At 49.3% G+C, this 70,164-nt stretch overlaps 3 protein-coding genes and 3 pseudogenes across 3 annotated transcripts; 2 read left to right on the forward strand and 4 right to left on the reverse strand.

Annotated features, from left to right (window-relative positions):
- Positions 1-3,708: 3,708 nt before the first annotated feature.
- Positions 3,709-6,887, reverse strand: LOC115638365 (annotated as a pseudogene).
- A 1,932-nt stretch (positions 6,888-8,819) lies between these two features.
- On the forward strand, positions 8,820-12,473 carry LOC115638367 (annotated as a pseudogene).
- A 9,755-nt stretch (positions 12,474-22,228) lies between these two features.
- Positions 22,229-30,260, forward strand: LOC115638368 (duodenase-1-like). Its single transcript, XM_030539962.1, has 6 exons — positions 22,229-22,237; positions 23,190-23,202; positions 24,138-24,282; positions 26,205-26,340; positions 26,974-27,228; positions 28,907-30,260. Exons 1-6 carry the CDS (start codon positions 22,229-22,231, stop codon positions 29,051-29,053), a joined length of 705 nt encoding a protein of 234 aa, XP_030395822.1. The 3' UTR covers positions 29,054-30,260.
- Positions 30,261-33,348: 3,088 nt separating this feature from the next.
- On the reverse strand, positions 33,349-35,666 carry LOC115638369 (granzyme B-like). The gene is made up of 5 exons (XM_030539963.1): positions 35,603-35,666; positions 35,116-35,263; positions 34,179-34,314; positions 33,821-34,090; positions 33,349-33,534 (listed from the first exon to the last, which is right to left on the reverse strand). The coding sequence occupies exons 1-5, from the start codon at positions 35,664-35,666 to the stop codon at positions 33,349-33,351; spliced, it is 804 nt and encodes a 267-aa protein (XP_030395823.1).
- Positions 35,667-49,658: 13,992 nt separating this feature from the next.
- Positions 49,659-53,637, reverse strand: LOC115638370 (annotated as a pseudogene).
- Positions 53,638-58,995: 5,358 nt separating this feature from the next.
- On the reverse strand, positions 58,996-69,012 carry LOC115637979 (cathepsin G-like). Its single transcript, XM_030539578.1, has 5 exons — positions 68,949-69,012; positions 62,224-62,371; positions 61,344-61,479; positions 60,383-60,634; positions 58,996-59,142 (listed from the first exon to the last, which is right to left on the reverse strand). Exons 1-5 carry the CDS (start codon positions 69,010-69,012, stop codon positions 58,996-58,998), a joined length of 747 nt encoding a protein of 248 aa, XP_030395438.1.
- Between the last annotated feature and the right edge of the window lie 1,152 nt (positions 69,013-70,164).

Genomic DNA, 70,164 nt, shown 5'->3' on the forward strand with positions numbered 1-70,164 from the left:
CAAAATAGGGACGAGTCTTTCAAGAAAGTATTTAGTGTTCAGGCTCTATGAAATGCTCAGAAGTACCTCCCTGCATTGATCTCGCATGCAGTCTCTGTGCTCCAGGCTATAAGGAAAGATGTACATTTTGCTTTATAAAACCAAAATGTTTGCTTTAAACATGAGCACCTGGGCACTGGAATTTTCCCTCCACCCCCACCCCACACATCCAGAAGGATGATCAAAATCAGATGGGCCATCACGGGCCATCACATTAAAAAGGATTTTTAAATGGACCTCTTGCTACTGGAAAATGCTGCCTGCAAAAAAGTACTGTGGGTTTGAATGTTGAATGGAGTACATAAAAGGAAGCCACTGGTCAATTTTTTCACCAGCAGAGACACTTTCCTTAATTGTGTCTTTCTGGGTATCTAGTAAAGTCATCTGCAACAATTCCTATTCCTAGGGGAATTCTTTGCCAAAAAAAAGTGCCAAAAAATTAACATTTCTGCACACAATATATTAAAATTCTGCAAAAATTTTGTACATTTTATTTGTCATAATAAAACAATATATTCATGCCAGTTTTAATTATTTTGGTAACTTATTTCAAAATATCTGTTAGCCAGTATGTCTGTAAAAATACAGAGGAAAAAAGGATTCTGGTAAATTCCTTACTAAGCATATTAATATGGAACTTTTTTTCCCTATTAATATGGAACTTTTTTTCCCACAGAAAATACACACTGCAACAGAAGCACTGCAGTTCTGCCTTTTGCCCACAAAAGGCCGTTGTGGCAACAGGTTTCAGAGGGGGAGCCATGTTAGTCTGTATTCACAAAAACAAGGATTCTGGTGGCAGCTTAAAGACTAAGAGATTTGTTTGGGCATAAACTTTCGTGGGTAAAAAACCCACTTCTTCAGATGCATGGAGTGAAAATTACAGATACAGCATAAATATTTATTAGCACAGGAAGAAAAGGGAGTTACCTTACAAGTAGAGAACCAATGCTGAAGGCCAATTTAGTTAGGGTAGATGTTGTCCATTCCCAATAACTGATGAGCAGGGAAAATTGCTTTTGTAGTGAGCCAACCACACCTAGTCCCTATTCAAGCCCAAACTGATGGTGTTAAGTTTGCAAATGAATTGTAGCTCAGCAGTTTCTCTTTTAAGTCTTTCTGAAGTTTTTTTGGGGAAGTATGGCTCCTTTTAAATCTGTTATTGAATGTCCAGGGAGACTGAAGTGTTCTCCTACTGCCTTTTGTGTGTTACCATTCCTGATGTCCGATTTGTGTCCATTTATTCTTTTACGTAGAGACTGTCCCGTTTGACAATGTACATGGCAGAGGGGCATTGCTGGCACATGATGGTGTATATCACATTAGTAGATGTGCAGGTGAATGAGTCCCTGATGGTTTGGCTGGTGTGGCTGGGTCCTACAATGGTGTCGCTAGCATAGATATGGGGACAGAGAAGGCAACAGGGTTTGTTACAGGGATTGGTTCCTGGTTTAGTGTTTCTGTGGAGTGGTGCGTAGTTGCTGATGAGTATTTGCTTCAGGTTGGCGGGCTGTCTGTTAGTGAGGACTGGCCTGCCACCCAAGGTCTGTGAGAGTGAGGGATCGTTTTCCAGGATAGGTTGTAGATCATTGATGATGTGCTGGACAGGTTTTACCTGAGGGCTGTATGTGATGTCCATGGCGATCTGTTATTTTCCTTGTTGGGCCTGTCCTGTAGTAGGTGATTTCTGGGTACCTGTCTTGCTCTGTCAGTCTGTTTCCTCACTTCCCCAGGTGGTTATTGTAGTTTTAAGAATGCTTGATAAAGATCTTGTAGTGTTTGTCTCTATCTGAGGGATTGGAGCAAATGCAGTTGTGTCTTAAGGCTTGGCTGTAGACAATGGATCGTCTGATGTGTCCTTCTGAGCTACAATTCATTTGCAAACTTAACACTGTTTGCAATCTTCACTCCCCAGATGCTCATAACCCTGTGGTTCTCCTGTACATGCATTAGCATGGCTCCGAGATCAGGACTCCCATTGTGCTGGGTGCTGCACAGACCTCGACTGAGATCAGGGTCCCCCATTGTGCTGGGCGCTGCACAGACTCACAATCCCTGCCCCAAAGCATGTCTAATTCAAACAGACACAGGTAGAATAATTTTTCTCAGTTTACAAATGGGGAAACTGAGGCCCAGGGAGATTGTTCCCATCAGCACTCCATGAAACTCCCAATTCCAGGGACATGCCCAATGTCCCCACAGGGAGCCTGTGTTGAGATGGGAAATTATCTTGAGGCCAAGCCCTGTGCCTTCGCCCCATGGCCGGACTCCCTGTCTGGGGCAGGGTTTGACAGTGGGATCCCAAAGGATCCTGTGGGAACTGGGCCACTCAACCCCAACCACACCCAGCAGAGGCTGCAGGGTTCAATACAGCCCCCTTGCCCCCTTCAGGAGCAGGGGAGAGACCTGCCCAAAGCTGCCCCTGCCAGGTGAGGTCCCTGCACCCCAGGGGCTCTGCTTCCCCTCCTCCAGCTCACCTACCTGAGAGCCAGGGGGCAGGAGAAAGGCCACAGGAAGCAGGCCCAGGATCAAGAGCTGCATTGTCAGAGCCATCCAGGGATGGGCATGGAGCCTCTGCTAGCCCCTGGGGGTTATATGGACCAGAACGGGGAGGAGGGCAGGGCCTGGGAATCACAGGGGCATGTACACTCCTGCCTGGAAATTCCCATCCTAGATGATCCAGGAGAAGAGATACCCATTGGGGAAGCCTCAGGTCACAGCCCCACCCACATTGTGTGTGTCGGAGGGGGAGGTTCCTTTCTTGCTCGGGTGTGCACTAGGCCTGGCTGGGGATGTGGCTAACACTGCTCAGCCCTACTACAGGTGTAAGAAACACCCCTGAGCTTTTCTGCACTGAGATACCCAGACCAATTAATTTCAAGGCCTGGAGGGACTGCACACTGCTCTGGGGTGGTACAGGGGGACACCAGACCAGACCCACCTCCACCTCTTGGAATTTCTTGTGACTGCAGGAAGCTCTGTGGTTGTTGCCTTCAGAGTCCAGCTCTGAAGGCAGCACAGAAGTGAGAGTGGAAATCCCATGACCTCCCTACAACAGGCTCCCAGAAAGGCTGTGTACTGGGTGCTGGTATGACCCTGTTAACTGAGAAGCCCCAGGGCTGAGTGAATCTCAGTGTCTGAGGAACTACTGAGGGGTGTGGTCTAATCTCTGAATCTGTGCTGGACCTGAACTGGAGAGTCTAGCTCAGCAAGAGAGAGTTGAGGGGTGCCCATTCTGTCAGGGGGGTTATTCTGGTATCCCAGCACATCAAGGGATAGTCTCAAGGGGGTCTCTGTGACTGAACCTGTCGGGGGGCACCAGCTGGGATGGAATGGGAATAGGGCCTTTCCCCTCTGAGGGGCGCCAGCTCCAATACACAGCTTTCTATTTTTTTTAATTTTTTTTTTTGCCCCATCCTATAGATTTAATAGAGAGAATCTGATTCCTGCTCCAGAATCCCATAAAATAGTCCAAAAAATCCCAGAGACACACAGGGGTTTTATCCCAACATGTACAAACTGCTTCCCCCACCCCCAATCCATTCTGATACCAATCAGTTCATAGCATTGTTCTAAGAGTAATGAAGATAATCTGCATTTCAGAACCAAAGCCTAGTTAGCCAATGGCTGGTCTAGCCAGGCAAAGAGCCAGCAAAATGGGTGCATCCTTTAATGCTGGTTCTGCAGAATTTTCTGGATCCAGGGAATGAATTTGGAAAGTCTTGTGAACACGCTTGGTTTGTAGAAATTCACAACATATGAAGCGATGCCCTGGACTACTCCCTCACACACCAAAGGGTCACCAGAATCACCCTGGGATTGAGAATAACCGCAATTACATCTTGAACATCTCTAGCACCACTTTTCATCTGCAGATCTGATTGCATCAGAGAAGAGAAGCTTTAAATATTGTACAAGAAATATCTTTTGTGTAAAGAAAACAGCCTTTCTTAAACTTTGGCAACTTCAGGAAAAATGTTTGCTGTGTTGAAGTGTTTCCTTTTTTGTCTGAGTCGCACTAGTAGGATTGGGAAGACTCTGGTAGAGTTGGGTTTGGGTTGGGTAGGATTTTAAATGGGTAGAATTTAAGATAGGTTGAGGTTGTGTTGGGTAGAATTGGGTAGGGTTTGAATTGGATGGATGTGGGTAGGGATGAGTCTGGATAGAATTTAGTAGGATGAGGTTATGTTGGGTAGAGCTGGGTAGGACAGTAGTTAAATTAAGTAGAGATTAGCTAGTGTTGAGTAGACTTGGAATTGGGGAGAGTTGTGCAGGACAGGGGTAAGGGTGATACAGTTTAGTTAGGATTGTGTTGCATGCGGTTTGAGTTTGAGGAAGAATTGTGCTGGGTATTGTTTGAGCTTTAGCTAGCATTAGGTTGGGCTGTGTTGGGTTGGGGTAGGATTGGTAGGGTTGTGTTAAGTGGGGTTTGAGTTTGGGTAAGTTTGGAAAAGGTTTTATAGAGTGGGGTTTGAATTTGGGATAGAGTTGATGGGATTGTATTGGCCAGGATTTGAGTTTCGGGTAAGGTTGGTAGGTTTGTGTTGGGGGGCAGGGGGTTGAGTTTGAGGTAGAGTTGGTTAGGGTGGGTTTTGAGATTGGAGTAGAGTTGATACAGTTGTCTTGTCCATAGCTTGAGTTACGATAGGATTGATAGGCTTGTGTTGGGGAATGTGGGGGTTGAATTTGGGGAAGGGTTGGGTAAGGTTGTATTGAGTGGGATTTGAGTTTGAGGTAGAGTTAGTAGGATTATGAGGCCAGGGTTTGTTTGGGGTGGGCTTGGGTAGAGTTGGGGCGGGGGTTGAGATTAAGGTAGAGGTGGTATGGTTGTGCTGGGTGGGGTTTGAGATGAAGGAACCTCAATACCCAGGTGTAATAAAGGATCTTGCTCAAGCTAGTTGAAGCTGTGCTGAGCTGGTCTCACCATCGCCTCACACCTCTAGGCCAATCTGATGTCTGCATCAACACTCTGTCTCCCAAGCTGGGCTAGGTTGGTGGGGGATCACTGCACACTTAGATACTTAGCCCTGGAAAGTATCTCCCCATTTCTTCCCAGTAGTGGCCTCCTGGAACCAAGGAGCCTCCAGGTCAGCAAGATACTTACCTGATAAGGCAGTTTCTCAAAGCTAGGCTTCCCCCACACAGCATCATTGGGCGGTTATATCCAGGATACAGCTCGCACATGTTGTTCTTAATGACTTCCAGGTCCACCTCATGGACCATGTCAGTTCTTCAGTTCCGACCAGTCCGATCCCACCCAGCCACCCTGCAAGTGGATCCTGGCCTCACCCTAGTCTTGGTCTTTGGCAGGGGATAAGCCGCACCCAGTTATTCCGCACTGTGCTGTGTGACAGCTGCCATACACAGGAGGGAAAAGAGGAAAATGGGGACATGTCTAGTGCATGAGTGTGAGGTCATGGAGGTGGAGTGGTGGGATGGAGGTGGTACATTCAGCAGCATGATAACATTATTAAGGGTCTTTTTGTCATATTGCAGGTGGGGGACCTGGCGGCGCACGGGGATTTTCTGTTGGCTCCATTCTGGTTTATTAATGTTATGTGCTCCCAGAGTGACAGTGATCTCGCTGAAAAAGCAAAAAATTATACATGGGGCATCAGGGGCAGGAGTGTATGTGAGGTGGGGGATGGGAACATGTGGGTCTCACTCATGGACAGTGACTTAGGGCAGCCTGGGCCTCTTAGGCCAAGATCTTGGACTCAGCTGCTGGCCTAGAGAATGTATCCTTCTGGCCTGGAGAATGGCCTGTGATCCAGCCCAGGGCTGGGGACTGGCTAGCTCAGGAGGGTGGGGACTGGGAAATAGGAAAGGGGCCTTTCCCCTCTAGGGGGTGTCAGCTGCAGCACAAACACCTGCCCAGAGACATTGGCCTCCCAGTCTATGACAGCACCAGCCACTTTTGCTGTTCCCTGAGCTCCTTCACTCCCTGTTCTCCTCCCAGCCCCTAGGTCCCAGCTCCCCTGCACCCCGGTGACCCCCGTTCCCAGCTGGATCCACACAGGGGTATATACCCAACTCCCCAGAGCCCTGCAGAGCTGTCCTAGGGTTGTGAGCACCTCCCTGCCCCAATCTGGGCAATGGGCCAGAACCCAGCTGGTGTCAGTTGCCGTAGCTCCATTGATTTACCCATCGTTCGATCTGGCCCATGGTTTGCAGAAGACTCTAGAGACACACTGATGCCCCCTGAGCAGATCAGATCCCTGGGCTCTGCTCTCCCAGCCTCTCCTACTAACTGCTCCTTCCCTGCAACCCACAACGGCACCAGAGCTCCCGGCTCCTCCATCACCTGCTAACCCTGGACTGCCCCGACATCCCCAGCACAGAGGCGCGTACTCTCCCTTGCCATGAGCATCCATCAGCACCAAGTTTGGCTTCACCAGGAACCATCCGCATTTCTTTGTAACCTTTCCATGTTGTATTTCCAGATAGGCCATATAGCATCTCGAGTGGACCTTGGCTTCCCGGCTCCTGATGATCTCACCTGTGGGGGAGACCAGGTTTTACAAAGAGCGCCATCGTCTCCCTGGGCCGGGTTGCGACCGAGCTCCCAACCTCAACCCACCCCTGTGATGCTCTTCTTGGGGGACCTCTGTGCCTGGAACCCTGCTTCCTGCTCAGCTCTCCCCCAGGCTGGACACCCCAGGAGACTGGAGGATAAATCTAAAGCTCTGACCTCCCTGGGTGGAGAATCGATGCCAAATGCACTGGGAGTTGGTCAGTAATTGCACTGCCTTAACTTAACGCTTTGGGGGTGAGGTCACCCCACATTAAGCCAGGCAACCTCCAGACAGGCACTGACAGGTCTCTTGTGAACACTTCTCCTTCTCCATCAGCCCACAGTGACCAGCCAGGGCTGTGCCAAGACCGATCCATGAAATGTTTGGTCCAATGGGAAACTGTGGTTTTTATTAATGGCATTTGTTCTCAGAAAGCCTCTTCTCGAACCTGCCTGAATTATTGTGGGGAAACTGATTCTTTCCTTCCAGTTGTGAATAATATACAGGTGTCAAGTATCAGAGGGTAGCCGTGTTAGTCTGGATCTGTAAAAGCAGCAAAGAATCCTGTGGCACCTTATAGACTAACAGACGTTTTGGAGCATGAGCTTTCGTGGGTGAATACCCACTTCCTCAGATGCATGTAATGGAAATATCCAGGGGCAGGTATATATATGTGTGCTAGCAAGCAAGCTAGAGATAACGAGGTCAGTTCAATCAGGGAGGATGAGGCCCTGTTCTAGCAGTTGAGGTGTGAAAACCAAGAGAGGAGAAACTGGTTCTGTAATTGGCAAGCCATTCACAGTCTTTGTTCAATCCTGAGCTGATGGTGTCAAATTTGCAGATGAACTGAAGCTCAGCAGTTTCTCTTTGAAGTCTGGTCCTGAAGTTTTTTTGCTGCAGGATGGCCACCTTAAGGTCTGCTATAGTGTGGCCAGGGAGGTTGAAGTGCTCTCCTACAGGTTTTTGTATATTGCCATTCCTAATGTCTGATTTGTGTCCATTTATCCTTTTCCGTAGAGACTGTCCAGTTTGGCCGATGTACATAGCAGAGGGGCATTGCTGGCATATGATGGCGTATATTACATTGGTGGATGTGCAGGTGAATGAACCAGTGATGGTGTGGCTGATCTGGTTAGGTCCTGTGATGGTGTCGCTGGTGTAGATATGTGGGCAGAGTTGGCATCGAGGTTTGTTGCATGGATTGGTTCCTGAGCTAGAGTTATTATGGTGTGGTGTGCAGTTACTGGTGAGAATATGTTTCAGGTTGGCAGGTTGTCTGTGGGCAAGGATTGGCCTGCCACCCAAGGCCTGTGAAAGTGTGGGATCATTGTCCAGGATGGGTTGTAGATCCTTGATGATATACAGGTGAACATTTTCAGGTTTTGGTCACCGTAAAAGAAACGCTTTGGGCATTTTTCTCAAGGAAAAAAAACATTTTGTGATCAGCTGTGAAGAAGTCTCCACTCAGGTGGGTGGGTGTCTTGGAAAATTCCAACTTTAACAAATTGTACTTAGACCAAGATAAGGGCCCCCCCATTGTGACAGGCACTGCACTTACCCACAAACCCTGCCCCTAACAGCATCCAGACCTGATGGGGAAACTGAGGCCCAGGGAGATTCTTTGTAAACCTGCCTAAGGGATTTGGATGCCCATCAGTGATTCTATGGAAGTCTCTGTCCACAGAGATCCTGGGCGGAGCTGGGAAGTGGACCCAGATTTCGTAGGTCCTAGCCCTGTGCCTTAGTTGGCCGCAGCTGGCCTCCCTGTCTGGGGCACAGACTGGCAGAAGGGACCCAAAGGAACCTATGGGGGCTGTGTCACCCAATCCCTTGGGCTGGTCTGAGAGCCTCAGCTGCATTCAGGGTTGGATTTGTACTTTGGGCACCCCTAGAAGCAGAGATTGGGAACCTCCCCAAACACACCGCTTCGGGCGGTAGAGGTTCCCCCACTACTTTTAACTTTTAACCACAGACCCCCCACTGCCCAGTGCCCCTCACACAACCCCACCACAACTTCCCAGTCCCCCATACAGACTCCCTAGCATCCAGCACCCAGCGCCCCCCACCCCTCACTGCCCAGAGACCCCCTACAATCTGCCCAGAGATCCCCCACAATCTGCCCCAGAAAGCCCCTCTCTCAAGCACTCCATGGCCCCTCTGGGAGATGACTCTCTCTGCCGGGCTGAGTGAGGAGTACTCCAGCAGGGCTGCATGTAGCCGTCTTCCTCTCAGACCCACTCCTGCTCTCTACAGTGACTCAAACAGATGCCTAATGTGCTTAATGGGAAATCCAGCCCTGGTCGCACTCAGGGTAACATCTGGAGAAATGAAAGCAGTAAATGGTCAGGGATAGTGAAGACATCGGGGCTAAACAGATGGGGGGGCAGCAAGTTTCCATTTCATACTTCGTCACTCCATCTTAGTCTGTGGCGTGACCAAAGAGAAAATTGTTTTGGCGACCGAAAACTTACGAACTGTCAGCTGAAAAGTACCAAAAGGTGGGGGAAATGACCAGTTTGCCAAGAAAGATGCTAAAATGTTTGAGGTGAGGAGACACTTTCTGGGAATTTTTTCATTATCTAGAAAACCCGATTTTCTGTACAAAAACAGTTTGGAGGGGCAGCTTGGCAGCAGCCCTCACCTGTCACTGGGGGTTGAAGAAGAAGGTGAAACATCATCAGGGGACGTGTCTGTGGCATTCTGGGTGCTATTGGCCCCCAAAGCTGTTAACTCAAGGCAGTGTGGTCACTGACCTGCTCCCAGTGCATTTGGCACTGATTCTCCACCCAGGCAGATGAGAGCTTTAGATTTACCCCAGAGGTGTCCAGTGTACGGGAGAGCTCAGCACGGGGCACAGCTCCTGGTACAAGAATTCCCCAGGGAAAGCATCACAGGGGAGGGTTGAGGCTGTGGGGACTCCCCTTTGGGATGAGTAGATTGATCTCAGCCTCGCCCAGGGAGAAAATGGGCCTCTTTATATGAATCTGTCCCCACCTCCAGGTGAGATCGTTGGGGGCCGGGAAGCCCAGCCCCATTCCAGACCCTACATGGCCTGTCTGTCTCTATGGCATGGACACAAGAGTTCCTTCTGCAGAGGGTTCCTGGTGTAGGAGAACTTTGTGCTGACGGCCGCTCACTGCAATGGAGAGTAAGCGCCTCTGTGCTGGGGATGTCGGGGCAGGTCGGGGTTAGCAGGTGAGGGGGGAACTGGGAGCTCTGGTGCCGTTGTAGGTTGCAGGGAAAGAGCAGTGAGTGCGGCAGGCTGGGAGAGCAGAGCCCAGAGGTCTGATCTGCTCAGGAGGTGTCGGTGTGTCTCTAGGGACCTCTGCAAGCCACGGTCCAGCACCAGTGCTGGGTAAATCAATGGGGCTATGCTTGATTGACACCAGCTAGTGGTCTGGCCCCATTGATTCCAGTGGAGCTCCATCCCATTGCCCCAGCTTTGGATGTGGCCCATTGTCCTGACCTGGGCATGGAGGGGCTCACAGGGCTCTGGTCTAGGAGGAGCTGTGTATAGACCCCTGTCTGGATCTAATTGGGGAAGGTCACCAGGCTGCAGGGGAGCTAAGACCCAGGGGCCAGGAGGACAATGGGGAGTGAACGAACTCAGGGAAACAGCACAAGGGGTGGTAGAGACACTGGCTGGGACCCCAGCACCACTGGGCAGGGGCTTTATGCTGCAACCGGCACCCCCTAGAGGGAAAAGGCCCTGTGTCCCACTGACTGCCCCAGTGAGCCAGCCAGTCCTCTGCCCTAAGGTCAGATCAGACCAGCCATGTGTCTAAGGGTATGTACATTATTTCAGGCTGTAAGCTGAGTCCTAGATCTCTTCCTGAGAGCCCCCACAATAAGTATTTCATGAGTCAGATACACATGGACCCATCCCCACCTCATGTGCGCTGTTGCCTCTAATGCACCATGTGTTCCTCTTGGTTTTACAGCATCATCACTGTCAGGCTGGGAACCCACAACCTTGGGAATTGGGAACACAATTAACAGAGGATCCCTATCCGTCGCTCAGTCCCCTACCTGCAATACAACAAAGTGACCACTAACAATGACATCATGCTGCTGCAGGTACTGCCCCCATCCCATCACCCCGCCCCCCAATGACTTCATGCTGCTGCAGGTACCGCCCCTATCCCATCACCCTACCCCCAGTGACCTCACTCTGCTGCAGGTACCACCCCATCCCATCACCCTATCCCCAGTGACCTCACACTGCTGCAGGTACCACCCCATCCCCAGTGACCTCACACTGCTGCAGGTACCGCCCCCATCCCATCACCCCACCGCTTGTGACCTCACTCTGCTGCAGGTACCACCCCATCCCATCACCAGTGACCTCACACTGCTGCAGGTACCGCCCCATCCCCAGTGACCTCACACTGCTGCAGGTATCGTCCTCATCCCATCACCCCACCCCTTGTGACCTCATATTGCTGCAGGCACCACCCCCATCCCATCACCTTGCCTGCAGTGACCTCACTCTACTGCAGGTACCACCCCATCCCATCACCCTATCCCCAGTGACCTCACACTGCTGCAGGTACCGCCCCATCCCCAGTGACCTCACACTGCTGCAGGTACCACCCCATCCCCAGTGACCTCACACTGCTGCAGGTATCGTCCCCATCCCATCATCCCACCCCTTGTGACCTCATACTGCTGCAGGTACCACCCCATCCCCAGTGACCTCACACTGCTGCAGGTATCGTCCTCATCCCATCACCCCACCCCTTGTGACCTCATATTGCTGCAGGCACCACCCCCATCCCATCACCTTGCCTGCAGTGACCTCACTCTACTGCAGGTAGCACCCTCATCCCATCACCCCACCCCCAGTGACTCACACTGCTGCAGGTAGCACCCCCATCCCATCACCCCACCCCCAGTGACCTCAGGGCCTTGCATTGGCTCTAATTTCCCTCTTCTTGGATTGGAAAGTCTCTGCCCATCGTCGTCTCTGACCTGTGTATTGACCCTGGCCCTTGTGTCCTCTCTTCTTTGTAGCTCGGGCACAAAGCACAGCTCAATGGATATGTCAGGCGCATCCCCTTGCTCCTGCCCCATCAGCAAATGCGTCCAAGAACCGTGTTCAGTGTCTCTGGCTGGGGCTGGACTAGTGCACACAATCAGCTGACCTCAGGCACGCTCCAGGAGATGGACGTGGTGGTGATGCAGGATGCTGCGTGTCCGGGGGATCCTGGTGGGATATACCGTAACTATAACGCCTCCACCATGATGTGGGGGGGGGACGACCCGGAAAAGGGCAAAAGTTCTTTCCAGGTAAATCTCCTGCCTTCAAGCTCCCTTGACAAATTGTTATTATTTATGAGCCTGTTGGTGTTGCAGTCGGGTTGCAGAGCGCAGGTCAGAGATCAGTCCCTGCTACGCTCGGTGTGTACAAATGAATGGGAAAATAGCTGGTCTTCTCCCAGAGGAGGCAGAGATCAGGTGGTTGCTTGGGATGGGAGGGTGTGATGCTGAGACTGGGTGGGCTTGCGGGGGGTTCTGCTGAGACCTGTTAATTAAATGTCTCTAGTTCTGTTTCGCAGGGTGACTCTGGGGGGCCCCTGGTGTGCCAGGGAACAGCCCAGGGTGTCTTCTCTTGGGGATCCGAGGATGGGCTCCCCCCCCAGCAGTGTACACAAAAGTCTCCACCTACATCCCCTGGATATGGGCCACGATGAGGAGGCTGCAGCCCTGAGCCATGCTAGGAATCGCTGCAGGGGCTGGAGCTGCTCCGCTCCTGTCCTTTGGAGAGGCCCAGACATAGGGCCTGCTTTGCAGAGGGGCTGAGTCCCCCTAGGCTGATCTCCTCCACCCCAGACATAGCTCCTCTTAGGCAGTGCCCAACCCATGAGCATCAAGGCAGGGAGCCTCGGGGAGTTAGGAGTCATGTTCAATTCCAACTCCCTCAGCTCCCTTGGCAATCCCAACCCAGGCCCTTAGGCTGCGCCTTTGCTAGGGAATCAGCTGGTTTATTTCACCTGGGGTAATGGACATGAGCCAAACTCTGGGGCAGACCCAGCGGTTTGTAGCTCTCCTCCATGTCAGCCGGTCGAGTGGCTGTTTATGAGAGATACTCGTCATTACCAGACCTGCTAACTCCTGTTAAAACTGCAGCCTGCCCTGTCCTCACTGGGCCTTTTCCAAATGCTATTTCCCCTAGGGTAGCCACCACCCCATCCAAAGACACCTGTTCCCAGCACCGACAAGGGGAGCGGGAGTTTGTTCATGGGAAGGGAAATTAGGAAATTATGCACTGAACTGATTTCAGCTGAAATTACAACTCTGAGCACCTCCCTCTAACCTCCCCTGCCCTGCCCTGCCCTGCCCTGCCTCAAGGCCTGGTGCATTTCGCTCACTGCCTCTTCCCTAGCAATGAATAAAAATGAAGTTGCAAACAATGAAGTGGTGCCTTCCTGGAAATTGAATGAACGCCGCCAGCCTCGGACTCCCAGCTAACTTGCACCTAGCAGGGGTAACCAGGGTTTGGGCCTGGTGGGGAATTCACCCCACGGGTTGGAGTAGTTCATGCCAGATCTGGTAGAAAGACAAGGAAAATCACAGGTGAAAAAGCAAATCACTGTGTGTGTTGTCAGCTCTCCTGGCTCTGGTATCCCACCACTGACACCTAGGCCAGCTTCCTGCCAACAGGAGTGCACTTTAGGCCACTGGAGGAGAACTCGGAACCAGGGTAGTCTTAGTTCCCGTGTACGTCATTCCTCTTCCACTCTGCACCTGTCTGGCGACAGAGGGGTCACAAATAGCAGGCAGGCCAGTCCCCTCCTTCAAATATCTCAGCCCAGATGTCAAGGCCTGATCCCGAAGAGCCTCTGTGTGTTTCCCCCAGCCCGACTGACTCTAATCAGGGGCTATTCAGGCAGGGGGCAAACACCATTGCTGTTTGCACCAACTCCCCTGCAAAGAAAATACATGTCAAACTGAGCCCAGTGCAGCAGGGATCCACAGACCGGACGCAGATTTGATGCTCTGGGAAGAGATGTCTCAGACTGGAACAGACAGGAAAAAGCCCCAAGTGACACTTTAAAATTTTCATCTAAATATCACCTACACTGGGAGGAAAGAATCAGTTTCACCACAATAGTTTAGACAGGTTTGAGACGAGGCTTTCTGAGAAAAAGTTACATTTGTAAAAAGTTTGGCAGATCAGTCTGGCTGCTCACTGTTGGCTGCTCCCTGTGGGCTGATGGAGAAGACACATCCACAAGGGAGCTGCCTGTGCTGTTCCAGGAGCACCCTGACCTAATCTGGGGTGACTTCAGCCCCCAAAGCTGTTAACCCCAGGCAGTGTGATTACTGACCCACTTCTGATTCTTTCCATGGTGGCCAAGCTTAGGATGTCAATGTTCCAAACTTTAATTGTTGGTCTCTTTTTGGATTTCCATTTTTGTGGAGCTGGTCTGTTCACCACTGTTAGTGCTCTGCTTAGCCACAGTCTTTCAGATTTATTCTGCTTCCAATTAACACTCGTTAGGTTAAAAATTACAGCTTTAATTTTATTTGATAGAAAAAAAATTACTCCCCAATTGAGTTCCACCCAAAGCCTATGTGTATAGGTGCCTTCCCAGAGCATACGGGTTAGGTCAGCACCTGCCAAATTACAGAACCAATATTTGTCTGACTCAGCAGCATCTGGGCTGAACAGTGGAAGGAAGGTCCGGGACCTCCTGCATGGGATCCCTGTTGAATTAATCTTAAATGTAGCTCCAAGTGAAGGCATCAGGACTAAACGGATGGAGGGTGGCATGTTTCCATTGCATATCTCGCCACTCCTTCTTAATCTCCAGCGTGACCAGAGAGAAAATTGTTTTGACAACCAAAAATTTACAAACTATCAGCTGAAAAGTGTCGAAAGGTGGGGGAAATGATCAGTTTGCCAAGAAAAATGCTGAAATGTTTGAGGTCAGGAGACATTTTCTGGGAGATTTTTCATTATCTAGAAAACTCGATTTTCTGTATACAAACAGTTGTGGGGAGAGCTTGGGAGCAGCCTTCACTTGTCACTGGGGGTTGATGGAGGAGGCAAGATATCAACAGGGCATGTGTCAGTGACGTTCTGGGTGCTACTGGCCCCCAAAGCTGTTACCCACTCCTGGTGCATTTGGCACTGATTCTTCACCCAGGAAGGTGAGAACTTTAGATTTACCCTCCGGCCTCATTGGATGTCCAGTGTGGGGGAGAGCTCAGCATAGGGCAAAGTTCCTGGTACAGGAATCTCCCAAGGGGAGCATCACATAAGACCTGAAGAAGAGCTCTATGTAAGCTCAAAAATTTGTCTCTCTCACCAATAAAATTGGCCCAATAAAAGAGATCCCCTCACAGACTTTGCCTCCTTTTGATCAGATTACAACTTTGGTTGGTGAAGGTAATAGTGTTAATGTTATATGCTTATAATTCTGGAAAGCATTTGACTTGGTACTGCACATGCTGTTTAAAAACTTAAATGATATAAGATTACCATGGCACACATGACATGGATTTAAAGCTGGCTAAATGATTGGTCTCAAGATATAATTGTAAATGGGGAATCATCATCAAATAGGTGTGTTTCTTGTGGGGTCAGGCATCGGTTCTTGTCCTATGCAATTTACCATTTTTATCAATGCCCTGGAAGAAAACACGAAATCACCACTGATGTGTTTGCAGCTGACTCAGAGATTGGGGGAATGATAAACAATGAAGACGAAAGGGCACCGACACAGAGTGATCTGGATTGTTTGGTAAACTGGGTGCTAGCAAACATTACACTTTTTAACATGGCTAAATGTCAGTGTATACATCCAAGACAAAAGAACGTCAGCCATACCTACAGGATGGGGACTCCATCCTGGGAAGCAGCGATTCTTCAGAAGATTTAGGGGTCACGGTGGATAAGTAGCAGAACATGAGCTCCCAGTGTGATGCTGTGGCCAAAATGGCTAATGCGATCCTGGGATGCATAAACGGGAATTTCAAGTAAGAGTATAGAGGTTATTTTAGCTCTGGATTTGACACTGGTGCAACTGATGCTGGAATCCTGTATCCAGATCTGGGGCCCACAATTAGAGAAATATTTTGATAAATTGGGGAGTGGTCTGAGAAGAGCCATGAGAATGATCAAAGGATTAGAAACTTGCCTTACAGTGATAGACTCAAAGAGCTCAGCTGTTTAGCTTAACAAAGAGAAAGCTATTTGGTGACATGATCACAATCTTAGACGTAACTACACAGGGAACAAAAATTTAATAATGGGCTCTTCAATCTTCCAGAGAAAGGTCTAACACAATCCAAAGGCTGGAAGCTAAAGCTAGACAAAGTCAGACTGGAAATAAGGTGTACATTTTTAACAGCGAGGATAATTAACCATTGGAATAACTGGCCAAGAATCATGGTCAATTCTTAATCACTGATAATTTTAATATGAAGACTGGATGTTTTTTCCTAAATGATTCATTCTGGGAATAATTGTGGGGCAGTTCTCTGGGCAGTGTTGCACAGGAGGTCAGAGTAGTTGATCACCATTGTCCCTCCAGGCCTTGGAATCTATGAATTTAGGTGCAGGGATGGATGGATGGATGGATGTGTGTGGGGATGGATGGATGTACGGATGGCTGGCGTGGCTGGCTGGCTGGATAGGTGGGTATGGATTCAAGGATGGATGGATGGATACGCAGGGATGGTGTCATAACCATACAGCTAAGGGTAGCCTAAAATTCCTCCGTCACCTGTAAGGGGTTAAGAAGCTCAGATAACTTGGTTGGGACCTGACCAAAAGGACCAACGGGGAAAGAAGATACTTTCAAATCTGGGGGGCAGGGAGGGGCTGGAAGGGTTTGTGCTCTTTATTTGTGTGTTCTTTCCTGGGACTGAGAGGGGACCCCAGGCAGAAATCCATCTCTTCCAAACAATCCTGAAACGAGTCTCTAATAAGTAAGTAAAGCCAGGCAAGGTGTGTTAGGTTACCTTTCATTTTAGCTTGTGATTTTTCCCTGTGCTGCAGGGAGGTTTATTCCTGTTTTTTTTTGTAACTTTGAAACAAAGCCTAGAGGGAGTTCCTCTGTGTTTTTGAATCTTTTGTTATCCTGTAAAGTTATCTTCCATCCTGATTTTACAGAGGTGGTTCTTTCACTTTTTTTTCTTTTAAATAAAATTATTCTTTTAAGAACCTGATTGATTTTCAGTGTCCTAAAGACCCATGGGGGTTGATCTGTGCTCACTTCGTAGCTAATTGGTTAGGATATTATTCTCCAGCCTCCCCAGGAAAGGAAGTGTAGGGGTGTCATAAACAGATAGCTAAGGGTTAATGTCTCTTTCACCTGAAACACCTGACCAGCGAACCAATCAGGAAACTGGATTTTTTTCAACTTTGGGTGGAGGGAATTGTGTGTCTGAGTCTTTTGTCTGTCTGCCTGCTTCCTCTGAGCTTTGGAGAAGTAGTTCTATTTTCTAATCTTCTGTTTCTAAGTGTAAGGACAAAGAGATCAGATAGTAAGTTCTATGGTTTCTTTTCTTTGGTATTTGCATGAATATAAGTGCTGGAGTGCTTTGATTTGTATTCTTTTTGAATAAGGCTGTTTATTCAATATTCTTTTAAGCAATTGACCCTGTGTTGTATCATCTTAATACAGAGAGAACATTTGTATTTTTTCTTTCTTTTTTATATAAAGCTTTCTTTTAAGACCTGTTGGAGTTTTTCTTTACTTCAGGGAAATTGAGTCTGTACTCACCAGGGAATTGGTGGGAGGAAGAAATCAGGGGAGGTCTGTGTGTGTTGAATTGGCTAGCCTGATTTTGCATTCCCTCTGGGGAATAGGAAAGTCCTTTTTGTTCCCAGGACTGGGGAACGGAGAGGGGGAATCACTCTGTGTAGTTTCACAGAGCTTGTGTCTGTGTATCTCTCCAGGAGCACCTGGAGGGGGGAAGGGAAACAGGATTATTTTCCTGTGTTGTGAGACTCAAGGGATTTGGGTCTTGGGGTCCCCAGGGAAGGTTTTTCAGGGGGACCAGAGTGCCCCAAAACACTCTAATTTTTTGGGTGGTGGCAGCAGGTACCAGGTCCAAGCTGGTAACTAAGCTTGGAGGTTTTCATGCTAACCCCCATATTTTGGACGCTAAGGTCCAAATCTGGGACTAAGGTTATAACAAGGGGCTTGGGGGATATTTTGGGGGAGATAGGACTCCAAGTGGCCCTCCCTGAATGTTTGTTTAAATCACTTGGTGGTGGCAGCAATGCCAAGGGCAAGAAAAGGAATTGTGCCTTGGGGAAGTTTTTAACCTAAGCTGGTAGAATATAAGCTTGGGGGTCTTTCATGCGGTCCCCACATCTGTACCCCAGAGTTCAGTGTGGGGCGAGAACCCTGACAGATGGATAGACAGATCAAGGGACGGATGGATGGATGGATGGATGGATGTGTGACGGGTTGGATCACAGAAACCCCCTTGGGAACTGCCAACCGATGTACAAAGACTACTTCTTCCCCTGCCTTTCCTGCCTACTTGGGACTCCAGAAGCTTCCCTGGTTGTGCCAGACACACTTGCGGGCTACAGACACAGACCCAGGTCTGAACCACGTCCCACAAACTGGAGGCTTAACTGAAAGCAGCTTAAGAAGTGTTCCTGTCTCTAACACTCAGATGCCCAACTCCGAATGGGGTCCAAACCCCAAATAAATCCATTTTACCCTGTATAAAGCTTATGCAGGGTAAACTCATAAATTGTTTGCCCTCTATAACACTGATAGAGAGATATGCACAATTGTCCCCCTCCGCCTCCCCCCCATAGGTATTAATGCATATTCTGGGTTAATTAGTAAGTAAAGAGTGATTTTATTAAATACAAAAGGTAGGATTTAAGTGGTTCCAAATGATAACTGACAGAACAAAGGGAATTACCAAGCACAATAAAATAAAACATGAAAGTCTGAGCCTAATACAGTAAGAAGCTGAATACAGATAACATGTTACCCTCAGAGTTGTTCCAATAAGCCTCTTTTACAGACTAGCCTCCTTCTAGTCTGGGTCCAGCAATCGCTCACACCCCTTATAGTTACTGTCCTTTGTCTCAGTTTCTGTGGCGTATCCTTGGGGGTGGAGAGGTTTTCTCTTGAACTAGCTGAAGACCAAAATACAGGGGTCTCCAAAGGCTTTATATAATTTCTCCTTGTGGGTCTAACCCCCTTCCTCCACCTGTGCAGAATCTCAGCTGCAAGATGAAGTTTTGGAGTCACATGGCAAGTCACATGTCCATGGGTGACTCAGAACTTTACAGGCCAAGCAACAAAGCCAAGAAAGCTCAGATGTGGATAGACATCTGTCAAAGTTTATTGTCAGTTTAAGTGCTTCTTGACCGGGCACTTAAGTTGCACATTCCTCTCTAAAGAAACTGACCAAATGCCTTACTAAGACTACTTAAAATCAAACAAGTACACAGCCAATATTCATAACTTCGAATACAAAAATGATACATGCATACAGATAGTATGAATACATTCAGTAGATCATAACCTTTACAGAGATCTGTTACATGGCATATGTAGCATAAAACCTATTCCAGTTATGTCATATATACATTCATAAGCATATCTCCATTAAGCCTTATAGGGTGCAACGTCACGGGATGGATGGGCTTTTCCACCATAGGGATGACACTCACAGTATTGGCTCACCCTCCTGCATTAGTAAGCCCAATCTAATCTGAAACAATTACCTAGAATTAAATCAACATCAACAAAGAAATGTAACTAAACAAATAAGATCTGAACAATTCAAAAATCAGAAGAAAGAAAGAAAGAAAGAAAGAAAGAAAGAAAGAAAGAAAGAAAGAAAGAAAGAAAGAAATGTAGGACTGGAAGGGACCTCAAGAGGTCATCTAGTCCAGTCCCTTGTGTTAGGCCTGAATAAAGATATAGCAGACAAAACCAGGTATGCCAACCTGACCAAAGTCAGGCTAACAGAGGTTTGTGGGTAATCCCTGAGTGGAAAACACTGAGAAGCAGCAGCATGTCTCACAAGCGCTGGGAAAAAGTGAGATAAAAGAGAAGCTGCATTCCTGGCATAGTACCAGATGTGCTGTGTTCGGGCAGCTCCTTCAAAGAACTGATAAGAGTCCTAGTTTCGCAGCCTCCTTGTTTTCACTCCCTGGTTTTGTTCTTTGTTTGTTTTTAACTCCCCTACATTTCTAACTTTAGGCATGCCTGTATACTAAAGGTGTCTAGTTTCTAGTTGTTAGAAGAAGGGGGTGGGTTGCTCCAGTGAATAATTTATGACGCGACGGAACTGTCTATATAGGCTTATACTAAGATGTAAAGAGGGGGCTGGTTCTCTCTGGAGACGAGCTGCTCTCTATTGATGCGTGCACTTGTCAATAAAGAGCTTTTGATCGGACCTTGCTGGTGTTGCCTGTCTCTCTTGCGGTCAAACAACGAACTTTGCCGTCGGGGTTAAAGTCCCTGACACTTGCACTCATGGCAGGACTAAGTATTATATAGACCATCCCTGACAGGTGTTTTCTAACCTGCTCTTAAAAATCTCCAGTGATGGTGTGATAAATGAAGGGGGTGGGTAGCTCCCTTTTATGGACACCCTGCCAGCCAGTCAGCTATAAAATCCACCTTAGTAGTTGTTCTCTACATGCTTTACCTGTAAAGGGTTAAAAAGTCTCCCTGCATAGGTAAAAGGAAGGGAGTGGGCACCTGACCAAAAGAGCCAATGGGAAGGCTAGAACTTTTTTAAATTGGGGGGGAAATTCCCCTTTGTCTGCTGTTGTTCTGAGGGAGAAGCAGAACCAAGGCTGGAACTATACTGTAAAAAGCTTGAGTCCAGGTATGAAAAATCATCTGAATCATACCTAGAAACTACTCACTTGAAACCCCTAGATATATAAGTAGATCAGGAAATGTCTAGGAAGACATGATCAGGTTTATTTCTTTTTATTTCTTTATGGCTTGTGGACTCCGCTGCGCTAGCCCCAAATGCTTTTGGTTTGCTTGTAACTTTTAAGCTGGACCTCAAGAAGGTTATTCTTGATGCTTAATTCTTGTAAGTGAGTTTTTTTTAAATCTAGCAATAGCCTGAGTTTTCAAATGTACTTTCTTTCTTTTTGCTTTTAATAACATTTACCTTTTTTAAGAACAGAATTGGATTTTGTGTCCTAAGAGGTTTGTGAACATGTTATTTAATTAGCTGGTGGCAACAGCTGGTTTCCTTTCTCAGCTCTTCCCCGGAGTAAGGGGTGAAAGGGCTTGAGGGTACCCCACAGACAGGAATTCCCAAGTGCGCCTTCCTGGGATCTCAAAGGGGTTTTTGCACTTGGGTGATAGCAGCATCTACCCATCTAAAGTCCGAGAGAAGCTGTAACCTTGGGAGTTTAATACAAGCTTGGAGTGGCCAGTATTAATTTTAAAAATCCTCGTGGGTCCCCAACTTCTGCACTCAAAGTGCCTAAGTGGGGAATCAGCCTTAACAGATGGAGATTCCACAACCTCCCTAGGCAATTTATTCCAGTGCTTAACCGCTCAGACAGTCAGGAATTTTTTCCTAATGTCCAACCTACATCTCCCTTGCTTCAATTTAAGCCCATTGCTTCCTGTCCTTGGTGGTAAAGGAGAACAATTTATCACTCTCCCATTCATAGTAATCTTAGGGCTTGTCTACATCAGAAAGTTGCAGCGCTGGTGAGGGAGTTACAGCGCTGCAACTTAGGAGGTGTACACATCTGCAGGGCACCACCAGCGCTGCAACTCCCTGTTTGCAGTGCTGGCCGTACTCCCGTTTTGTCTCGGGTGTAGAGGATCCAGCACTGGTGATCCAGCGCTGGTAATCAAGTATAGACACTTACCAGCGCTTTTCTTGACCTCCGTGGAATAAGCAGGTATCCCAGCATACCTGAGGAAGCCTCTGATAATCAAGCTGGTCTCCTTCCCCGGCTTGCTCTCGCGTTCCCCGAACCCCGAGCAAGCAGGTCTCCTTCCCTGAGGTTTGCTGGGTGGTTCCGGGAACGCGAGAGCAAACCGCGGCGAAGCTGGTCTCCTCGGTTTGCTCTCTCGTTCCCCGAACCCCCGAGCAAGCAGGTCTCCTTCCCTGCGGTTTGCAGGGTGGTTCCGGGAACGCGAGAGCAAACCGCGGCGAAGCTGGTCTCCTTTCCCGGTTTGCTCTCTCGTTCCCCGAACCCCCGAGCAAGCAGGTCTCCTTCCCTGTGGTTTGCAGGGTGGTTCGGGGAACGCGAGAGCAAACCGCGGTGAAGCTGGTCTCCTTTCCCGGTTTGCTCTCGCGTTCCCCGAACCCCCCTTGAAGCCGCCCAACAGTGCTGCAGTGTGGCCACATCTAACACCACTTGCAGCGCTGGTTGCTGTAAGTGTGGCCACTCTGCAGCGCTGGCCCTATACAGCTGTACTAATACAGCTGTAACAACCAGCGCGGCAAAATTTTAGATGTAGACATGGCCTTAGGTATTTGCAGACTTGAATCTTTCTTCAGAGGTCATATGTTCTAGTCCTTTAATCATTTTTGTTGCTCTCCTTTGGACTTCCTCCAATTTCTCCACATCATTCCTGAAGTGCAGGGCCCTCAGCTGGACACATTCCAGCTGAGGACTAGTCAGTGCTGAGTACAGCAGAAGAATTACTTCTCGTGTCTTGCTTACAACACTCCTGCTAATACAGCACAGAATGACGCTGGTTTGTTTTGCAATAGAATTCCATTTTTGGCTCATATTTAATTTGTGGTCCAGTATGACCCCAGATACTTTTCTGCAGAATCCTTCCCAGGCAGTCATTTCCCATTTCATATGTGTGCAACAGATTGTTCCTTCCTAAGTACAATGATTTGCGTTTGTCTTTATTGAACTGTGTCCTATTTATTTCAGCCCATCTCTGTGGTTTGTCAAGATCATTTTGAATTCTAATCCCATCCTCCAAACCACTCGCAACCAGCAGGGAAAGGTAGAGCGAGATCTAATGGGGAAGCTGGAGCCTGATCAAATCCAATGGGAAAGGAGGCCCCAGTACACAACAGGGAGGGAGATTCACCACTGGAACCAGCTCCCCAGAGCAGGGGGGTTCCTCCATCTCCAGGTAGCATCAGGCCCAGCCTGGCTGCCTTGCTGGAAGAGGCGTTCATCAAACACCAGTGACCAGGCTCAGTTTGGGGGAGCTGAGGGAAGTTCTCCAGCTGGGGTCACTCAGGAGGGCACCAATATCTATGGATCCAGGTATCCAGGGGCAGAACAGAGCATGGGGGAATCTGCCATCTGCAACTGGGAGGCCTCAGCGCTGGCTCCATCCCAGCCAGGGGCAGGAAGGAGGCACTGTTATTCACAATCACAGCTAATGGCAGGGAGGGCACCAGTGCAGGAAGGAAACCCCCCCTGCCCCTGATGCGGGCGTTTCCTCTCACGGAATCTCCACCCCTGACACATCGCTCATGGGGAATTTCTTGATAACTGGGTACATGACCCTGCACTTCCCGGGTCACCTCTTTCCAGAGTCCCCTCTCCACCACCCACTCAATATAAACCCGGGGGCTGAGACAGACCCACCAGTCCCAGCCCCCGGATTTGTACCAAGGATGCTGCTGCTCCTGCTCTCCACAGCCTTTCTGCCTCTCACTGAGGCCTTTCTCCTGCCCCAGAGGCTTCACATTGGTGAGTAGAGCTGAGGGACTGGTTGATTTTGCAGAGTTTTTGGTTCAGGGGCTGAAATATAAAATTGGGGGAGAAATTGGGTTCAACCCAAAAAATTATTTTATTTGTTTTTTCTCACCGAAAAAGTTGTTCCAGAACCAATTGTTTTTTCTTTTTCATTTGCTTTCAGATGCTTACTTCAATCCCAACAAAATTTGGAGGGTGTTTTTTCATTTGATTTCAGGTTGATTAAGGGTTTTTTTCCCCACTGTTTTAAAAAATGATTCCATCCATTTATCAATGAAAAAAAGTTTCAAAACAAAGAGGTGATCTGTTTTGTTCCCCAGTGCCCAGAACTAAAGTTGCCAAATTTTTGCAGAAAAAAAATTCCGTTTTTTATAGCCAAGATAAATCCTCAGAATTCTACCAGAATTCACAGGTTCTTTTGATGCCCCAAAGTTGCATTTTTTTGGCGACTTTGCCAATTGCTTAGAAAACTTTGGCCGGTTCTAGTGGTGAGATCGGGGAGATTGGTGCCCATGGGCAGCGCAGCCCACACCAGGGGCAGGAGTTAGAATTAGCCTTCAGGCTCAGGCAGGTGCCAAGAGAGGGGACAACGGGGCCGGGAAGTGCTAAGGAATCTCTGGCCTAGTTCTCTGAGTGGGGAGATGGCCAGGGGGCGTCTCCACAGAGAGATGAATGGATGGCTGGGTATGGGATAAGGGATGGATGGATGGATGCAAGGGTGGGTACATATGGAAATATGTGGATTACAGTGCGTATATGTTTGGGTAGAGAGCAGGCTGGGGAGATGATCCAGGGCGAGGCCAGGCTGGGGAAGTAGGGGAGGAGGCAGGGGGCTGATCCAGGGGCTGAGGAATTAGGTTCTAGGTTGCACTGGGCTCTTGGTCCCACTCTCCAGATTCCCTTTTGAACCCCTCCCTGTCTCTCTCTAGCTCGGGTCATCAGAGGCCAGGAAGCCCCACTTGGCTCCAGGCCCTACATGGCCTATGTGCAAATTGGGTCAACGGGAAGCTGCGGAGGGTTCCTGATCCAGGAGGATGTGGTAGTGACTGCGGCTCATTGTAACTGCAACCTGGGGTAAGAAACATGCCATCCCCCACCCCTGAACCAGACAGTGCCCCACCACGGGGCTGGATCACGACCAGTGCCTCTAGATGGGAAAGACCCTGTCCCATTCCCCATCCACCAAGCCAGCTAGTCCCCCGCTCTGGGGTGGGATCAGACCTGGAAATATGTTGCCCCAAAGACTAGAAGCGTTAATGGGATGTGAAAATTACGAATTTCCCTGGTGTGCCTGTTAGATTTTAAAGCCCAAACCTACCAAACTAGGATAGTGAATATCCCAGCTGTCATTCGTATTCAAACCTCTGTGATTGAGTCACTTCACTCAGTTGAAAGGTAGCTTCTTCTCAGGTCTTTTCCCTTGGCCATCACTTCTCAATCCCAGACACTTGATTTTTCTTAACCAATCAAGAAATCCCATAATTGCTTTTGGGGATCTGAACCCTACTGAACAGAACAACCTTGTAGGCAATTGACATAGATCAGTGCTAGGGCTCAGCTGTTACACAAGAGACTGAGCCAGTCCTCAGGATTTCCTGTTACATTCACTTACGATCATCAGTCATCAATACTTTCATGTCTCTAGCCCATTTCTGACACTATCATTAACTCTCCAAGTGCTAAAGTTGCCCTTTGCCTTAAGGCGCTCTGTGAATGTGGTCCCTGCTAGTTCTAGTTTGGAAGAGGGAACACTAGTTTAAAGCGTCAAAAGCAGTCGCCACAAGTTATCATTGGAGGTTGTTGTAGGCCATTGACTTTGACTGACAATTGAGAAACAGGCATAGAGCCTGGCTTAGTTAAAATCTACAGTATGGTTCCTTGAGGTCTCTCTAGGCCGAGAGCAGGGGAACACCCAGCTATTGAGATTAAAGAAAGATGAAGAGATTCAACCTCTGCCATGAAGTCTCACAAGGGAAGGTGCTGTGCAGAGGGGTTGGGCTAAGCATCAGGGAACTCTTCTGGACTTCAACATCTTCTCTAATGCACTCAACAGGCTCTTTCATCCCACAAAATGACCTCTCTCTCCAGGGTCATCTGCAGATCTGGGCTTATTCCTGCTTCCGTCCATACCCAGTAGATGGCGACGGTGCATAAAATATTGTTTGAGCCTTTTCTTATTTGTATGTTTCATTCACTCCAGCGACCTTATTTCTGTGTGGGCCCAGCCAAGGCATCTGGGAGTCCCCCGCTTTAAGAAATTTATTTTAATATTTCAAAGTTACACCCAGGTTAGGGCCTTACACCTTCCCATGGGTATTTTCCTTCCTCTGCCATATTCAGTTCAACGATTCAGAGATTTCAAGATCATTGTGATCATCACGTGTGACCTCCTGTATAAGACAGGCCAGAGAACATCCCCCAAATAATTCCTTATGATTACAGCAGTTCTTTAAAAATCCAATCTTGTTTGAAAATTGTCAGTGATGAAGAATCCATGATGAACTTTGGTAAATTCTCCCAATGGTTAGTTACAGACCCTGTTAATAATTTATACCGAGAAACAATAATTAAGAAAGAACAAACAGAATCCTTTATAGTCCCTCTGAATAAGAAACCAGTTGATCTTGAGTTTCTCAGTGTAAGATGAGTTTTCCAATCTTTTGACCCTTCTCATGGCTCTTCTCTGACCCCTCCCCAATTTATCAGCATCCTTTTTGAATCGCAGACACAAGACCTGCACGATGTGTCACCCTGCATAGGAGAACAGTCCATTACTCAGTCTTTTGGGTCTCTTTAGGCAGCCAGAATGGAGAAGGAGGAAGTCCATCCGCATATAGGTGCGTAAGAGGGTTTCTGTGTTACTCAGTCGCACAAATATAGATAGAAATTTGCACAGGCCAGGTGCAGGGTTGGTGTCCCTATTCAAGGGGCTTTGACGCCTGACCCGACTGTCCAATGGGCACTAACATCCCATATTCTCCCCTTGGATTTTCCAGCGACATCTTTGTCTACCTGGGAGTCCAAGACTTCATGAAGCCAGGACAGAACTGGCAACGGATCCGGGCCCGTCGCTGGGTCCAGCACCCTGACTTCAACAATGAGAACTTTGACAATGACATCATGCTGCTGAAGGTACCACCCCCACTGACCTCATTCTGCTAGGGTACCACCCACGTTCCATAACCCCTCCCCCAGTAACATCACACTGCTGCAGGTAGCACCCCCGTACCATCACCCTATGCCCAGTGACCTCACACTGCTGCAGGCACCTCCCATCCCATCACCCTGTCTGCAGTGACCTCACACTGCTGCAGGCACTGCCCCATCCCATCACCCTGCCTGCAGTGACCTCACACTGCTGCAGGCACCACCCCATCCCATCACCCTGCCTGCAGTGACCTCACACTGCTGCAGGTACCGCCCCATCCCATCACCCTGCCTGCAGTGACCTCACACTGCTGCAGGCACCACCCCATCCCATCACCCTGTCTGCAGTGACCTCACACTGCTGCAGGCACCGCCCCATCCCATCACCCTGCCTGCAGTGACCTCACACTGCTGCAGGCACCACCCCATCCCATCACCCTGCCTGCAGTGACCTCACACTGCTGCAGGTAGCACCCCCTTACCATCACCCTAACCCCAGTGACCTCATACTCACTCCCTGGATTCACATCCATGCCCCGGCCAGGTGGTGCTGCCCCTTGCCAGCTCTGATACCTGTGCAGATCTGGATCCATTCTCTCTCTCTCCTCCCCATGGCAGCTGTGGCACAATGTGGAGCTGACCGAGTGGGTGGGGCTTCTCCCCCTGCCAGAGGCTAATCAGTGTGTCATCCCAGGCTCTGAGTGCAGCGTGGCCGGGTGGGGTCGGACCGGAGTGAACACCACCACCAGCAGGCTGCATGAGGTGGAGCGGGAGGTGGTGTCGGACAGCCTGTGCAGAGAGCGGTACCGGCATTACAACCCCATCACCATGCTCTGCGCCGGCAGCCCTCATGTCAATAAATCAGCCTTCCAGGTAAATATCCCTCTGCCTGGAGCCACTGGGGATACAGCAAGCTGCTCCAGGGGAAGGATCTGGTGGAAACCAATATGGCCATGCCCCTCCCTTGCTCCATTGCCCCAAGAGGGAAGCTCATCGTGCATCAGGGGAGGTGCAGCCCGGCCAGGGAGATCAGTATCTAGGACATCTCTAGAGAGGTATCTCCAGTGTTAGTGCCCTTGTGCAAGGCGCTGGTGGAAATGGGCTGTAATTTAACATGGGCTCATGCACATATGGACAAGCAAATTGATGCTCTGAGCTGGGGGCTCATGAGCTGGAAACAGCACAGGGGAAGGGAGATCTGGGTGTTTCTGTCAATGGCAGGATGACGATGGGTCACCAGTGGGCCATGGCCAGGAGAAAGGCCAATATGATCCTGGGATGGAGCAGCCGAGTAAAGAGAAGAAAGGTTTAATGCCAGAGGAGAAGGCTCTGGGCATTGCTCAGCTGGAATCTGGTGCAGAGTTCTGGGCAGCCCTGTCCCAGAAAGAGGGATTCCTGCTGGAGCAGGTGCCAAGCAGGGCTGGTGGGATAATCGGGGAAATGGAGAGACGGTCTGACAAGAGGGGAATAAAATACTGGACTAGGTTAGCCTAAAACACAGACTGAGCAGGATCTGATTGTTCTATAAATATATTGGGGCTGGGGGCGGGGAACATCAGGGAGGGAGACGAGCTGTTGAAGGTAAAGGACAAATCAAATGGGGATAAAAGTGGCAGGGATCAATGGAGGCTTGAGACGAGGAGAAGGTTTCTAATCATCAGAGGGGGGCGGTTCTGGAACAACGTCCAAAGGAAGCAGTTGGGAGGGGGGAATAACCTAAGAAGGAAACAGACAGGGCTTGATAAGTTTATGGATGGGATGATATGATGAGGCTGCCTAGGACAGCAGGAATCGGATTCCTTGACCCAGTATGGCCCTTCCAATCCTATGTTCCCATAATGGCATGAGGCCCCTGAAATACAACTCCCATGATGCCTCATGATTAGACATTTTGAGACTTTGATTTTTAAAAAATATACCAGGGAAAACGTTAATAAAAAATGGGGACCCCCGCCATCACCACCACATTTTGTAACTGTCTTTACTCCTCACCTTCACTGGAGGGTTGTCTGGTGAGGCTGAGGCTACCCAACAGCCAGGACCCTGGGTGAAATCCTAGCCCCATAGACATGGATGGGAGCTTTGCCACTGAAGTCCAGAGGGCCAGGATGACATTGGAGCTGAGGGAGAATCAGTGTCACCATCTCACAGGAAATAGCAACATTTCAATCTTTGTTTTCGAAGAAAAGTTGGGATTTCAACATTTTTGGCAGAACAGAAATTCCAAAAGCAGGTTTGACTCCGAAATGTTTCATTGCAACATTTTAAACGAAAATGAAACATGCTGAGATGTGAACAGATTGAAACATTTCTTTCCAGGCAGGAGTGAAAGTAATTTCAATATTGTAGGAACTGCCTTTTCCACGGTGACATCATTCTGCCCAGCTCTAGATTTCTCTCTCTGCCAACCCATTAGAGAACTGTTCTGTATGGTGGAAAGGGCTGGGCCTTCAGCTACAGAGAACACCTGGCCCACACGCAATCTGAGATCTCCACAGGACAAGACAGGCTGGGTAATGTCAGTCAGTAAAGTTATTCTCCTTATTGGCAGGGAGATTCTGGCGGGCCCCTGGTGTGCAATGGGGTGGTCCAGGGCATCGTCTCCAATGGAAATCCGGATAGGCGACCCCCCAGCATATACACGAGAATCTCCAAATTCATCCCCTGGATCAAGGAAACTCTGCAGAAGCTGAGTTAAAGGAGATGCTCCCCTGTAAAGGGCCAATGTTGCCAAACAGATCCATGCCTGTGTGGAACCCCGAGATTCTTTAGATGAGAGTATTTTTTTCAAGTGGTAGAGAAATACTACAAATGGCTCAGTCCTGAAATCCTTTTGTGGCTAGAAATTACCCCATCGATGTTTGAAATTTTGTTATATTGTCTCCCCAAGTGGCTAGTCAATGTTTAGGACCCTGCAGGTGTTCTGGTTGGAAGCAGAAATTGATGATGGAGTCTGGTATTTCCTTTGCTGTGATCTATTTATTTGCAAGGAATATCCAAAGTCCTCTTTCCCTGAACACAGTTGGCATCAAACAGCAGCAGACAGCAACTCTGTTCGCTGTCCCAAGCCTGCATCTCCAGAAGTCTCTGTGCCCAAAAAGCTTCTTCTCTTAGCTGTCTCTCAGGGCCATATTCCTATGCTTCCAGGTTGTTTCTGCCTGGCTTAATACTTTGTGTCTGACTTGATTCTGTTCCCAGGTGTCTCTGTCTGTGTTGTGTCTGTCCGATCCAAATGCCTCATTACCCCCAGAACAATATTTGGTGAAAACCTTTCCTCTTGAGTCGTTAGAATTCCCCCATGTGTACAGGGTTTTACTTCAGCCGAGTGGATTCTGAAGCAAGGGTAGAATTTTTTTGTGTTGAATTTTATAGACCCTCTACAAATATTGATCATTTTTATATCTAATCCATTCTTCAGGAGTTTTCCATCATCAAAATTCCAAGCTGTAGTGTGTCATTGGCTGGCTTAAAAACTTTCTTTCATCCAACCAGAGAGCAGGAATGGGGCCATGTGGCATAGGTGGCCAATCCATCACCACAAAGCCTGACTAGTTAAATTAAACAGCCCACGACAAGAGAACATTGAAACGATTGTGTGAAAAAAATTAAATTTCAAATTTTTTTTTTACATATTTTGAGCTGGACCTGACTTTAATTTGTTTTCAGTATTTTCTTTTCTTTTTTCCTCTCCCCACTCCACAAATATTTAACTATTATTATATATTACATGATACTGACTGGAGGTTGGGAAAACCAGACTCCTGGGAACCTGGAAAGCATCACTGAGAGACTTTGGGGCAACATGAAGAATTGTGTATTTCCAAATATTTGGAAAATATTGAAAACAGACGCTTGTTTGAGGGGGGAAAAGCCATTTTTGAATAAAACCAGTCATGTTTAAACAATTTGCGCTGCCTTTTCCATCACTGGCCTGTAGATTGGATTTTGTGTGTGCGAGTGAACCAGGGCTCGGTTAGGGTAATGAGGCAGTGGGCAGGATGCAGGGAAGCTGTGTTGAGCCATTAACAAAATTGGTGCTAAATACGAACATCTAGGCCCAGATCCTCAGAAGTGTTTAGGCACAGAACTCCCATGGGAAATCACCAGGAGGGTAAATATCTTTGTGGAGCTGGGCCCCTGTCTCTTCCTATCAGCAGATCTCCAAGCACTTTACAAAGGTTTCTGGAATTATTAGCGCCAAATGGGGAAACTGAGGCATGGAGAGGGGCCATGACTTGTCCAAGGTCACCTAGCAGCAGAGCTGAGAACAGAACTCAGCCATCCTGAGGTGCAGGCCTGAGGTCTCGCTACTAGGCCGCACAGCTGCCCCCCAACTCACAGCACCCATGGCCTCCCCAAATCCCTCCACCACACTGCTTGTAAATTTCACTTCCTGTCTTGTATAGTCTAGAATCAGTACAGATCTGATACGAACATGTCCAGCACTGAGTCCCCTGCTGACCCGTGTCATCTGGGGCAGGCGCTGGCTCCTCCCAGGCAGGGCAGGTCTCTGGTTACAGGTTGTGGGGCTGTAACACCTACAGGGCTGGAATTATGCCTACCCCCATCCTGACACCCAAATCCAGTAGCTGAATAGCGGATACAGATGGAATTGATCTGTGTCTCCACGCTCCCCTCCATCTGCCTCTCTCCACCTGGTAACAGGGGCAGTGCTGGCCAGCGCTCCCCACTACCGGGAGATGCCATGGTGCTGATCCCTGTCTGGCTAAGGACCAGATTTGTCTGAGCCAGAGGCATGAGAGAGAGATTCCCAGAGCTGCCCTCAGACACCCTGGCTCCCTTCACCCCGACTCACTGCAATAAGAGAGCCACGTTCCTTCAATAGATTTGTCCATTCCAAGGCCAGAAGGGACCACGATGGTTATCCTATCTGACCCCTGTGTAGCCCCGGACCTGGGATGGCCCTGAGCTAATCCTGGCTTGAACTAGAGCAGAGCTGTTAGAAAAACCTCCCCTCTTGAGTTACACGTCCCCAGGGATGGAGAATCCAGCCCAGCCCTGGCAGCAGCATCTCCGAGCCTGACACCAGGCCAGCCACCGAAAGGATTTGAATGGCCAATTCCCAGGCAACGTCATTCCGATCCCCTGGGCTGGGCGCTCTGGCCCACACTGTATGGGGGTGGGGACAGGAGATGGTCTGATGGTCCCCGCCAGCCATCACCTCTCTGGCTTTATGAACATATCAGCATCGACATGACAGAAACTTTCCCACCTTCACGGTTTTTCCGTCTCTGTATTCAGGGCAATTCCCGTTAAACAGAGTCTGTCTCTGGCCATGTAACAAACACCGCGGGGTTCTCCCACTGCTTGGGAGGGGAGACCCCTAACCACTGAGAGTTACACTGTGGGTTATGGTATTGCTATGCCCCACTGACCCCAGGTGGGATCTGGCCCATCGACCCAGTGGGGCTACGGCCCATTCACACCCGCTCAGGGTCTGGCCTATTGATTTCTAGGGCTGTGCACATCTGGGGCCCAGCACACCCTGCTGGCCATGCACATTTAGAGCCCAGCACTTGCCTTTGTTGCCATGCTTCCCTTTCCCACGGGCTCCTCATCTCCCTCTGAGGCCACCTCCACCACCAGGGTCAGGCCAGGCAGGCCTGTGCATCTTCCTGCTGATGCATTTCCCCTCCTCCCAGTGTTACGCCTCCACAGGATCTCTGCTGTGCTCCGGCTCTCCAACCGCTGCTCGGCATATCCCCGTCACTGTGCCAGTCCCCCAAGGAGTGCCACACTGCCTTCAGAATGGGCCCTGGGGCCTCACTGCCTCTGAGACTGACCCCCTGGACTCTAGCCCCCCTGCTTCACACCATAAGCTCTGCCTGAGAGAGACTCCTGCTCTGAGGTGTCTATGCTCCCCAAGGACCCGTGCACCTCAGCCGGGATTGGCAATGACACCCAGCCACCTTTTCCAAAGAAAGCTGAGTTGACTGGTTCCCTGGACTGAACACAGAAAGGGGACGTCCTCGGCTTAGCCTGGACAAGCCAAGGTTTAGGCATAGTCCATCTGGCCCCCTCTAGTGCAAGGAACCAGCCAAGCTGGGCGCACCCCAGTTCTGCTCCCTCTCCCTCTCCTCCTCCTTGTTTCTTTGTCTGTCCCAGGGAAGAGCCCCAAGGCCTCTGCAAAGGCCGGCTCTCCCCCAGCTCCCCAGCACATCTGGGCCATTGTCCTCCTGCTGAGCTCTCCTGCATGGCCTGCCAGGATTTCCCATCATGAATGTGTGGAACTCCCATTGGCTTTCCAGCTCCTCCAATGGTTGGAGTCGGGTTCGGCCAGTTGTCAATGACCCATTCATGCCACCCCCAGATGGTGACATGTCCCAGCACATTGTGGCTTCTGCTGTATTCCAAGAGCAGCTTTTTAACCCTTCAGCCTCCATGCCCAGCAATGCAAAGCACAGAGAGGAAACTGAGGCAAGACTGGGCATAATAAAACCTTGACTAATAGTCCCAGCTCCCAGCTTGTCCTGGGGGTCACATGGCTGAGAATGAGTTAATGCTGCCCTTAGTGAACCTTCATGTGTGGGGGAGAGGGGAGTGGAAAGGCAGGAGGATACAATTGGGTCCTGCCTTTTAAAATTGGTGGCAGGGAGTCAGGCAGAATTGGTGCTATGGATGATGCAAGGAAAATGCTGTACAGAGATTGGGACCCAGGTGTCCGGAACAGCAGTTCAGGGCACTCACTCTTAGGGAGGCCCCAGAGATCCCATTCCCTGGGAGGCAGAGACTGGACCATGGGATGGGACCCAGGAATCCAGGACAGCAGTGCAGGGCACTCACCCTCAGGGGGGCGCCAAAATACAAACAGACAAGGATCCCCCAAAGAGTCTCTTCTCATGTAGGATTTTATTACGTGGAGGGAGTAAGAAGCTGGGTTTTTGTTCAAGCACCCTCTGGGCTTGGCACCACCATTCTGGGTGGGGGTGAATCCTTCATACTCAGAACTCCCCAAACCCAATTCTGCCCCCATCAGTGAAGGGATGCAGGGCTTTCAGCGTGGGACCCTGGGCTGTTCAGACCCCTCATTGTTTTCTTGATCCAGGGGATGTATCCGGAGACCCTGGTGAACACCCTCGGGGGGGACCCATTTCTTTTGCCAAAGGATACGATGCCTTGGGCTGTCCTGTCACACACCAGGGGACCCCCGGAGTCACCCTGAGAAATCAAAGCAGGTAGAGGGTGAATACAAGCTCAAAGCACAGCATTGATCTGTCCTCTCTGAGCTACTCTATAGCAGGGATTGCACTCCCCCACTGCTCCACCTGGCTAGCTAGCTAGCTAGCTAGCTAGATAGACAGACAGACAGAGTATGGGGATGGACAGACAGACAGATTCCAGTCTCAGTGTTTCCCGTTGAATGTCACCCTAACTGATCCGCTAACTCCCTTGGCCTCCTGGGGAAGCTCCCAGCCCAGCCACCACCCAGGGACTGGGCATTTACCGAGAACGAGGCCTTGTCCTCGGCAGGGTCCCCCACACACATCATCTTCAAGGGCTTGTAGTAGTGTTGGAGCAGCCCATCCTCCTGGCAGGTCTTGTCTGACATCACCTCTAAGTCCACCTCATGGAGGATGTTGCTTGTTCGCATAGAGTTGAGGCTGGTCCTGCCCCAACCTGCCACGCTGCACACAGACCCTGGATCAACAGTGCGGCCAGCCTGGGGCAGCGGGATGGTGTATACGGCGTCGGTCAGCTCCGCCAGCTCCGCCAGCTGCAATGGGGGGAGGGCAGAGGGGTCGGAACTCTTCCCGGATGGGAGCCAGGCTGGGGTGGGCACTAGGGGCTGCGGGGGCAGGTACCTGCAGCAGCATCAGGTCATTCTCAAAACTCGTCTCGTTGTATCTGGGATGGGGGATTTTCCGCCGCACAGAGACTTGTTGTTGGGTCTCCTCATCCCGACGGACGTTGTGGGCTCCAAGGAGCACGGTGATGTCCCTGGAAGCCAGATGGAGATTGGGCTAGAACTGGAGGTCCTTGGAGGCAGTGCTAACCCCTGTGTGGTGCTAGGGAGTACCGTGCTGCAGTGGGTAGGGCGGGGGGCTCAGTAGGGGGTGCCATGCTGCAGGGAGTGGGGCAGGGGCTCAGTGTGGGGTTGCTCCCCCAGAACTATTGTCAACTGTCTCTTTCTCTTACTCTTAGGTCACCCATCTCAGTCGGGGTCTGTGCAGTACCTGGCACAACGGGGCCCTGATCTTGGTTGAGGTCTGTGCAGCACCCGGCACAATGAGGGCCCTGATCTCGGTCAGCTCCTCACGTTTCCTAGATTCCAAGGCCAAGAGGGACCATGCGATTGTCTGGTCTTCCCTCCTGAAGAACACAGGCTGGAGACCTGCCCTCAAATGCCATTATGATGCAGATACTAAATAACGACTTAACTGATATCGAACAAATTAAATTAATTGTAATGTGTTAAATTACAGATATGAATGATCCAGTTATTGGTCTGAAGGTTGTTAGTCTTCTGTTTTCCTTTCACACAGATAAACATTAAAGTAAGGGGCGGCAGGGTCTGCTGCACACTTGGATCCCTGCGCAAAAGGAGCCCTGCACAGCCCAATTGATGCTGCATGGCTGTGTCCCTGAACAGCTGGATGGATGCTGCGCTGCTAAATCTCTGAACATCCCAGGGTGCTGCACAGCTGAGAGTGCTGCACGGCTGGATTCCTGCACAGTTGGATCCCTGCACAGCTGGGTCCTGGGTCAGGGAGACACTGGAGCACAGAGACAGGCTCTTACCCATCGGCGCAGTGGGCGGCTGTCAGCACAAAATCCTCCTGCACCAGGAACCCCCCACATGTCTCTTCACCCTTGCAGGTTTTTCTCTTGAGATATGCCATGTAGGGGCGGGAATGCGGCTTGGCTACCCAGCCCCCGATGATCTCCTCTGCAACCCCAGGGAGAGATGAGATGAGGGATCAGAGCAGGCTCACATGGCACATTCCAGCAGAAGTAGCTTTGTCACCCCCAGTGCTGGCAACCCCACTCCCCAGATGTGCCCAACTGCCCAGCCCTCACCTGGCACCCATTGGGACTGAGGTCCATTGGATGCAGCCCCAGCAGCTGCTGTCCAGCTCTGCATTGATCCAGATGTTGAGAACACCACCACCCACCCTCAGCCCATTCACTCCAGTGGGTCCCTAGACACCAACCACAGTGCCCCCATCCCTCAGACCCCCCATTTGCCCCCAAAGCCCCAGGGGGCCCCACTGCCAGCCATACTCACCAGCCTGAGCCCCAGGGGACAGGAGAAAGGCCATGGGGAGCAAGAGCAAGATCTGGAGCTGCATGTTCAAAGTCAGTGCAGGGACGATGCATTGGCCTCAGGCCTGGGGGCTTTATAGACTCAGCTGGGGGAAGATGGAAGGGAGGAAACCTTAGAGTCGCCCACACACTCTCTGAATGTGGGACTCATGCATCTCAATTTCCAACCACATCAACCACATGGGCTCGGGGGAAGGACAGTCTGTGAGTCAGTGATGTACCACTGGACAGAGAAGACCCCCATGGGGATGGGTCTATCAGGATCCAGGGTTGCTCCAGGTGCTGGCTCACAACTGGGGCTCTTACTCACCTAGTCCCTGCCTGTGTCTTTGTGGCAGGGTCTGTGGCTCACACTGTCTGATCTCAGTAGCGGGTGAGAATATGGCCATTTGATCTTTCTCACAGTGGCTCAGCTGTGAGCAGGCTGGGGCTGGGCAGACCAGCCCTCAGCCCTGATAACCCCAACCGTAGCAGGAGGGTTTCATGCAAAGGGGATGTGGCAGGCTCTGTGACGCTACAGCTGGGAGCTATGACTGTGCTCCAGCAGAACAATAATGACAGATCTGGCTCCTAGCCCCCTGCTGTAACCACTAGTCCAGATACTCTGTGCAATTAATATTAGCAAGGGGGAGGGAACACAAGCCAAAATAGGGTAAGAACAGGTTAAAGAATATTTAGATAAGTTAGATGTATTCATCTTAGCAGCACCTGATGTCATTCCTCCTAGAATACTTAAAGAACTAGCTGAAGAGATCTCAGAATGGTTAGCAATTATCTTCAAAAACCTCTGGCAGACAGGCAAGGTCCCAGAGGGCTGGAGAAGAGTGAACATAGTATTTCTTTTTAAAAAGGGGAACAAAGAGGACTCAGGGAATTGTAGACCAGTCAGCCTAACTTTGATAGCTGTATAAGCAGGGTCTGAATGAGCTCACCCCTGACAGTTGGCTGGGAGGGGAGAGAGACTTCAGGAACAAAGTGTATTTACATGAACACACCTACTCTGCTTAGGTATCTGGCTGACAGAAGTTGTGTTGCTCAAAATGATCAATTTTGCCTGGTGTTGGGTTTCAAATAATTTTAGTTCTGAATGCAGGGGTAGTGAAATGTTGTTTTCAGTGTTGTTATCTTTACTGTATGAGGAAAGGGAGCAGAACTGTTCTTAGCCTGTCCTGCTTGAGGGGGTCACCCTCAGCTGAAAGGAACTCACTAACCCAGGGGCTCAAAGGCCAGACCCCTGTGACAGTTATAGGGGGTGGGGACAGGTGTCCCTTCCAGGATGTCTAGTCTGATTTAATCTGTTCTTCCCAACTCTTCAAAGATAGAGCTAAATAGGCTCCCTTAGGAATCTTTTGTTAAGTGTTCACTAGAGCTGAAATCACTTGTGGTGGGGCAGTGTTTCTGCCCAGCCTGCTTCAGTTTCCCCCATTAAGAGCTGACAGCCACTAAGTGTTGGGTGGAACCTCAAGAGACTGAGCTGCAGAGGTCACAGCAGAGAGGCAAGTGGCAGTAGAAGGTGACCAGCAAGAAGGTAGCTGGTGAGAGCAACAAGCAAGCGGCCAGTGAGGGTGGAAACTGGCAAAGCAGCCAGAGGAGTGGAACAGTGGCTGGGATTGCAGCCAGACAGACCCAGCACTTAGATGGCAGAGCAAACAAGGAGCCTTTTTCCCCAAGTGGGAGGTGAACTCATACAGATGCACCTCTGAACCCTGGGTCCTCACTGACCAAGGACAACCACTGTGAGTGGGGTGTGGTGAGGAAGCAGACAGGGCACAGTAAAGGAACTTCTGGTTGTAGAGGCAGAAGACACTGCCCAACACACTCATGGGTAGGGTGTCCTGATCACAGTTTTATGATTCTGAATCCTGCTTGTGGCATTTTCTTTAATTAATGTCAGGTCACATCCTTCCTTTCATTAAAAGTTTCTTTTCTACACTCAGACTCTGTGCTTGCAAGTTGGGAAGTGTTGCCTCTTAGAGGTGCCAAGAGGTGGTGGGACCTGAGAACAGTCCTCAAATATATGAAGGGCTGTTATAAAGCGGATGTGGGTCATTTGTTCTCCATGTCCGCTGAAGGCAGGACAAGAAGTAATGGGCTCAATCTGCTGCAAGGAGGTTAGATATTAGGGACCCAAGAAATCTGGAACCTCTTCCCAGCTCTGCCCAGGATCTAGGTAGGCAGGGATTTTCATGGATCACTGATGGGCACCCAAACCCCTTAGGCAGGATTTGAAACAATCTCTGTTGGTCTCTGTCAAGGTATTATTCCCACTTTGAACTTTAGCGTCCAGAAAGTGGGGACCTGCATGTACCCTTCTAAAGTTAATTCCTAGCTTAGATTTGATAGCGCTGCCACCAACCAAAAATATAGTGTTTTGGTACACTTCCTGTCCCCCAAAACCTTCCCTGGGGGTCCCAAGACCCAAACCCCTTGGGTTTTAAAACAAGGGGAAATAAACCATTCCCCCTCCTTTTCCCCCTCCCAGACTTTCCCCTCCCTGGGTAACCCTGACAGATTACTTTGATCCAAACTCCTTGAATTTTAAAACAGAGAGGAATTAACCTTTCCCTCCCCTTTCTTTCCCCCCACCACTCCGTGGTGAGTTCAGACCCAATCCCCTTGGGTCTTACACAAGGAAAAAATCAATCTGGTTCTTAAAAAAGAAAGCTTTTAATTAAAGAAAGAAAAAATAAAAACTATCTCTGTAAAACCAGGATGGAAAATGTTTACAAGGTCTTCAGCTATCGTAGACTAGAGGGACTCCCTCCCCGCTAGCCTAAGTACAAGTTACAGCAAACAGAGGTAAAATATCCTTCCAGCAAAATACACATTTGCAAATAAAGAAAACAAACAAAAGACTAATCCACCTTCTAGCTAGTACTTACTATTTTGAACACGAGAGACTGTTTCAGAAAGATTGGAGAAACCTGGTTGCATGTCTGGCCCCTCTTAGCCCAAGAGAGAACAAAGAATAAAACAAACAACACAAACAAAGACTTCCCTCCACCGAGATTTGAAAGTATCTTGTCCCACCATCGGTCCTCTGGTCAGCTGTCAGCCAGGTTCACTGAGTTTCTTAACCCTTTACAGGTAAAAGAGACATTAACCCTTAACTATCTTCAAGCTGTGCCCAGGATCCCAGTAGGCAGGGATTTTCATGGATCACCGATGGAGACCCAAACCCCTTAGGCAGGATTTGAAACAATCTCCGTTGGTCTCAGTTTCCCCATCTGTACAATGAGTAGAATGTGTCTGTTTGAATTGGATGCTCTCTGGGGCTGCAAATTTTCAGGAAGTCAGAGAGCACTGGGGAAGTTCCAGAAGCCTGGAAGAAAGCTAATGCTGAGTCAATATTTAAAAAGGGTGAACAGGACAACCCAGGTAGTGACAGGCCTGTCAGTCTGATATCGATCCCAAGGAACACAGAGTGGCTGCTACGGGACTCAATGAATAAGGAACTAAAAGAGGGTAATGTAAAGAGCCCCTGGCAAAGGTAATCGTGCTGATTTATGCACATCGACTTTTGTAAGGTGTTTCACTTGGTACCCTGCATTTTAACTGAAAACTAGGATAGACAATTAAGATGGCACATGTGAAATGGATAAAAAAGCTGGCTCACTGCCAGGTCTCTAGATGTAATTGTAAATGGAAATCATCATTGAAGGAGTGTTTCTAGTGAGGTCCTGCTGGGATCTGTTCTTGGCCCTGTGCTATTTAACTTTTTTTCAGTGACTTGGAAGAAAACATAACATCCTCACTGATCAAGTTTGCAGATGACACAAAAATTGGGGGAGTGGTAAATAATGAAGAGGATAGGTCTCTGGTACAGAGCCATCTGAGTTTCTTGGCAAACTGGGTGCAAGACAATAAAAAGTGTTTTAATATGGCTAAACATAAATGTATACATGTAGGAAGAAAGATTATTGATGATACTTATAGGATGAGGGACTCTAGCCTGGGAAGAAGTGACTTGGAAAAAGTTGTGGGGGTCTTGGTGAATAGTCAGCTGAACATGAGCTCCCAGTGAGATACTGTGGCCTAAAGGGCTAATGTGATCTTGGGATGCATAAACAGGGGAATCTAGAGCAGAAGCAGAGAGATTATTTTACCTCTTTATGTGGCACTGGTGCAACTGTTGCTGGAATCCTGTATCCACGTCTGGGGCCCACAAATCAAAGAGGATGTTGAAAAATTGGAGAGGGTTCAAAGAAGAGCCATGAGAATGATTAATGAATTAGAAAACCGGCCTTACAGTGGTAGACTCAAGGAACCCTCTTAATAAAGAGAAGGATACCAGGTTCCTTGATGACATGCTATAATTATCTACATGGGCAACAAATATTATTCAGGGCTCTTCAGTCTAGCAGAGAAAGGTCTAACATGATCCAATGGCAGGAGGTTGAAGTCAGACAAAACCAGACTGGAAATAAGGCGTAACATTTTTAAGAGTGAGAGTAATTAACCATTGGAACAATTTACAAAGAGTTGTGGTGGATTCTCCATCACTGGCAATTTTTAAATCAAGGTTGGATGTTTGTTGAACAGATCTTCTCTAGGATCATTGTGAGGCAGGTCTCTGCCCTGTGTGATACAGGAGCTCAGCCTAGATGATCACAAAGGTCCCTTCTGGCCTGGGAATCTCTGAAGCTATAAATCCTTCTCCACTGTCCTCTGCCCTGAGTGTGGGTGTGAGCTGGGAGGAGGGATGTGGATCAGAGAGACCAGACCCTTCTCCCCATCTGTAATAGCATCATTTCCCACCAGCCCCTCAATGAGGGTGGGGAAATAATGTGTCTAATTCTTAACCTGCCTGAGCCAGCCAGTTCCCACTGAGAGATGAAACCTGGTTCTGACATCGCATGGTGGGGGCAGAGGGGAGAGAAGTACATAGAGATTGATAGAGATAGGCGTGTGTGTGTATGGGGATAGGTGGATGGCAGCATGGCGAGACCCAGGCGGACAGATATGGATATGGGATAGATGAATAGAGGTGTGGGTGGGGATTGATAGATAGATGGGGATAGATGGATGGGGGTGGGGATTGATAGACAAATAGATGGATGAATGGACGTGCGTATAGATAGATGGCTGGGATAGATGGATGGATGGGAATTGGACAGAGAGATAGATCAGGACAGGATTGATCAATGGATGGGGATAGATAGATGGATGGATGAAGATGACAAGAGGCAGTTCTATTTTTTGTCACTTGAATCGTTTCAACTCTGTCCCACTTTTGTCCCGGAAGTTGCCCCTCTGGAGTCAGGACAGCTGATTGCTTAGGCTGCTTTTATTCTTGGAATTTCCTTTGCATCTCTATGCCAGCAGGCAGGGACTCTTCCAGCCCTGAGGGGGTAATTCCCCCCTGGCACTCACCAGATCCTTATTCTTACTCCTGTGGGAATTCTGCGGCACTATGCAATGCACAATTTCACAGAAATTAATGTTGTTTGCACAGAATTTTCTCCCCCTGCCCCCCACAACCGCCCTGACAGAAATGAGCTGCAAAGCTGCTGGCTTCCACAAGGGGCCGCTGGACCCCGCAAAGGGCAGCTTGCACATATAGGACACTGCCATGGGGAGGGAGAGGGAGCTGGAGCGCTCCCGCCGCTGCAGTTCTCAGCACCCCCTGGAGGATGGTAGCAGCAGGCAGGAAACTCCATACAAGCCCCGTACCCAGCATCAGGCTGTCTCTCCCTCTGGACCCCTGGGCGTTGAGGGGGAGAGGGTGGGGGTGATTGGGCTGGGGGGGGTCTATGGCTGAAATCTGGGGGTGGATGGTGCCACGCAGCTGGACTTTGGCAGGAGGGGATGTGGTTGTCTGGGCTGAGGGGCTGGGTTCTGGGGCGTGCAGAGAAACAGGAACTGGGTTGTCGGGGTTTCTTTAACGCTCTACTGCTGGGGGACAATTTTTGTGTCTCTGTATTGTTACAGACATACATCCTGCCACATATTTTGAAATAAATTACCACGTAATTGAAACTGGTGTGGTTCTATTTTGTTACTGTGACAAAGAAAATATGCAGAATTTTGAAATATTGTGCACAGAATTCCCCCAGGAGTATGGCATTCTGCATGAAATCACTGAACCCAGGTGTCCCAGGTCCCAGCCTAGTACCTTAACCACCAGCCCAGCCTTCACCTGTAGGAATTAATTCCCTCTTGGCCCTAGCAGATGCAGTGGCTATTCTGGGTTTGGAGGCTCTGTTATAACCTTAGTCCCAGATTTGGACCTTAGCGTCCAAAATATGGGGGTTAGCATGAAAACCTCCAAGCTTAGTTACCAGCTTGGACCTGGTACTTGCTGCCACCACCCAAAAATTTAGAGTGTTTTGGGGCACTCTGGTCCCCCTGAAGAACCTTCCCTGGGGACCCCAAGACCCAAATCCCTTGAGTCTCACAACAAAGGGAAATAATCCTTTTTTCCCTTCCCCCCTCCAGGTACTCCTGGAGAGATACCCAGACACAAGCTCTGTGAAACTACACAGAGTGGCTTCCCCTCTCTGTTCCCAATCCTGGAACAAAAAGTACTTTCCTCTTCACCCAGAGGGAATGCAAAATCAGGCTAGCCAATTCAACACACACACAGAGATCTCCCCGATCTCTTCCTCCCACCAATTCCCTGGTGAGTACAGACTCAATTTCCCTGAAGTAAAGAAAAACTCCAACAGGTCTTAAAAGAAAGTTTTATATAAAAAAGAAAGAAAAAATACAAATGTTCTCTCTGTATTAAGATGATACAATACAGGGTCAATTGCTTAAAAGAATATTGAATAAACAGCCTTATTCAAAAGAATACAAATCAAAGCACTCCAGCACTTATATTCATGCAAATACCAAAGAAAAGAAACCATATAACTTACTATCTGATCTCTTTGTCCTTACACTTAGAAACAGAAGACTAGAAAGTAGAAACTACTTCTCCAAAGCTCAGAGACAGCAGGCAGAGAGAAAACAAAGACCCCAGACACACAATTCCCTCCACCCAAAGTTGAAAAAATCCGGTTTCCTGATTGGTTCTCTGGTCAGGTGTTTCAGGTGAAAGAGACATTAACCCTTAGCTATCTGTTTATGACACGCCCCCCAAATTGCAGACAGTGGGGAAGCTCACTGGCGGCAATTTCCTTCTAGAACTTGAAAATAAACAGGTTAATACAACACATGCACCTTTACATATACTACTAAGTATATAACTAACAGACTTTTACATTTTAAGAACACTTTTTAACTACTGGATTCTGGGAAACTCTCACGGGAGAGTGCATCAGCAACTTTGTTAGAAGCTCCTGTGATGTGTTGAATTTCAAAATCAAAATCTTGGAGAGCTAAACTCCAACGAAGAAGTTTCTTGTTGTTCCCCTTGGCAGTATGAAGCCACTTTAGTGCAGCATGGTCAGTTTGTAGTTGGAACCGCCGTCCCCAAACATATGGGCGTAGCTTTTCCAGGGCGTACACAATGGCATAGCATTCCTTTTCACTGACTGACCAGTGACTTTCCCTCTCAGACAGTTTCTTGCTGAGGAACACGACAGGATGGAAGTTGTGATCTGTTGCTTCCTGCATGAGCACTGCTCCTATACCACGCTCAGATGCATCTGTGGTTACTAGGAATGGCTTGTCAAAATCCGGGGCCCTGAGTACAGGGTCAGACATGAGTGTTGCCTTAAGTTGGGTAAAGGCCTTTTGACACTCATCAGTCCACTTAACTGCATTTGGCTGGGCCTTTTGGTCAGGTCGGTCAATGGGGCAGCGATTTGGCTGTAGTGTGGTACAAATCGCCTGTAGTATCCGGCCAAGCCTAAGAAGGATTGGACCTGTTTCTTTGACCTTGGGACAGGCCACTTTTGGATAGCATCCACTTTGGCCTGTAGGGGGTTTATGGTTCCTCGACCCACCTGGTGCCCCAGGTAAGTCACTCTGTTTTGGCCTATTTGACACTTTTTGGCCTTAACAGTTAGTCCTGCCTGCCTGATGCGCTGAAAGACCTTTTCCAGGTGTAGTAGGTGTTCGGGCCAGGAGTCTGAAAAAATGGCCACATCATCGAGGTAGGCAACTGCAAATTCTCCCAGTCCAGCTAGTAGACCATCTACCAGCCTCTGGAAGGTGGCGGGTGCATTTCGAAGGCCGAAAGGAAGGACATTGAATTCATACACCCCCGCATGGGTGACGAATGCTGACCTCTCCTTGGCAGGTTCATCTAGCGGTACTTGCCAGTACCCCTTGGTTAAGTCTATTGTAGAGATGAACTGGGCACGTCCCAACTTTTCCAATAGCTCATCAGTGCGTGGCATTCGATAGTTGTCCGGACGAGTTACAGCATTTAGCTTACGGTAGTCCACGCAAAAGCGTATTTCCCCATCTGGTTTGGGTACCAGAACCACTGGAGATGCCCATGCACTGGTAGATGGGCGGATTATACCCATCTGTAGCATGTTCTGGATCTCCCGTTCTATAGCAGCTTGGGCATGAGGAGACACCCGGTAGGGTGGGGTTCTGATTGGGTGAGCATTACCTGTATCAATGGAGTGGTATGCCCGTTCAGTCCGTCCTGGGGTGGCTGAGAACAATGGGGCGAAGCTAGTGCACAGCTCCTTGATTTGTTGCCGCTGCAGACGTTCCAGGGTGGTTGAGAGGTTCACCTCTTCCACGCCACCGTCTTTTTTTCCGTCATAGTAGACACCGTCAGGCCACTCAGCATCATCTCCCTGGACTGTAAACTGACAAACCTGTAAGTCTCTGGAATAGAAAGGCTTGAGAGAATTAACATGGTACACTTTAGGCTTTAGTGAGGAATTGGGAAATGCTATGAGGTAGTTTACAGTTCCCAGGCGCTCTTGGACCGTGAATGGCCCTTCCCATGATGCTTCCATCTTATGGGCCTGTTGCGCCTTCAAGACCATAACCTGGTCTCCTACCCTGAAAGAACGTTCTCTGGCATGTTTGTCATACCAGGCCTTTTGCTCTTCCTGAGCATCCTTTAGGTTCTCTCTAGCAAGGGCTAAAAAGTGTTGGAGGGTGCTTTGTAGGTTGCTTACAAAGTCCAGAATGTTAGTTCCTGGAGAAGGCATAAACCCCTCCCATTGCTGCTTCACCAACTGTAATGGCCCCTTAACCTCGTGACCATACACAAGTTCAAATGGTGAAAACCCTAAACTGGGATGTGGTACAGCCCTGTAGGCAAACAGCAACTGCTGCAACACTAGGTCCCAATTATTGGAGAATTCGTTGATGAATTTTCGTATCATGGCCCCCAAAGTTCCATTGAACCTTTCCACCAGGCCATTGGTTTGATGGTGGTACGGGGTGGCAACCAAGTGATTCACCCCATGAGTTTCCCACAGTTTTTTCGTGGTCCCTGCCAGGAAATTAGACCCTGAATCTGTAAGGATGTCGGAGGGCCAACCTACCCTGGCAAAGATGTCTGTTAGGGCCAGGCACACAGTGTTAGCCCTGGTGTTGCCTAGAGCTACTGCTTCTGGCCATCGGGTAGCAAAGTCCACTAAAGTCAGTACGTACTGCTTTCCTCTGGGCGTCTTTTTTGGGAAAGGGCCCAGAATATCCACAGCTACTCGCTGAAATGGGACCTCAATTATGGGGAGTGGCTGGAGAGGGGCCTTGACCTGGTCTTGAGGCTTACCCACTCTTTGGCATACCTCACAAGACCGGACATACTTGGCAACATCCTTGCCCATCCCCTCCCAGTGGAAGGACTTCCCCAACCGTTCCTTGGTTCTGTTCACCCCAGCATGGCCACTGGGATGATCGTGGGCTAAGCTTAAGAGCTTCCCCCGGTACTTAGTTGGAACCACCAACTGTTTTTGCGGCTGCCATTCTTCCCGGTGTCCACCAGAAAGAATCTCCTTGTATAAAAGTCCTTGGTCTATAACAAACCGGGATCGATTAGAAGAGCTGAGAGGCGGTGGGGTGCTTCGTGCCGCCGCCCATGCTTTCTGAAGGCTGTCATCTGCTTCCTGCTCAGCCTGGAACTGTTCCCTTGAGGCTGGGGTCACCAGTTCTTCCTCAGACTGTGGACTTGGGCTTGGTCCCTCTGGAAGCGATGTAGGTGATGGGGTTGTTTCCGTTGCTGGTGAACCGCTCTCCGCTGGTGCACCTGAGGGTATTTCAGGCTCTGGCTGAGCCTTTTGGGTATGGCTGTCTGTTGTTTCTGCCAGTTCTGGCTCGCTGGCGCCCACTGGCGTTGAGTTTGAAGATGTGGTTGCACTTGCTGGTGCAGGTTGCTGTTCCAGTTCCGGGCCTGGGACTGGAGATGCTGTGGCTGTTTCAGTGGTAGGCATGGAATCCGGGTCCACTACCTCTGTCTGGGTCTCTGGTAACACAGACGGGGCCTCTGTGGACGGCTCAGGAACAGGAATGGGTCTGGAAGCTTGCCTGGTTTGGCTACGTGTAACCATTCCCACTCTCTTGGCCCGCCTCACCTGGTTGGCCAAGTCTTCCCCCAGTAGCATGGGGATAGGATAATTGTCATAGACTGCAAAAGTCCACATTCCTGACCAGCCTTTGTACTGGACAGGCAGTTGAGCTGTAGGCAAGTCTACAGCTTGTGACATGAAGGGGTAAATTGTAACTTTGGCCTTTGGGTTGATGAATTTGGGGTCAACGAAGGATTGGTGGATAGCTGACACTTGTGCCCCCGTGTCTCTCCACGAAGTAACCTTCTTTCCGCCCACTCTCAAATTTTCCCTTCGCTCCAAGGGTATTTGAGAGGCATCCGGGCCTGGGGATCTTTGGTGTGATGGTGGTGTAATGAATTGCACTCGCATGGTGTTCTTGGGACAGTTGGCCTTGATATGTCCCGGTTCATTACACTTAAAGCATCTTCCATCTGATGGGTCACTGGGCCGAGGTGAGTTACTGGAGACTGGTGAGGTTGAAGGGTAGGGTATCTGTGGCTTTACTTGGGTGGTATGTGGGGTCTTTGGCTGTCCTCGGTTGTAGGGTTTATGGTCTGTGTGCCCCCTGTGGTAATCGTTCCCCTTGACAGTAGCTTTCTTGCTTTCTGCCAGTTCCATCCATTTGGCTCCAATCTCCCCCGCCTCAGCGATATCTTTGGGTTTTCCATCTTGTATGTACCGTGTGATGTCTTCAGGAACACCATCCAAGAACTGCTCCATTTGTATGAGGAGGTTCAGTTCTTCCAAGGTTTGAATGTTGTTTCCTGTTAGCCAGGCCTCATAGTTTTTTGCAATGTAGTAGGCGTGTTTGGGAAATGACTCCTCTGGTTTCCACTTTTGGGTTCTGAAGCGCCGACGGGCATGATCTGGGGTTATCCCCATCCTGTATCTGGCCTTGGTTTGAAAAAGTTTATAGTCATTCATTTGCCGCTTAGGCATTTCAGCTGCCACCTCTGCTAAAGGTCCACTGAGGTGTGGCCTTAATTCTACCATGTACTGGTCTTCGGGGATGCTGTACCCAAGACAGGCTCTTTCAAAATTTTCCAAAAAGGCCTCGGTGTCATCACCTGCCTTGTAGGTGGGATATTTCCTGTGCTGTGGAGCAATAGTTGGCGCTGGGTTGTTAGGGTTGGCTGGGACATGCAGCCCAGCTTTTGCCAAGTCCAGTTCATGCTTTCTCTGTTTTTCCTTCTCTTCATCTTCTTTTTGTTGTTTTTCCATTTCTCGGCGGTGGGCCAACTCTTCCTCTGCTTGTTTCCTTCGGTAGGCCACCTCTTCTTCTTCTAGTTTTCTTTTATGTGCTGCCTCTAAGGCTGCCTGTTCTCTTTGGTAGGCTGCCTGTTCTCTTTGGTAGGCGGCCTCTCTGATCTGTTCTTCTCTTTCTTTCATTTCCATTTGTCGCCTGTGTTCAGTGTCTTTGAACTGCTCTTCGGCCTCAATTTTTGCCTTAGAAGTCATGATTCCTGTTTTCTTGTGTTGGGGTGCCCTCCGGTGTTTCTCTTCTGAACTGCAGGCTCTCTGTTGCCTCCTGAAGTCTGCCTAGCAACAGTGCCTTTAGCTAATCTTCAATGTTAAGTAAACCTGAAAAACCACTTTATTTGCATTCATATAGTGCTGGTATGACTCTCAATGGGAGTGCTATTGTGTGACAAAAGACTCGTGATAGTCCTTAACGACTTCTTGCTTAACATGCAAGCCACAAACTGCCAGAGAGAGCAGAAAAAAAAAATTCTCTCTGGTTCCCTTTTAAAACCAACTGTTTCTCTCTGCTAAAAAGCCCTTAGCAGAGAAAAGAAAAATATAATATTCCTACTGGCTTCTGGATTCTGTCTAGATGCCACCGGCTGCCACTCATGTTATAACCTTAGTCCCAGATTTGGACCTTAGCGTCCAAAATATGGGGGTTAGCATGAAAACCTCCAAGCTTAGTTACCAGCTTGGACCTGGTACTTGCTGCCACCACCCAAAAATTTAGAGTGTTTTGGGGCACTCTGGTCCCCCTGAAGAACCTTCCCTGGGGACCCCAAGACCCAAATCCCTTGAGTCTCACAACAAAGGGAAATAATCCTTTTTTCCCTTCCCCCCTCCAGGTACTCCTGGAGAGATACCCAGACACAAGCTCTGTGAAACTACACAGAGTGGCTTCCCCTCTCTGTTCCCAATCCTGGAACAAAAAGTACTTTCCTCTTCACCCAGAGGGAATGCAAAATCAGGCTAGCCAATTCAACACACACACAGATCTCCCCGATCTCTTCCTCCCACCAATTCCCTGGTGAGTACAGACTCAATTTCCCTGAAGTAAAGAAAAACTCCAACAGGTCTTAAAAGAAAGTTTTATATAAAAAAGAAAGAAAAAATACAAATGTTCTCTCTGTATTAAGATGATACAATACAGGGTCAATTGCTTAAAAGAATATTGAATAAACAGCCTTATTCAAAAAGAATACAAATCAAAGCACTCCAGCACTTATATTCATGCAAATACCAAAGAAAAGAAACCATATAACTTACTATCTGATCTCTTTGTCCTTACACTTAGAAACAGAAGACTAGAAAGTAGAAACTACTTCTCCAAAGCTCAGAGACAGCAGGCAGAGAGAAAACAAAGACCCCAGACACACAATTCCCTCCACCCAAAGTTGAAAAAATCCGGTTTCCTGATTGGTTCTCTGGTCAGGTGTTTCAGGTGAAAGAGACATTAACCCTTAGCTATCTGTTTATGACAGGCTCATATTGATCACTCATTCCCAGAATCACTTTTTTTGATAACTTCATGTTTATTCATTGCTGGCTACAAAGCAGAAAGCGAGATCAGGGCTGCCCAGAGGATTCAGGGGGCCTGGGGCAAAGCAATTTCGGGGCCCCCTTCCATAAAAAAAAGTCGCAGTACCACAGAATACTATATTCATGTGGGGGCCCCTGCGGGGCCCGGGGCCTGGGGCAAATTGCCCCACTTGCTGCCCCCTCTGGGCAGCCCTGAGCAAAATACAGCAGGCCACATGGCATGGCAGTACAGGGGAAGTGGGAAGGAAACGATCAGCTCCAGGGATTGATCTGCAATCAGTTCAGTGCAGCCTTTGCTGAGTTCCCTTCCCAATGGCCTTGCTGACACCGGGAACAGGTGTTTGGAATGGGAAAAGTGCCTCCCCTAGCAGGAACTAACATGTGGGCTATGAAAGGCCCAGTGAGGACAGGGGAGGCTGCAGTTTTAACATGATTTAGCAGGTCAGGTAATGATGAGGATCTCCCATAAACGGTCACCCGGCTGGCTGTAACAGGGAAGAGCTACAAATCACTGGGTCTTCCCCAGAATTTGGCTTATATCTGTTGCCCCAGGGGAACTAACCCAGCTGTTTCCCTAGTGAAGAGTCAGTCTAAGGGTTGGGATTCCCAAGGGAGCTGACAGGAGCTGGCCTCGAACCTGGCTTCTAAATCCCCCAGGCTCCCTGCATTGATGCTCATGGGATGGGTGCTGCCTGAGTGGAGCCATGGCTGGGGGGACACAGCCTGCAGGGTTGCAGCCCTTCGGCAAAGCAGGCCCTATGTCTGGGTCTCTCCAAAGGACAGAAACGATGCAGCTCTGGCCTGTGCAGTGATTCCCGGCTCTGCTCAGAGCTGCAGCCTCTTCATCATCTCCTGTATCCAGGGGATGAAGGCGGAGACTCTTGTGTACACTCCGGGGGGGAGGGGGCGTCCCTTCCTCAGATTCCTAAGAGACGATGCCCTGGGCTGTTTGACCACACACCAGGAGACCCCCAGAGCTGCCCTGCAAAATGAACCAAGTCACAGATGGAGAACAGCTCTGTGAGTCATTTCCAGCTGATGGGCAGCTCAGTGACACCCCCCTTGCAGCTGGCTTCAGTGTCCCCCCATCTCTGATTGGTCCCCCCACAGCCCTGCTGGTTTCAGTGCCACACCCACTCCCCTGTCCAGCTGCTCTCTGCCTCCCCCTGAGAAAAGACCAGTCATTTTCCCTTCATTTGTACAGCACCTAGCGCAGTGGGGCCTGATTCCCAATAGCCACTTGTAGACTCGACTGCAACACCAACAGCCTCATTAATAATAACGACTTATCAAGAGAGCTTGAAGCCAGGAACAGATTTACCTTTGCAGAGTCTTTGCCCTTCTCTGGGTCCCCCACACATATCACTGTGAAGGTGTTATAGTGACCATACATGCACTTGTCATCCTCCAGCACCTCCACATCCACCTCGTGGAGTGTGGTGGCCTGGGTTAAATTATTCTGTGCTATAGTCTTGGTCAAACCGGCGACACTGCACAGGGCTCCTGCCTCTACTGTCTCATTGGCGCGGGACAGGGAGATGGTTTTCACCTGTCAGTTCAGCTTCGCTTTCCTCACCAGCCGAGACACAAGAACGATGAAGATCAATGTGCGGGTCGCACTCAAGGACACAGAGACGCACCTCAGTCCCCTGCAAAACCCATAACCATAGTCTCAGTGGGGGTGGGGTGATGGGAGAGGGCGGTACCTGATGTCATTGTTATAAGTCTTCTTGTCGCGTTGTGGGTGAGGTGTCTGGTGGCACATGAGGAGCTTTTGTCTGTTCCATTCCCACAGTTTTATGTTATGGGCACTCAGCTTGACAATAATCTTGCTTTAAAAGCCAAGAACAATCCATGGGGCATAAGGGAGGAGTGTATGTGAGGTGGGGGATGGGCACATGTGAGTCTGTCACATGAACAGTGATATAGAGGGGACAGGGCAGCCGGGGATCTCAGTCTGTGATCTCAGACTCAGCTGCTGGCCTGGAAAAGCATATCTACCACCGTGCACATTGCCAGCTGCGATCCGGCCCCAGGGCCGGGGACTGGCTGACTTAGAGGAGGAGGGGGAATGGTACAAGGGGCCTGTCCCCGCTAGAGGGTGCCATTTGTGGCACAAAGTCCCTGCTCAGTGGTGCTAGGGTCCCAGCCTCTGTCCCCCCTGCCCCTTGTGCTGTTCCCTGGAGCTGCTTCACTCCCCATTGTCCTCCCAGCCCCTGGATCTCAGCTCCCCTGCACCCCAGCTAGACCCACACAGGGGTCTATGCCCAGCTCCCCCCAGCCCAGAGCCCCACAGAGCCATCCTGGGGCTGTGAGCCCCTCCTTGCCCCAATCTGGGCAAAGGGGCACACCCCAGCTGGGCCGCAGTTCCGTTGATTTATCCAGCGCCGGAGCTGGGCCATGGTTTGCACAGGCTCCTACAGACACACCAATGCCCTGTGAGCAGATCAGACCTCTGGGATCTGCTCTCCCAGCCTGTCCTACTAACGCAAGGGTCAGCAGCCTTTCAGAAGTGTTGTGCCGAATCTTCATTTATTCACTCTAATTTAAGGTTTCGCATGCCAGTCTTACATTTTAATGTTTTTAGAAGGTCTCTTTCTGTAAGTCTATAATATATAACTAAACTATTGTTGTATGTAAAGTAAATAAGGTTTTAAAAAAGTTTAAGAAGCTTCATTTAAAATTAAATTAAAATGCAGAGCCCCCCGGACTGGCGGCCAGGACCCGGGCAGTGTGAGTGCCACTGAAAATCAGCTCGCGTGCCGCCTTCGGCACCCGTGCCATAGGTTGCCTACCCCTGTACTAACTGCTCCTTTCCTGCAACTTACAACAGTGCCAGGATTCCTGACTCCCCCGTCACATGCTAATACCCGACCTGCACAGAGGCACTTACTCTCCATTGCAGTGAGCGGCCCTCAGCACAAAATTCTCCACCACCAGGAACCCTCCACTGATATACTTCCTGTTTCTACGTCTTATAGACAGACAGGCGATGCAGGGTCTGGAGTGGGGCTTCACTTTCTTTCCCCTGATGATCTCACCTTGGCGGGACACCAAGTTCCTATAAATAGCCCTGTCGTATCCCTGAGCTGGGCAGGGACCAAGCTCCCCATCCCAAAGGGGAGTCCCCACAGCCTCACCCCACCCCTGTGATGCTCTCCCTGGGGGATCCCTGTGCCTGGATCTCTGCCCCCACATCAGCTCTGCTCAGAGGTGGTCAAAAAAGCAAACAGGATGTTAGGAATCATTAAAAAGGGGATAGAGAATAAGACTGAGAATGTATTATTGCCCATATAAATACATGGTATGCCCACATCTCTAATACTGTGTACAGATGTGGTCTCCTCACCTCAAAAAAGATATTCTAGCACTAGAAAAGGTTCAGAAAAGGGCAACTAAAATGATTAGGGATTTGGAGAGAGTCCCGTATCAGGAAAGATTAAAGAGGCTAGGACTCCTCAGCTTGGAAAAGAGGAGACTAAGGGGGGATATGATAGAAGTATATAAAATCATGAGTGATGTGAAGAAAGTGGATAAGGAAAAGTTATTTACTTATTCCCATAATACAAGAACTAGGGGCCATGAAATGAAATTAATAGGCAGCAGGTTTAAAACAAATAAAAGAAAGTTCTTCTTCATGCAGAACACAGTCAACTTGTGGAACTCCTTAGCTAGGACTATAACAGTGTTTAAAAGAGCATTGGATAAATTCATAGTGGTTAAGTCCATCAATGGCTATTAGCCAGGATGGGTAAGGAATGGTGTCCCTAGCCTCTGTTTGTCAGAGGACGGAGATGGATGGCAGGAGAGAGATCACTTGATCATTGCCTGTTAGGTTCACTACCTCTGGGGCACCTGGTATTGGCCACTGTCGGTAGACCGATACTAGGCTAGATGGACCTTTGGTTTGACCCGGTACAGCCGTTCTTATGTTCTTATGTTCTCAGACTGGACACTCAATGGGGCCGAAGGGTAAATCTAAAGCTCTGACCTTGCTGGGTGGAGAATCAGTACCAATGGCACCAGGAGTGGGTCAGTAATTGCACAGCTGTAAAATAATGGCATTGGGGACCCACGTCATCCCAGTTTAGGCCAGGTATCCCCCAGATGGGCACTGACAATCTTATTGGCTGAATTTCCTTCAGGCAGGATCCTTCCCCCAATCCAATGGTGCTACCTTTGTTCTTTCAGCTTTGTGACTGTCATGGGGAGAGAGAAAGGGGAAAGATCAGCTTCTCCCCCTTCTACTTCCTTCTCTTCCTCAAGAAATGTCTCTAGCTGGGTTTGAGGAAACAGAAATTCTGTAGACAGGAACCTCAAGCTCTTTGTTCATCAAGTTGTAATATTTTTCACTCATATCCTCTTCCCTGACAAAGAATGGTCACTTAACCAGGTGACGGTCCATTTGATTTTGTTGACACCTGGCTAAGGCATCAGCTAGTCTGTTGTCTCTGGTGAACTGGTTTGTGACTAGTCTCCAGACTTAGAACATGATTTAGTAACACCGTACAGTAGAATCTTATAACTTTCAATGCCACACATATTTTACCAAGATAATAATGATCAGCAAATTATGAGTTTTTTAGATGATATCTCTCAAGATATGCTCTTTATAAAGCAATCATAGTCCTATAAGGGTACAGACTATCACAGGGCCCTAGATACCACCCACTGAACCCAATCCCTGAGACCCCCATTTAACGCAAAATTCCAGAGGACCCCAAAATCAGCTGTACTTACCAGCCCAAGTCCTGAGGGGCAGGAGAAAGGACATGGGGAGCAGGAGCAAGATCTGCAAATGCATGTTTGCAGTCAGTACTGGGATGGTGCAGTTGCCTCAGACCTGGGGACTTCATAAACTCATTTTGGGGGGATCAGGGAGGCAGAAAACCTCAGGGTCACCCACACACTCATCTAAATGCAGGACTCATGTGTCTGAGTTTTCAACCACAGCCAACCATATGGGCTGGGGGGAAGGACAGGCTGTACGTCAGCTGTGTATCCACTGCATGGCTGGGTCCCTGCACACTTGGGTGGATGACGCACCACTGGATAGAAACAACCTCGGAGCAGACATGTTTTGCAGGATCCAACACTGATCTGGGTGCCAGCTCACAGCTGTGAACATCTGGGGCTCTTACTCATCTGGGTCCGTCACCGCTCAGCTCCCTGCCCATGTCTTGGGGAAGAGCGGGGGCTGTGGATGACAGCCACTGATGTCAGTGGGGATGGTGGGAACAGGGCCCTTTGATCTTTCTCAGGGTGGCCCAGTCGTGAGCAGGATGGGAGGTGGGCAGAGCAGCCATCAGCCCCAATCACAGCAGCTGTAGCGGGAGGGTTTCTAAGAAGCCCCCACCTGAGTCTGTGACCACGCGAAGGTGATGTTGCAGCCTGTGGGATGCCGCACAGCTGGGAGCTACAACTCTGCAGCACCAGAGGGAAATAACACAGCAGAGGTAGGGATAGAACCAAGAAGTCTTGACTCTCAGACCCCCCCACTCTAACCACTAGACCCCACTGCCTTCCCAAAGGCAGGGATAGTTAGTGCCAACCAGTGACATGTTCACTGTCCTTCACAAGCCACTCCGGTATCAGATCTGACAAACTCACTACACCTAAGGCACTGCTTCCCTGGCATTTACCCCTGAAGGGTGGCATGTGAGGGCTCTACTGAAAGCTGATAACTCGTCAATCCTTGTGCCTACTTTGAGATGTGCCTACAGGTACTAGTACAGGGATAATGTCTCTATCCTGACACCTATGGCTAATGCCACTGGGCCTGTAGAGAGATCCAGGAAATCAAGTGGCTCGGTGACAGCCCATTCACATGAGAGGGAGCTGTGAGTGCCCCTGGCTAGCCAGTGATGGACTACGTGGTGTGACGCTGACAGGCCCAGGCAGCTGGCGTTAGCTAAGAACTAACAAACTTGTAGCTGGAGACGAAACCTGTTCCACTTGTGTGCTCGTTTCACTTAAAATAGGGATGAGTCTTTGTCATAAACAGACAGTTAAAGGTTAATGCCTCTTTTACCTGTAAAGGGTTAAGAAGTTCACCTAGTCTAGCTGACACCTGACCAGAGGGACCAATGGGGGAACAAGATGTTTCAAAAGGAAGGAGGGAAGTTTCCTTTGTTTAGAGTCAGTTTCAGTTTCGGCTGGAGTGGAAAAGATCAAGGAACCAGGCTCTTATCAGAGTAGTAAGTTTTAGAAAGGAATAAACAGGTTTATGTTTATTTTCTTTTGTAACTTGTCTTTGTGCAATTAGGGGAATAATCAAATTTGGCTATTCTTGTGTGTACTAAAGTTTTTGCCCAGGGGAATATCCTGTGTTTTAAATCTGTTATCTCTGAGATTAGCTGGTATGCTATCTCCCAGAGTTTTTTTTTCTTCTTTTACCTTTCTTGTCTTTAATTAAAAGCCTTCTTCTTAAGAACCTGATTGATTTTTTCCTCTGTTTTTTTAGATCCAAGGGAGTTGGATCTGGACTCACCAGGGAATTGGTGGAGGAGTCTCTCAAGGCTATCCAGGAAGGGTGGTTTTTTGGGGGGGAAAAAGAGTTTTCAGGTACTCAGGAATCTGGATGGTGGCAGTGAGATCAGATCTAAGCTGGTAGTTAAGCTTAGAGGTGTACATGCAGGTCCCCACATCTGTACCCTAAAGTTCAGAGTGGGAGTGAGACCTATGACAGTCTTACAAGAGCCTGTTTAGTGTTCTGACTCTATGCAGTGCTTGGAAGTTGCTGCCTGCATTAACCTCATGTGCAATGTCTCTATTCCAGGCCATAGCTGCCAACTCTATGGGTGCTCTGGGGCTGGAGCACCCATGGAGAAAAATTAGTGGGTGCTCAGCACCCGCTAGGGTGACCAGACAGCAAATGTGAAAAATCAGGATGGAGGTGGGGGGTAATAGTCACCTGTATAAGACAAAGCCCCTAATATTGGGACTGTTCCTATAAAATCAGGAGATCTGGTCACCCTAGCACCCACCAGCAGCCAAGCTCCCATCTATCCTCCCTTCCCCCAGCGCCTCTTGCCCACCGCCAGCCCTGCTGATCAACTCCTCCCCGTCCCTCCCGCACCTCCTGTCCGCCGGAAACATCTGTTTCACAGCACACAGGAGGCTCTGGGAGGGACGGGGCAGAAAGAGGCAGGGAAGAGGCAGGGTGGGGGCAGAGCAGGGGTGGAAGAAGTGGGGCAGGGGCAGGGCTTAGGGGAAGGGGTGGAGTGGGGACGGGAGCTGGGGCAGAAGGGGGGGTCAAGCATCCCCTGGCTAGAGGGTAAGTCAGTGCCTATGTTCCAGGCTATGGGAAACCTGTAAGTTTTGCTTTATAACATTGAAAAAGTTTGCTCTGAACTTGGGAGCCCAGGCCCGATTGCAGGCCTCAGCTCAGATGTTGCAGCATTAACGGAGCTTTTGCATCCCATTCCCTGAGCCAGCCAGTCCCCTGGAGCCCGTACCCAGATGGGAAAAGCCCCATCTCACATTCCCCAATGCCACTGACAGCACAGGCAGATGCAAATAGAGAGGCTGGATCCTAGTCATTGGTTATTCCTACTGCCTTGGTCTGACAGACAGCTCAGACTGCTGGGTTTAACTGCTGAGTGGCTGGGGCTCCGCTCTCCTGACTGGCCAAGATCGAGCAGGGAAGGAAACACTCACAGGGGTGGGATTTCATAAAACTCTGTGTTGATTCCAGACATGGCCAGCTCCAGATTTTCTGCTGCGCCAAGCGGCGAAGAGAAAGGGAAGGTTGGGGGGGGGGGGCCATGATCCGCGGCACTTCGGCGGCTGCTCTACCACGCCGCTTTGTTCTTCGGCGGCAATTCGGCAGCAGGTCCTTCCCTCCAAGAGGGACTGAGGGACCCGCCACCGAAGACCCAGACGTGCTGCCCCTTTCCACTGGCCACCCCAAGCACCTGCTTCCTGCGCTGGTGCCTGGAGCCGGTCCTGATTCCAGAGGCCGCAAACCACCATGTGAAATTAACAAGCAAAGAGGGGCAGATGGAGGGCTGGGAGGGGACTTAACTATCCAGACATCTGATGGGACAGTGATGGGCAAGATACAACATTTCCTGTAAGTGTTGGACCTTTCTCTGCTAGACTGAAGAAGCCATTGTTAAATATTTGTTCCCCATATAGGTACTTATAGACTGTAATCTTGTCACCCCTTCACCTTCTCTTTGTTAAGCTACATAGAGGGGGCTTCTTGAGTCTATCACTCGAAGGCAGGTTTCCAATCCTTTAATCATTCTCATGACTGTTCTGAGCCCTCTCCAACTTATCACCATCCTTCTTGAATTCTGGGCCCCTGATCTGGGCACAGGGTTCTAGCAACAGTCACACCAGGACCAAATCCAGAGGTGAAATAATCTCTGTACTCCTACTTGAGATTCCCCTTTTTATGCATCCCAGGATTGCACTGGATCTTTTGGCCACAGCATCGCACTGGAAACTCATGTTCACCTTGACCCCCAAATCTTTCGCAGAGTCCTTGCTTCCCAGGAGACAGTCTGTAAATATGGCCAATGTTCTTTGCCCCTAGAGGTATACATTGAGCTATATTAAAATGCATATTGTTTGCTTGCTCCCAGCTTACCCAACAATCCAGATCCCTCTGTATTGGTAACCTGCCTCTTCATTATTTATCACTCCCCCAATTTTTGAGTCATCTGCAAACATTATCAGTGCTGATTTTAAGTTTTCTTCCAAGGCATTGATAAAAATGGTAAATTGCATAGGACAAGAACAGAACCCTCAAGAAACATCCATTTAGTGATGACCCCACATTTACAATTACATTTTGAGATCTATCATTTAGCCAGTTTTTAACCTATATTATGTAGGCCATGGTAATTTTACATAGTTCTCGTTTTTTAATCAACATGTGTGGTACCAAGTCAAATGACTTCCAGAATTGTAAGCATATAACATTAACACTGCTACCGTTATCAGCCAAAGTTGTACTCTGATCAAAAGGAGACAAGGTCTATGAGGGGATATCTTTTACTGGACCAACTGTTGTTGGTGAGAGAGACAAAAACTTACACAAAGCTCTTCTTCAGGTCTGGGAAAGGTTCTCAGGGTGTCACAGCTAAGTACAAGTGGAACAGGTTGTTTAGCATAAGTACTTAGCACACATTTCTCTCCATGCTCATCATCAGAAGCAGGCTCTGCACAGACCAGGAACCACCAACTCAAAGTAGCATCAGACCCGCCAGACCAAAACTTGCAGACACATCTCCACTGCTACGATGATCAACACTCCCTCCCACAACGCACCTTGCAAGATCCGTGGGTCCTACACATGCCCATCACAACATGTGGCTTCCATCATCCAGTGCACTAAATGCCCCAATAACAAGTAGGTGGGTGAAATGGGACAACCACCCTCAAATGAACTCACACAGAAAAATGATGAAAGACAAAAAGACCTTATCACCCGGCCAGGGGCGAACACTTTTCACCAAATGGTCACTCCAGGACCTCTTGGTCCTCATCGTCAAAGGAAACCTGCTCAACATTTGCAAAAGATGAGCCTGGGAGCTTAAATTCATAACTTTGCTAGACACTAAAAAATCATGACATGAATAGATACACTGGATTTATGGCTTATTACAACAATAGGTAACCCACCAAATCCCCTTCTGCCACATCTTTTCCACCCTCTTTCTCCCACTATTACTGGAGACATGTTAACAGGCCACTTCAGCTTGAATGGTCACTTGAAAATATGTGTTAACTTCGTATGTTAAACAACCTGTTTCCACCTTGCATTGAGCTGTGACACATAGAGAACCTTTCCTGGCTCTGTGTAATCCCAAAGCTTGTCTCTATCGCTGACAGAAACTGATGCAAGAGGATATCACCTTTTCCCTTTATGGAGTGCTGGCTCCAATACCAGCCTTTCAATATGTTTTTCTGGCACCATCCAATAGGATTTAATAGAGAGAATCTGATCCCTGCTCTAGAATCCAGTAGGATAGTTCAAAAACTCATAGAGACACAAGGGGTTTTATCCCAACATCTACGAACACCATGCCCTGCCCCCAGTCCATTTTGAAACCAATCAGTTCATAGCATTTTTCTAAGACTAATGAAGATAATCTGCATTTCACATGCAAAGCCTAGCTAGCCCAAAGGCAAAGGAAAACGGGTGTCTCCTTTAATGCTGTTTCTGCAGAATGTTCTGGATCCAGGGGATGAAGGTGGAGAGTCTTGTAAACACGCTTGGCTCCCACAAATGCTCATCAACATATGAAGCGATGCCATGGGCTATTCCTTCACATACCAAGGGGCCACCAGAATCACCCTGGGATAAAAAATAACCACAATTACATCTTGCACATCTCTAGCACAACTTTTCATTTGTAGATCTGATTGCACCAGAGTAGGGAAGATTTAAATATTTGGCAAGAAATATGTTTTGTGTAAAAAAAATGACCTTTTTTCAAATTTGGAAACTTCAGCAAAAATGTTTGCTGTGTTGAAGTGTTTCCTTTTTTGTTCGTGTAGCACTAGTACGGTTAGGCAGAGTTTGGTAGAACTGGATTTGGGTTGGGTAGAATTGGGTAGGGTTTGAACTGGGTGGATGTGAGTAGGGATGAGTTTGGGTAGAGTTTAGTAGGTAGAGCTGGATAGGACAGTTGTTAAATTTAGTAGAGATTAGGTAGTGTTGGGTAGAGTTGGAGTTGGGCACAGTTGTGCAGGACAGGGGTTAACTTTGATAGAGTTAGGTAGGATTGTGTTGGGTGGGGTTTGAGTTTGAGGAAGGGTTGGGTACAGTTTTGCTGGGTGTTTGAGCTTTGGATAATGTTGGATTGGGCTTTCTTGGGGTAGGGTTGGTACGGTTGTGTTGAGTGGGGTTTGAGTTTGGGTAGGTTTGGTAGGTGTGTGTTGTGGGGATTAAATTTGAGATATGGTTGTATAGGGTGGAGTTTGAGTTTGGGGTAGGGTTGCGTTGGAGGCAGTTGAGTTTGGGGTGGAGTTGGTAGGTTTGTGTTGGGGGTGGTTGAGTTTGAGATAGGATTGCATAGGGTGGGGTCTGAGTTTGGGGTAGGGTTGGTAGGGTTGTGTTGGGAGAATTGAGTTTGGGGTAGGATTAATAGGGCTGTGTTGGGGAAAGGGACTGAGTTTGGGGTAGTGTTGTGTTGCGGCGGTCAGTCTGTAGTACAGTTAGGAAGGATTTTGTTGGGGAGGGGAGTTGAGTTTGCGGTAAGATTGGTAGGGTTGTGTTGGGGATGGGGGTTTGAGTTTGGGACAGATTTGAATCGGGTTGTGTTGGCCAAGGTTTGAGATTAAAGAACATCAATAGCCATGTGTAATAAAGGATCTTGGCCAAGCTAGTAGGAGCTGTGCCAAGCTGGTCTCACTATCGCTTTATCCATCTGGGCCGATCTGATGTCTGCACCAACACACCATCTCCCGAGCAGGGCTAGGTTGGTAGGGGATCACTGTGCAATTAGATACTTAGCCCTGGAAAATACCTCCCAATTCCCTCCGAGCAGTGACCTCCTGGAACCAAGGAGCCTCCAGGTCAGCAGGATATTTACTTGATAAGGTAATTTCCCCAGGCTGGGCTTCCTCACACACAGCATTGCTGAGGGGTTGTATCCAGGGTACAGCTGACACATGTTGTCCTTCACGACCTCAAGGTCCACCTCATGGAGGATGTCAGTTCTTGAGTTCCAGCTAGTCCGACCCCACCCGGCCACGCTGCACATAGATCCCGGCCTTACCCTGGACTTGGCATTTGGCAGGGGGATGAGCCGCACCCAGTTATTCAGCACTGCATTGCGTGACAGCTGCCATGGATGTGAGGGAAAACAGGGAACCAGATCAGCACAGGGAGCAGACCTGAAAGGGACCAACATGTTCCAACAGAGGAAAATGGAGATGTGTCCAGTGTTTTCATGTGAAGTCACTGGGGGTGGGGTGATGGAATGGGGGTGGTACCTGCAGCAGTGTGAGGTGACAGGGGTAGGGGGAATGGGATGGAGATGGTACCTGCAGCAGTGTGAGGTCATTGGGGGTGGGGTGATGGGATGGGGGCACTCCCTGCAGCAGTGTGAGGTGACAGGGGTAGGGGGAATGGGATGGAGGTGGTACCTGCAGCAGTGTGAGGTCACTGGGGGTGGGGTGATGGGATGGGGGCACTCCCTGCAGCAGTGTGAGGTCACTGGGGGGGTGATGGAATGGGGGTGGTACCTGCAGCAGTGTGAGGTGACAGGGGCAGGGGGAATGGGATGGAGGCGGTACCTGCAGCAGTGTGAGGTCACTGAGGGTGGGGTTATGGGATGTGGTGGTACCTGCAGCAGTGTGAGGTGACAGGGGCAGGGGGAATGTGATGGGGGTGGTACCTGCAGCAGTGTGAGGTCACGGGGGGTGGGGTGATGGGATGGGGGAGGTACCTGAAGCACTGTGAGGTCACTCGGGTGGGATGATGTGGTGGGGGGCAGTACCTGCAGCAGCGTGAGGTCACTGGGGGCGAGGGCGTTGAGAAGTGGATGATACCTGCAGCAGCATGATGTCATTGTTAAGGGTCTTCTTGTCATATTGCAGGTGGGGGATCTGGCGGCGCACAGGGATTTTCTGTTGGCTCCGTTCCTGTTCACTAATGTTATGGGCTCCCAGCTTGACAATAATCTTGCTATAAAAGCCAAGAACAATCCATGGGGCATAAGGGCAGGAGTGTAAATGAGGTGGGGGATGGGCACATGTGAGTCTGTCACATGAACAGTGATATGGAGGGGACAGGGCAGCCTGGGGCTCTCAGGCCATGATCCAAGACTCAGCTGCTGGCCTGGAAAAGCGTATCTACCAGTGTGCACATTGCCAGCTGCAATCTAGCCCCAGGGCTGGGGACTGGCTGACTTAGAGGAGGAGGGGGAATGGTACAAGGCACCTCTCCCCTCTAGAGGGTGCCATTTGTGGCACAAAGTCCCTGCTCAGTGGTGCTAGGGTCCCAGCCTGTGTCTCCCCAGCCCCTTGTGCTGATCCCCTGAGCTCCTTCACTCCCCGTTGTCCTCCCAGCCCCTGGATCTCAGCTCCCTTGCAGCCCAGCTAGATCCACACAGGGGTCTATGCCCAGCTCCCCCCAGCCCAGAGCCCCACAGAGCTGTCCTGGGGCTGTGAGCCCCTCCCTGCCCCGATCTGGGCAATGGGGCCAGACCCCACCTTGATTTACCCACTGTTGGATCTGGACCATGGTTTGTGGAGGCCCTTAGAGACACACCAACGCCCCCTGAGCAGATCAGACCCCTGGGCTCTGCCCTACCAGCCTGTTGTACTCACTGCTCCTTCCCTGCAACCTACGACAGCGCCAGAGCTCCCAGCTCCCTCATCACTCAATAACCCCAACCTGCCCTGACATCCCCAGCACAGAGGCGCTTACTCTCCATTGCAGGGAGCCGCCGTCAGCACAAAGTTTGTCTTCACCAGGAACCCTCCACACTTTTTTTTAACCTGCCCAACTTGTACTTCCAGATAGGCCATGTAGTGTCTGGAGTGGGGCTTGGCTTCCTGGCCCCCGATGATCTCACCTGTGGGGAGACCAAGTTCAAATATAAAAAACATCATCTCCCTAGGCCGGGCTGGGATTGAGCTCCCCATCCCAAAGGGGAGTCCCCACAACCTCAACCTCTCCCCCCCTGTGATGCTGTCATGGTATAATCTCCCACTCTGAACCTTAGCGTCCAAAAGATGGGGTACCAGCATGAATTCCTCTAAGCTCAATTACCAGCTTAGAACCTGTAGCGCTGCCACCAACCAGGAATTCCAGTGCCTGGTACACTCTGGTCCCCACAAAACCTTGCCCGGGGACCCCCAAGACCCAGACCCTCTGGATCTTAACACAAGGAAAGAAAACCCTTTCCCCCACCGTCGCCTCTCCCAGGCTTCCCCTCCCTGGGTTACCCTGGAAGATCACTGTGTGATTCAAACTCCTTGAATCTTGGAACAGAGAGGAAAATCCATCTTCCCACCTCCTTCTCTCTCCCCCTCCCAGACTCTCCCTGAGAGAGAAAGTAACCCTAACACAGAGAGAAAATTAACCTCTCTCTCCTCCTTCCCTCCTTTCTCCCCACCAATCCCCTGGTGGATCCAGACCCAGTCCCCTGGGGTCTCACCAGAATAAAAAAACAATCAGGTTCTTAAACAAGAAAAGCTTTTAATTAAAGAGGGAAAAACAGTAAAAATTATCTTTGTAAATTTAAGATGGAATATGTACAGGGTCTTTCAGCTATAGACACTGGGAATACCCTCCCAGCCTAAGTATACAAGTACAAATTAAAATCCTTCCAGCCAAATACAAATTTGAACTCCTTCCAGCCAAATACACATTTGCAAATAAAGAAATCAAACATAAGCCTAACTCGCCTTATCTACCTCGTACTCGCTATTCTGGACATATAAGAGACTGTATCAAAGAGATTGGAGAGAAACCTGGTTGCACGTCTGGTCCCTCTGAGCCCCCAGAGTGAACAACCACCAAACACTAACAGCACACACACAAACTTCCCTCCCTCAAGATTTGAAAGTATCCTGTCCTCTGATTGGTCCTCTGGTCAGGTGACAGCCAGGCTCACTGAACTTGTTAATCCTTTACAGTTAAAAGAGACATGAAGTACTCCTGTTCTATTAACCCTTAACTATCTGTTTATGACAAATGTTCTTGTGACAGATTTTACCATTTCAATCTGCCTGGACCGTCAGTTGATCAGGCTGACGCCACAGGATCATTTGGGGAGGAGATGATGAAAAGCATCAAGCGCCTAGATTTTAAAGCTTTATTAATAAAATAATAAAATAACAACAGAGAGTGCTGGGGCTGTTCCCACATCACTCAGGGGAAGAAAGAAAGTTAATGCCCCCAGGCCCTAACCCACTTTCATACTCACACATGTATGATCCAGACTGGCCAGGTCTAGGTGAACATCAGAAGAAGAAGAGAGTGGGTGGGGTGGAGGGGAGTGCTGTCCTAGGCCCAGGTCATCCAAGAATCTGCTGTGTTCCCCGAATTGCTCCAGCTCTCAGGAGGGTTTTTAAGTCCTGAGTTCCTTTGGGGATGTTCCATTCTGCGACCTCTGCTCCTGGTGCTTTTTGTGCCAGTCCAAACCGGCTTTCTGTGGTCTCCTCGACTTTCCCCAAAACACACTGTTTAGCCTCTGTTCTCGTTGTTTTCCTCTGTGCTGGCCTCCGCTTGTCTCGTTTGTTATGGGCTGGCTCTGCAGGACTGTGTCTGTTCCATTCCGGGCTCCCCTCATTCTTGGCCAGCAGCCGAGAATCAGATGTGCGCTGTGGCCTTGAACTGGCTGGAATTAATGTTTTATCTTCGGGCCTAGCAGGAGCGTGGAGTTAACCCATTCTTTGCTCTTCTTCTTTCTCTCCCCGCCTCAGCCTCTCATGATCTGCAAAGGAAACTTCCACTCCCCACTTGCACACCTTTGACCCACCCCAAAATGATTTACGATGCTTGCAACAGTGTTAGCCACATATAATGCTGATCTGCCTTTCCTGGAGACTCCCTGGGTGGTGGGGAATTGGGGTGTGACACTCTCCTTGGGGGATCCCTGTGCCTTGAACCCTGCCCCCTGCTCTGTTCTCCCCCACTGACACCCCATGGGACAGAGGGTAAATCTGAAGCTTATCCCTCACTGGTTGGGGAATCGTACCAAACACACTGGGAGTTAGTCAGTGTCATGAACATACAGCTGAGGGTAGCATAAAATACCTCCTTTACCTGTAAAGGGTTAAGAAGCTCCAATAATCTGGTTGGCACCTGACCAAAAGGACCAAGGGGACCTTCTGGGTCAGGGTCCTGCTCTCCACAGTCCCAATCCCCCTGGCCCCAACAATCACCAGTCCAGGCCTGGGGGCAGGAGAAAAGCCACAGGGAACAGGCCCAGGATCAAGAGCTGCATCATCAGAGCCACCCAGGCCCAGGCACGGAGCCTCTGCCTCAGCCAGAGTGGTTATATGGACCAGCAGACAGCGGGGAGGGCAGGGCCTGGTAACCACAGGGACACGTACCCTGTTGCCTGGAAACCCCCACCCTGGATGGGCCAGGAAAACTCCGGTCACAGATGCACCCACGTCAGGGGCAGGGTCTCCTTTGCTCTGGTGCCCACCTAGCCTGGCTGGGGAAGTGGCTATCCCTGCTCATCCCTACTGCTGGTTTAAGAAATGCCCTAGGGCTTCTCTGCACCTAAATACCCAGCCCCACAGATTTCCAGACCAGGAGGGATAATTGTGATCATCCAACCTGGCCCCCTGGATACTCCAGAGCCAGAACCCACCCAGCAACTCCACCACGGCCCCAAGTCAGTTGTTTCCCTGACTCCATGTTTAAAGTTTGCATATTAGTCTCAGTCAGACTTTTGCTGACTCCAGCTCCCAGCAGTCGGGTCTTGTCCTGCCTTTGCCAGAGAAGTTGAAAGGCCCCCTGCTCTCAGAAACCCGCACCCCATGGAGGATCCTACAGATGAGGGCCGAATCCCCTCTTCACCTCCAATACCATCAGGAAATCGCTCTCCTTGGAGGTCTTCCTGCCAGGCAGGGTCTCCAGATCTTGGCTTGTTCTTGTAGCGCTTTCCAATTTGCTGACATCCTGCTGGAGGTGTGGACACCAGAACTGGACACAGTTTCCAGTTGTGGTCTCACCTAGGCTGTATCCAGAAGTGACCCTACCTCCCCTGGCTTACACACCCAAGGATGGCGTTCATCCACTTATCTAGAGCATTGCACCAGGACCTCATAGTGGTTGGTTTTCAACGTTTAACCCAACCCCCAACAATACCATTGGCTTATCTTCTCTCCAGGAGCTGGACCCTCTGGTTTCAGATGAATGGTTTCATCTCCCAGGCGCCTTTGACAGTCTTGGCCTTAAGACAATCACCCTCCAACCCAGAGTTAGCCAGAGTGCACCCCAGAGGACAGCCTTGGGAGATAAAAGGAAGAATAAATCCCCTGGGGTTTAGATGACAGGCCCCTGCCTCTTTCAGTGATGTGGAAAGTTCATGCTTTGGAAAGCCACATGATAACAGCTGTGCAACATCTGGAACCCAGCACAACTGGGCTTCCTGTTTCCAATTTTTGATACCTGAGTTGCTGGAAATCATTCGCCTCTAGGGGGCGCAGGTTCTGATATGGCCCAAGGGCGGGGGACTGGCTGGCTCAGGAAGTGGAGAATGGGACACCGGCTGTGATGGGTTGGATCACAGAAATCCCCTTAGGAGCTGCCACCTGATGTGCCAAGACTACTTCTGCCCCGCCTTCCTGCCCTGTCAGCTTAGGACTTCAGTGCTCTGCCTGGTTTGAGCCAGACCCGCTAGCCTGCTGCAAACCCAGACCCAGGTCTGAACCACATCCCCTAACAGCTGTAGGCTTAACTGAAAGCAACTTACAGAAGTGTTCCTGTCTTTAACACTCAGATGCCCAACTCCCAATGGAGTCCAAACCCCAAATAAATCCGTTTTACCCTGTATAAAGCTTATACAGGGTAAACTCATCAATTGTTCACCCTCTACAACGCTGACAGAGAGATATGCACAGCTGTTTGCCCCCCCACACACACAGGTATTAATACATACTCTTGGTTAATTAATAAGTAAAAAGTGATTTTATTAAACACAGAAAGTAGGATTTAAGTGGTTCCAAGTAATAACAGACAGAACAAAGTTAATTACCAAGCAAAATAAAATAGAACATGCAAGTCTATGTCTAAGAAACTGAACATAGATAAAAATCTCACCCAGTAAACTTCTTTTTACAGACTAGCCTCCTTCTAGTCTGAGTCCAGCAATCACTCACCCCCTCTGTGGTTACTGTCCTTTGTTCCAGTCTCTTTCAGGTATCCTTGAGGATGGAGAGGCTCTCTCTTGAGCCAGCTGAAGACAAATGGAGGGGTCTCCAACGGGCTTAAATAGACTTTCTCTTGTGGGAGGAGACCCCCTCCTCTCTCCTATCAAAGTCCAGCTCCAAGATGGAGTTTTTGGAGTCACATGGGCAAGTCACATGTCCCTGCATGACTGAGTTTCTCACAGGGTAGCAACCATGGTTCACATGCTTCCTTGAATGTCCTCAAGTAGACTTCTTATGTGGATTGGAGCCTTCTAAGAGCCATTGTGAATTAAGTGCTTCTTGACTGGGCACTGAACTTGCAAATTCCTTTCTAAAGAAGCTGTCCAAATGCCTTACAAAGCTTACTTAGAAATCAAGCAAGTATACAGCCAATATGTCATAAACAGATGGTTAAGGGTTAATGTCTCTTTTACCTGAAAAGGGTTAAGAAGCTCAGTAAACCTGGCTGACACCTGACCAGAGGACCAATAGGGGGACAAGATACTTTCAAATCTTGGTGGAGGGAAGTCTTTTTTTGTGCTTTTTGTTTTTTTGTTGTTCACTCTTGGGGCTAAGAGGGACCAGACGTACACCCAGGCTCTCCAAATCTTTCTGAATCAGTCTTTCATGTTTCAAAATTGTAAGTAATAGCCAGGCAAGGCAGATTAGTCTTATTTTTTTCTCAACTTGTAAATGTTTCTTTTGCTGGAAGGATTTTTACCTCTGTTTGCTATAACTTTGAATCTAAGGCTAGAGCAGGGTCCCTCTGGTCTATATGAATCTGAGTACCCTTTAAAGCATTTCCATCCTGATTTTACAGAGATAATTTTTACCTTTTCTTTCTTTAATTAAAAGCTTTCTTTTTAAGAACCTGATTGATTTTCCTTGTTTTAAGATCCAAGGGGATTGGGTCTGAACTCACCAGGGATTGGTGGGGGGAAGAAGGGGGGATGGTTAATTCCTCCTTGTTTTAAGATCCAAGGAGTTTAAATCTGTCTTCACCAGGGAATTGGTGAAGTCCCTCAAGGCAGCCCAGGGATGGGAAAGTTTTGAGGGGGACAGGGAGTGTGCCAGACACTGAATTTCTGGCTGGTGGCAGCGTAGCAGATCTAAGCTAGTAATTAAGCTTAGATGTGTTCATGCAGGTCCCCACTTTTGTACTCTAAAGTTCAAAGTGGGGAAAAAACCTGGACACAAGTATACAGCCAATATTCCTAACTTTAAGTACAAAAATGGTACATGCATACAAATAGGAGGAATGTATTCAGTAGAACATAACAATTACCCAGATATGTTACATGGTATATGTAGCATAAAACATATTCCAGTTATGTCGTATATACATTCATAAGCATATTTCCATAAAGCCTTATGGGGGGGTACAGTCACACGGGGGTCTTTACTCTTGAGGGCAGCTCACTGCTGCTGTCACTGTTCCAAAGGATTATTTCTACCCTTCCCAGCTCTTCCTTACATGGGCTGTGGGTGACACTGATCGGTATCAGTGCTGCATGAGACAATATGACCCAGTCCCCTGTGACAGTCTCTGCCCCCTGTTTTCACTCCTTGACAGGACGGTGATAAATTTCATACAAACTGTGCCTCGTGAGATCTCTCTCAGCACATGTTTCTGCAGTCTTGCTGGCTGAATTGCCTGCAATCAGGATCCCTCTCCCAGTCCAATGCTGCTTCCTTTGCACTTCCGGTGTTGTGAATTCTGTGGGTAGAGAGAAAGGGAGACCCCATTTGGGGCGCCTGCTCCCCTTCTTCTAGTTCTTTCCCTTCTTCGAAAATCATCTCCAGCTGAGGTTCAGGAGACTGAAAGTCTGTGCGGCCAGAAACCCAAGATGTGTCTTTGACAAGATGTAAATTTTTCACCCATGTCCTCTTTCCTACCCAAGAATGGCCACTTAGCCAGGTGATGGTCCATTTGAATACACTGACACCTGGCTGAGATGTCAGTGGGCGTTTCGTCTCTGGGGAACTGGTTTGTGGATGCTCCCCAGACTTGGAACATGTTGTAGTAACACCATGCAGTAGAAATGTATCACTTTACACGCCACACATATTTTACCAGGAAAATAGTGATTAGCAAATTATGAGCTTTTAGATGATATCTCACAAGACATGCTTTGTATAAAACATATCATAGTCCTGTAAAAGGGGTGAACATGGGGTACAGACTGTCACAGGCCCCTAGATACCACCCACTGAACACCATCCTTGAGACCCTTCCATTGAACTTAAAGCCTCAGGGCCCCCGATCCCAGCCATACTCACCAGCCCAAGTCCCTGAGGGCAGGAGAAAGGCCATGGGGAGCAGGAGCAAGATCTGTTTATGCATGTTTGCAGTCAGTACAAGGACCGTGCATTTCCCTCAGCCCTGGGGCCTTTATAGACTCAGCTTGGGGGAGATCAAGGGGGCAGGAAACCTCAGGGTCACCCACAGGCCTGGTCCACACTAAGCAGTTAAATCGATTTAAACAGCGTTAAATCGATTTAACGCTGTACCCGTCCACACTACAACACACTTTAAATTGATTTTAAGGGCCTTAAAATTGATTTCTGTACTCCTCCACAATGAGAGGAGTAACACTAAAATCGATATTACTATATCGATTTAGGGTTAGTGTGGACGGAAATCGAAGTTATTGGCCTCATCATTTTACAGTAGCTACCCACAGTGCACCGCTCCAGAAATCGATGCTAGCCTCGGACCATGGACGCACACTACTGAATTAATGCCCTAGTGTGGACGCATAAAATCGATTTTATAATATCGGTTTTATAAAACCGGTTTTAGTTATTTCGATTTTATGCTGTAGTGTAGACGTAGCCACTCAGTCACCTAAATGCAGGGGTCAGGCATCTCAGTTTGCAACCACAGCCAACCACACAGGCTGGGGGGAAGGACAAGCTGTGTGTCAGCCAGAGATCCTTCATAGCTGGCTGGATGCTACTCAGCTGGGTCCCTGCACAGCTGGATGGATGATGTACCACTAGACAAAGAAGACCCTAGTGGGGACGTGTCTAGCAGGATCCAGGGCTGCTCTGGGTGCTGGCTCACAGCTGGGCACATCTGGGGCTCTTAATCACCTGGCCCCATCCACGCTCAGCTCCCTGCCCATGTCTCTGTGCTGGGGGCCGTGGGTGACAGTGACTGATCTCGGTGGTGGGTGGGATCGTGACCTGTTGATCTTTCTCATGTGGCCCAGCATGAGCAGGGTGGGGCTGGGCAGAGCAGCTATGGGCGCCGATCACAGCAACCACGGCAGGGGGTTTCTGAGAAGCCCCCCAGTGAGTCTGTGACCATGTGAAAGGGATGGAACAGCCTCTGTGATGCCATAGAACTGGAAGGTATGGCTGTGCAGCACCAGAGGGGAAATGACACAGCAGAGCCAAGGATAGAACCCAGGAGTCCTGGCTCCCAGCCTCCTGTGACCCCATTGGTGCCAACCAGCAAAGTGTTCACTGTCCTTCACAAGTCACTCCAGTC

The sequence above is a fragment of the Gopherus evgoodei genome, chromosome 21 (assembly GCF_007399415.2).
Source record: "Gopherus evgoodei ecotype Sinaloan lineage chromosome 21, rGopEvg1_v1.p, whole genome shotgun sequence".
Taxonomy (NCBI): domain Eukaryota; kingdom Metazoa; phylum Chordata; order Testudines; family Testudinidae; genus Gopherus; species Gopherus evgoodei.

Coding starts and splice junctions, on each gene's coding strand:
- LOC115638368 (XM_030539962.1), top strand. Junction 24,283..26,204: donor CATTGTAACTGCAACCTGGG/GTAAGAAACATG, acceptor TGGATTTTCCAG/CGACATCTTTGTCTACCTGG. Junction 27,229..28,906: donor TCAATAAATCAGCCTTCCAG/GTAAATATCCCT, acceptor CCTTATTGGCAG/GGAGATTCTGGCGGGCCCCT.
- LOC115638369 (XM_030539963.1), bottom strand. CDS start 35,666: ATGCAGCTCCAGATCTTGCTCTTGCTCCCCATGGCCTTTCTCCTGTCC. Junction 35,264..35,602: donor GTCCCCTGGGGCTCAGGCTG/GTGAGTATGGCT, acceptor CTGGGGTTGCAG/AGGAGATCATCGGGGGCTGG. Junction 34,315..35,115: donor GCCGCCCACTGCGCCGATGG/GTAAGAGCCTGT, acceptor TCTGGCTTCCAG/GGACATCACCGTGCTCCTTG.
- LOC115637979 (XM_030539578.1), bottom strand. CDS start 69,012: ATGCATAAACAGATCTTGCTCCTGCTCCCCATGGCCTTTCTCCTGCCC. Junction 62,372..68,948: donor GCCCTCAGGGACTTGGGCTG/GTGAGTATGGCT, acceptor GTCTCCCCACAG/GTGAGATCATCGGGGGCCAG. Junction 61,480..62,223: donor GCGGCTCCCTGCAATGGAGA/GTAAGCGCCTCT, acceptor TGGCTTTTATAG/CAAGATTATTGTCAAGCTGG.